This window comes from Syngnathus scovelli, chromosome 16, assembly GCF_024217435.2.
Source record: "Syngnathus scovelli strain Florida chromosome 16, RoL_Ssco_1.2, whole genome shotgun sequence".
NCBI classification, from domain to species: Eukaryota; Metazoa; Chordata; class Actinopteri; order Syngnathiformes; family Syngnathidae; genus Syngnathus; species Syngnathus scovelli.
Window position 1 is genome coordinate 9,073,297 of NC_090862.1, and position 70,319 is coordinate 9,143,615.

Genomic DNA, 70,319 nt, shown 5'->3' on the forward strand with positions numbered 1-70,319 from the left:
CAGGTTTGACAGGGAGGGATTGCAGATGTAGGAACGAGGCACCCAAGACCTCGGGATCGTAGCCCTTCCAGTCAATGAGGTACTGCCACCCACGGGCCCGCCGACGGGAGTCCACGATCCGTCGGACCGGGTAGACCGGGTCCCCATCAAGATCCTGGGCAGGAGGCGCGGGCATGGCCGGAGGAAGGAGCGCGCTGGACTCAACCGGCTTAATCTGGGAGACGTGGAAGGTGGGATGAATCCGGAGGCTCGGAGGAAGATGGAGACGGACCGCTGAGGGACTGATCACCGCCAGGATCTCATACGGTCCAATGAAGCGAGGGGCCAGTTTCCGCGACACGGACTTGAGGGGAACGTCCCGAGACGAAAGCCAGACCTTCTGACCTAGGGAATAAACCGGGGCAGGCGTGCGTCGTCGGTCGGCATACTTGCGGTTCTGCTCGATGGAGCGGTGAAGGGCCTTAACAGTGTTGTACCAGATGTTCTTGCAGCGTCGTATGTGGTAACGAACCGAAGTGACGGAGATCTCCCTCTCGTCGGCCGGAAACAGTGGCGGTTGATAACCTAGCGTGAATTCAAACGGAGAGAGTTCTGTGGCAGCGGAGACATGAGAATTGTGTGCATACTCCACCCATGGAAGATACTTCTTCCACTCAGCCGGGTTATCGGAGGTAAGGCATTGGAGCTCCTGGTTCATGCGTTCGGTCTGCCCGTTCGTCTGGGGATGGTAGCCCGATGTCAGGGAGACCCTCTCGTTGAGGGCTGAGCAGAACTGTTTCCACACTTGGGATATGAACCGGGGACCTCGATCGGACAGGATCTCCTGTGGGATGCCATGGAGACGAAATACGTGTTTGACGAGAAGCTGAGGTGTCTGGAACGCCGAGGGGAGCTTTCTGAGTGGTACAAGATGGCATGGCTTGGAGAAGCGGTCAACGACGGTGAGGATGGTGGTCATTCCCTGTGATACGGGCAGGCCTGTCATAAAATCTAACGCAATATGGGACCAGGGACGTTTGGGTATGGCGAGAGGCTGTAGAAGTCCAGCGGGGGTCTATAGGAGGACTTGTTGCGAGCGCAGATGGGACAGGCGAGAACGTATTCCCTGACATCCTTGTGGACGGATGGCCACCAGAAGCGTCTGGCGATCAACGCGATGGTGCGGCTGGTCCCGGGATGGGCAGAGAACTTGGCCGAGTGAAACCAGTGAATCAGGCGGGAGCAGACTGTGGAAGGGACATAGGTCTTTCCCCGTCGGCCCGTGTCTGGATCGGGTTCCCGAAGTTGAGCCTGAGCAACAAGCCCCTCGACATCTCAGGAGAGGGAGCCTACGATGCAACTGGGGGGAATTATGGTAGCTGGTTCCTCTACTGACTCGCCAGGAGCGAATTGTCGGGACAAGGCGTCTGGTTTTGTGTTCTGGGAGCCTGGGCGATAAGAGATGGACAAATTGAACCGAGAGAAAAACAAGGAGCAGCGAGATTGTCGGGAATTCAGGCGTTTCGCGGACTGTAGATAGGCTAGTTCTTATGGTCTGTCCAGACCAAGACGGGTTGTTCGGTGCCCTCTAACCAATGGCGCCACTCTTCGAGCGCAATCTTGATGGCCAGAAGTTCTCGGTCCACTACGTCGTAGGTCCTCTCCGCTGGAGATAAACGTCGGAAGAAGAATGCACAGGGGTGAAGCTTTCCATCAGTGTCCGATTGTTGGGACAGAATAGCCCCTATTCCGGTGTTAGACACGTCCACCTCTAGGGTGAATTGTCTCTTGGGATCCGGATGTACGAGTATAGGCGCCTGAGAAAACTTCTTTTTAAGAGTAGTGAACGCGGCTTGGGCTTCTTGATTCCAGGTGAATGTCTTGGTTAATGTCAGTGCTGCTAGAGGAGCGGCTGTCTGGCTGTGATTACGGATGAAACGGCGGTAAAAGTTGGCAAACCCGAGGAAGCGTTGGACTTGGTTGCGGGTCTCAGGAACAGGCCAGTCCAGGACGGCTTTGATCTTATCAGGGTCTGGTTGAACCTGTCCACTGTCAAGGATGAACCCTAAGAAGGTGACGGATGGTTTGTGGAACTCACACTTCTCAGCCTTGATCTACAATCGGTTCTCCGGGAGGCGCTGTAGCACCAGGCGGACATGACGACGGTGTTCGGAGAGGTTTCGTGAGTAAATGAGAATGTCATCCAGATAGACAAACACGAATACGTTGAGAAAGTCCCGGAGGACATCGTTGACTAGGGCTTGAAAAACTGCGGGGGCGTTGCAAAGTCCAAAGGGCATGACGAGGTACTCGAAGTGGCCTAGCAGAATCTTGAAAGCGGTCTTCCACTCATCTCCCAGGCGGATCCTAACCAAATGATATGCGTTTCGGAGGTCAAGCTTGGTAAAGATGGTGGCTTCCTGGACTGGTTCAAATGCTGATGAAATGAGGGGAAGGAGATACTTGTTCTTGACTGTGATGAGGTTGAGGCCATGGTAGTCGATGCAAGGGTGGAGAATCTTATCTTTCTTGCCTACGAAGAAGAATCTTGCCCAGGGGTGAAGAGGAAGGGTGAATGATGCCAGCGGCCAGTGATTCGTTAATGTATGTTTCCATAGCTTGTCTTTCTGTGCGTGAGATGTTGTAGAGCAGTAGCGGGCCTCCGGGAAGAAGCTCTATGGCGCAATCGTAGGGGCAATGAGGTGGTAAGGACGAAGCTTTGCTCTTGTTGAAAACCTGTCTTAGGTCATGGTATTCTCCGGGAACATGTGAACGATCGATCGAAGCCGGTTTCTGGGTGTCACTAGGGGCCGGCGAGATGGCACGGCAGACTGAAGACCAGAGTATAAGCATTTCGTGGACCAGGACTCGATATGGCGCTCTGACCAGTTGATCTGGGGGCTGTGTCTCTGGAGCCATGGGAACCCAAGGACAAGTGTTGACTGTCTGATTGGAAAGACAAAAAATGAAATAAGTTCTCGATGGTTGCCAGAAATGAGCAGCTCCATGGGTTTGGTGCGTTGGGTGATGCTAGAGAGTCCCCTCCCATCCAGGGCAGAGACAGAGAGAGGAATCTAGAGAGATTTCCCATGACAAGGAAAAGTATGTTTTTTTGTAGGCATTAGGCATTTAAAGAGAGGTCATAGCTGCAATAATTTAAGTGAGTATTTTATTTCTACAGTGGGGGAAATAAGTATTTTACCCCTTGCTGATTTTGCAGGTTTGCCCACTTACAAAGAATGCAACGATCTACTATTTTAATTATATGTACATTCTAACAGTGAGAGACAGAATCCCCCAAAAAATTCCAGAAATTCACATCATATGAATTTATAAAAATTGATAACCGTCTGATGAGGAAAAACAAGTATTTGAACCCCTGGACAAACAGCATGTAAAAGCCATTATTGGCCAGCACAGATGTCAAACGGTTTTTATAGTTGGTGACAAGTGAAAGCCAGAGCTGACACCCAGAAGATTGCCAGGCAGTGCGCAAATAAATACTGGCAGAGTATATGCCAGAATATCCAAACTTCCGCTGATTGTGGCAATATCCGGGCAATGTATGATGGGATGAAAATAGCATTCTGCCCCACTGTCACCAAAACTGCCCCTCTGAAGTCAAGCACTGGTTCAATCATTACAGATCGAACCAAACAAATGGAGAGATGGGCTGAGCATTACCAAGAGCTTTTAACGAGGGAAACTGAAGTCACAGTAAATGCTGTGGAAGGCATAACACCACTACCTGTTATGGAAGAGCTTGATGAACCGCCCACTATTCAGGAGCTGTATAAGGCTGTCGATTCCCTATCCAGCGGTAAAGTTCCAGGAAATGACGGCACCCCCCCAGAGGTCATCAAAGCAGCCAAACAAACCAGTCTCCTCGTGCATCTCCACAAGCTACTCTTACAGTGCTGGGATGAAGGAAACGTGCCTCAAGACATGCGAGGTGCCAAGATCATCACACTATACAAGAACAAAGGCGATAGAAGTGATTGCAACAACTATCGCGGAATATCCCTACTCTCTGTCGTGGGAAAGACATTTGCCTGAGTTATACTAAACAGACTCTATCCACTGGCTGAACGGATTTATCCAGAATCCCAGTGTGGCTTTAGAACAGGGAGATCCACCATCGACATGATCTTCTCATTAAGGCAACTGCAAGAGAAGTGTCGTGAGCAACAGCGACCACTGTACATCGCCTTCATAGACCTAACGAAAGCCTTTGATTTGGTCAGTAGAACGGGTCTGTTCACACTCCGGCACAGAATTGGGTGTCCTCCTAAATTGCTGAGACTGATTGTCTCTTTTCACAAGGATATGAAAGGTACTGTACAGTGCGATGGATTAAAATCTGAACCCTTCCCAATTACAAGTGGGGTAAAGCAAGGCTGCGTCCTTGCCTCAACTCTCTTTGGCATCTTTTTTTTTTTCATTATTGCTACGATATGCCTTCGAGACATCCGAAGAAGGGGTGTACACCCGAAGTGATGGCAGCCTATTTAACCTTACCCGCCTTCGTGCAAAAACACGCGTGCGCAAAGTTCTCATTCGTGAAATGCTGTTCGCGGATGATGCGGCACTGACATCACATACCAGCCTCGTCAAAGAGATCGATGTCAGAATCGGCCTCATCGGTGCTAGCTCGCCTAGCAAAGAGGGTGTGGGAAAATAGCTCGCTCACCATCAAAACCAAGATCTCAGTGTATCAGGCCTGCGTGCTGAATACACTTCTATATGGGTGCGAGAGCTGGACGCTGTATAGTCATCAGGCACGCAAGTTGAACAGTTTTCACCAGCGCTGTCTAAGGAGAATCCTCAACATCTCATGGCAGGATCACGTTTCCAACAAAGAGGTCTTGACCAGAGCAGGAATTTCCAGCATGTTTGCCATCCTTACAAACAGACGTCTGCGGTGGATTGGCCATGTATCCCGTATGCAAGATGGTCGACTTCCCAAAGACATTTTGTATTGTGAGCTCGCCTCTGGCTCTAGACCACTCGGAAGACCACTTCTCCGCTTCAAAGATGTTTGTAAACGGAGCTTGAAGGAGGGCAACATCGCACAAGCACAATTTGAGACACTGGCCGCAGATCGCTCAGGGTGGAAAGCCGTTACCAAATCAGTCATCAAGAAAACGGAAGAGAACAGAAAGAAGAAAATGGAGGAGAAAAGGGCTCAAAGACACAGAAGAGATGCTCAGCTACCCCGAAACTCTACTGCCTTTAGCTGTGACATCTGCAACAGGGCATGCGGCTCCAGAATTGGACTCTTCAGTCACAGAAGGAACTGCAGGTCCAGCAACCAATGACCACCAAGGCACATAATCCATAGTCTCTCGAGACTGACGGAAGCCAACAACAACAACAGGCACTCCGCTAACGCTCGCCACGCAGCTAACACTTGCCACACAGCTAACGCTCGCCACGCAACACTCGCCACGCGGCAGCTTTCGGGAGCCAAAGAGGCGAACGTGAAGAGGAATTAACAAAACCAAGGGTCTCATGAATGAAAGGAAAATACGCTTGGAGCAGTATTTTCCGCCTAGCTTGGACGCGCTGCCATCACAGCCCCTTTGTTGAAAAGTGTTGAAACTCTGTTGGACACTCTTTTTACCATTTTTTTACCATGCCGACGAAACTGGAAAAAGAGCTTAAGGAAGAGCTCGATTTTCTGACTGTGGAGATGGAGGCCGTCATACTGAAGCAGAAAACAATTCTCATCTTGATTGAAGAAGTTAGAACGCTACAACTACAACTAAATGAGAAGGAGAAAACAATCGCACATTTGGAAAATTGAGTGTCGGGCCTCGAGCAGTACACAAGAATGAATGACATAATTATCACTGGACTTGCGATTAAACCCCGGTCATTTGCCCGGGCCGTGGCGGGTTTCGATGAGACCAACCAGGCCGACTCAACCAGCGCGGAACAACAGGTGACAACCTTTTTCCTATCCAAGGGCATAGAACCGGACGGGCATAGCATAGAGGCCTGTCACCCGCTCCCACAGAGAAGGACAAGCGACAAACCTGCTGTAATACTGAGATTTGCAAACTGAACATAAAACGCCACTGTTAAAACAAAAGAAAATGCTGAGAGGGTCCGACATTTACCTGAATGACCACTTGACCAAAAAGAACGCGGATATCACCAAGAAAGCTAGCTTTTTACGAAAGAACAGAAAGATCCAATCCACATGGACAACAAACTGCAAAGTCTATATAAAGCTGAACGGAACGCCAGAGGAATCCAGAGGGATGGTCGTCAGAAGTATAGAAGAATTGAACAAGTATCAGTGACAATCAGACAACTACACAAGGTAACAAAGCTGTCTATTATAGACTGGCTACCTGTGGAAATGACTGTAGACTGAAATGGCATTAGACTCTTCTGATATAGTTGAACTCACTGAACATAACATGCATGGATTTGAATATAACATTGACCCAGATAGCAACTTCTTTAAGAATGTAAACAGCAATTGTGGTTATTATACAGATAATTTAATGCCAAAATCAATGTATAAATCAAGGACTGTCAATTATCCATTTTAATAGCAGAAGCCTTTACGCCAATTTTCAACATATTAAGGAGTACTTATACCATTTTAAGAAGCAATTCAACATTATAGCTATTTCTGAGACTTGGATTAACTCCGAGAAGGGTGCAGATTTTGAGTTAAAAGGTTATGAACTCAAGTACAAGAGTAGGATGGATGAAAAGGGAGGGAGAGTGGCCTTGTTTGTAGACCAGAATCTCAACTTCAAGGTGATCGAAAATATGACTGTAACTATTGCTGATGTAATGGAATGTATTACCATAGAAATCGACATGGGAAAAAAAAGAAATGTAATTGTTAGTTGTGATTATCGAGGTCCTGGCTCCAGCATTGACATTCTTAAGGACATTATGAAGGGATTATTTGCCAACACAAATCAGAAACTGAACTTCATCTGTGGTGATCTCAATATCGATGTTCTGAATCCCAACAAACATAAACAGACTGACGAGTTCTATGATACATTGTTTAGTATGTGTCTCTTGCCCATGATCACCAAGCCAAGCAGAGTAACATTACATTGTGCCACTCTCATTGATAACATATTCACAAATAACAAACAATATCATTAGTGGGTTATTGCTGAATGACATAAGTGGCCATTTGCCTGTTTTTGTGGTTTATGACTGTGATTGTAATAATGTAAAGTATGGAAGTAATGTTTACAGGAGGGTGAGAACATCAGAATCCCTGAGTGCTTTCAGAGCAGATCTATTGACGGAAGATTGGAATTGTGTGTATAATGAGTGTAATGTAGATATATTCCTAGAAAGATTTATGTCATTGTATGATAAAAACTGTCCACTAAAGCATTGCAATAGGAAGCATAAGTATAAAGAGTCCCCATGGATCACAAAAGGTCTACAAAATGCCAGTAAAAAGAAAAATTCTATGTATCGAGAATTTATGAAGCATAGAACCATAGAGACAAAAATTAAGTACAAAAGATATAAAAAAAATAAGTTGACGCAAATTATGAGGAGGTGCAAGGATTACTACAGCAAGTTAATAGAAAAAAAATGGAAAAAATAGTAAAGGGATATGGAAGGTTTTAAACAGTATTATCCGTAAAGGAGCTGCTAACACAAAGTATCCTGAACGCTTCATGGATAATGACAAGACCATAAACAATATGGAAGATGTGGTCAATGATTTGAATACAGTTTTTGTGAATGTACGTAGGACCGAAATTGGCTGAGGGTATCAGTGACCCGTCGATAAAGCAGGCAAGAACAGTAGGAGATGGTATTGAAATTAATCCAAGTTCAATGTTCTTGAGAGCGGTTGATGAGAAAGAAGTTTCAGATATTATAAAATCATGCAAAAATAAAACATCTACAGATGGGAATGATGTTGATATGGCCTTAATTAAGGAAGTTGTTGATGGAGTGGTAAATCCTCTGACATACATCTGTAATTTGTCCTTTAAAACAGGTACCTTCCCAAGCAAAAGGAAAACGGCTAAGGTTATCCCACTGTATAAAACAGGAGATAAACATCTCTTTACAAATTATAGACCTGTTTCTCTATTATGTCAATTCTCTAAAATCTTGGAGAAGCTTTTCTTTGTGAGACTGGATAGCTTCACTGAGATACACAACTTGTTAACTGACAGCCAATATGGGTTTAGAACAAATAGTCAACAACTATGGCACTAATGGATTTGACGGAAGAAATAATTAACTGTATTGACAATAAGGAATATGCGGTAAGAGTATTTATTGATTTGAAAAAAGCTTTTGATACCATTGACCATAACATATTATTGTATAAAATGGAAAGATATGGGATGAGAGGTGTAGTATTGAGCTGGTTAAAAAGTTACATTACTAACAGACAACACTTTGTTAAGATGGGTAATCATCTATCATCATGCCTAGACATTACCTGTGGAGTCCCACAGGGGTCAGTGTTGGGCCCCATATTATTTATTCTGTACATAAATGATATTTGTAAGGTGTCAACTATCTTTGAATGTATTATTTTTGCGGACGACACCAACGTCTTCTGTTCTGGTAATAACTTAAAGACACTATTGGAGACCATTACAACTGAATTGTCCAAACTAAAAATATAGTTTGACATTAATAAATTATCATTGAATGTAGACAAAAACAAACTGATGGTATTTGGAAACCGTAAAATAGATACACGGGTTGAAGAAATGGGGTCGAAATATAAAAAGTCCTGCCTAGCTACAAAAACAGATATGCTCAAACCTTATTGAATAAAGTACATAAGCAGACAAGTACTATATTCACATATTAAATCAATAAAAGAAACATTTTAAGCATATAATTATACCTACACACCAAATCAATAAAGAAGACATAACTAGACATTTTTGATAGGCGGTAATGACAAAGGTTTTTATAACTTTATGATCTGATATGTATTTCTGTGCACTTTGAAATAACAAATGTTTTTTGCTACATTGCCTGAATAGCTTAATGACCCTTAAGGAACTGTTTAATGCATGCCTGATGATTTTCTAAATCATGGACACTGCCAAAGTCGTTTAACACATTGCGTGAATGTGTCAAAGGGGGGAAAGTGAGTGTAAATGAGTAAGTAGAACCAATTTGTAAATTGTGAGATTCAATGCTTTTTCAAATGTACTTGTTTTTGAAGCCTCAACAGGGCATGTAAGAATTCAACATACAGTGATGGAAGGAGCAGAAGAAGGATCTTGAAAGGAAGGGAGTGAACGAGGCAACAACCTGGAATGGATACATTGTGTGGTAACAATTTAGGGATGATAAAGTTTAACTTTTTTTTTTTAAGACGAACTGCAAACGGTGATGAATCATACAGCTAGCTAAAGATAAGCAACAAATATTTAGAAGGTCATTTAATGTAGTAAATAAATAGACCAATTACAAGGAATAGGGAATGTGTTTGATAAATGAATAATAATAACTAGAAATTGCAATTTCTGGTGAAATTGCATGTGAAGGCGAAGAAACTGAGTAACTTTAGGGGGAATGCTGCAGAATGATGTTGGAATGAGTTACTTGAAAAATGAAGAAATTAGAGGTGAGAACCGAAATTTTGTGGAATTTTATGAAATTTTGAGGAAATTTTAAACGTGAAAATGTGAATTTTTTTAATTTGGCAATTTTGGGAGTGTCGAGAATCTTTCCCAATGTGATTTGAATGTGTTGAATGATGTGAATTTCAAACTTGAACAACGTAAATGTGAAATGTTGAATGTGCCATTAAGAATGAATGGGGAAAAATCTGTTGTAAATTTGTGAATTTTGCGAAAACGGAAAATTTTCGGAACGATAAAAATGAAAGCCCTCATCTCGTGAATATTTGGAAAAGTGGAATGGAGTGAATCGGTTGAAATATGGTGAAGTAGTAGAAGGACAGAAAAGTGAGGAGAATAAAATAGAAGAAGAAGAAGAAAGTGATTGGTGTAAAATAACATAAGTGTGAAGGCCTATCAATAAATATTATGAATATTAAAAGAAATTGAGCAGTTCAACCATTTGGGGAAAATGATGAATGATTTGAACATGAATTGAATTGAACATGAGACATAGATAACTGAAAGATACACTGAATTTGAATTGAGTTCAAGCACTCCCTCTTACATTGATGTGTGTGCATATGTCTGTTAATGCCCGAACTGGGCACACCCCATTTGAGTTGCAGAAGGGTCGCTGTTTTCCTGGACCAATTTTGGCCCTTCCAGTTGCTGATCCAGATGGTGGTAAGTGCACACACACATCTTAAACCAATTGTCCAGTTTTATGATTCCAGGTTTGCTGAGCACACTGCAGCGGACCCAGAGGGGGCCACCCAGATCCAAATTACCTCAACTATCTGGCTGAAAGTCCTGAAGAGAAAGTAGACAGAGCCTCGGTGGACTGGACCCTTTGCAGTGGTAGAGCGCACATCACATGCCGTCCGGCTGACCGGCAAAGGAGACACGTGGTATCATCTATCCCAGTGTGCCCCTGTGAAGGATTCTTGCAAAGATTCAGATCCGCCATCGACAGCGTCCCCAATCCCAATTGAAAAAGAGAAAGAAATAATCCTCTTCCCTTGGTGGCCAGGTAGTCTACCCTGAGCCACTGAAGACAAAGACTGCACAGCAGACATTTTCAGGTTCCATCCGGACGGAGCATAACATACCAGCAAATCAGTGTGACTTCTGCTGTTGCCTTTGCGAGACCAGTTCAGATATGCGTTATCGTGAATTTACACGACATTCAGGTGTGTTCGGTCATCCGCGGGGGGGGGATGACATACCAGCTCTGCCGAACGCCTGAAGCCGACTCACCGAACCCCTAGGGTTCGATCAAACCCAGGTTAAGAACCACTGGTCTAGATGTTCAAATGATCACTAGCTATTACGGATTTTCAACCGTTCCCTGGAGCTGTGTGAGGTGCCCTCGTGCTTCAAAAGCTCCACCATCGTTCCAGTGGCCAAGAAGCCAGCCATCACAGGTTTGAATGACTATAGACCTGTCGCTCTGACATCTGTGGTCATAAAATATTTCGAGAGGTTAGTGCTAAACCACCTGAAGGATGTCACGGGCCTCCTGCTTGACCACCTCCAGTTTGCCTACCGGGCGAACAGGTCGGTGGATGATGCCGTCAACATGGGACTGCACTACATCCTGCACCACCTGGACACCCCAGGAACGTACGCCAGGATCCTGTTTGAAGACCTCCGCTCGGCCTTTAACACCATCGCTCCTGACATCCTCCAACAGAAGCTCATCCAGCTCGCGGTGCCTGCCTCCACCTGTCAGTGGATCACCAGCTTCCTGACCAACAGGAGACAGCGTGTGAGGCTGGGGAGCATCACATCTGACACCCGGACCACCAATACTGGCGCCCCTCAGGGGTGCGTCCTCTCCCCACTGCTCTTCTCTCTCTACACCAACGATTTCTCCGCAGGTGACTCTCCTGTAAAGCTCCTGAAGTATGCAGACGACACCACTCTCATCGGACTGATCCGGGACGGTGATGAGACTGCGTACAGACAGGAGGTGGAGCGGCTGGTCCACTGGTGCAGCCAAAACCACCTGGAGCTGAACCCGCTCAAGACCGTGGAGATGACAGTGGACTTCAGGCGAGACCCTTCACCACTTTCACCCCTCACTATCTGCAGTAATACTATTCTCTCCACAGACACCTACAAGTTCCTGGGAACCACAATCTCTCGGGACCTGAAATGGACCGGCCACATAGACTCTGTCCGGAAGAAGGCCCAGCAGAGGCTGTACTTCCTGAGACAGCTCAAGAAGTTCAACCTGCCGCGGGAGCTGCTGAAGAACTTCTACACTGCTATCATCTAGTCTGTCCTCTGCACCTCCATCACTGTGTGGTTTGGATCGGCCTCCAAACAAGACAAGCACAGACTGCAACGGACAATCAGGACTGCAGAAAAGATAATTGGGATCAACCTCCCATCTATCCAAGACTTGTACCTGTCCAGGACCAGGAAAGGTGCAAGTAACATCTCTACAGACCCCTCTCACCCAGGTTGCAGTCTGTTTGAACTACTCCCCTCCGGACGGCGTTATAGAGCTCTGTACGCCAAAACCAGCAGACACTTCTTCCCCCAGGCTGTTGCTCTGATGAACTCACACCACTGTTAGAGTCTCAGAGTCACTGCTGTGCAATAACATCCTGCTCCCCACACCCTTTTTTAATTGTCTACACTATTTGTACTATGTGTCCTCTCTGCATCCATTGCAGCTTGGTCATCCTGGAAGAGGGATCCTCCCATCTGTGGTCTCTTCTCAATGTTTCTCATTTCCCCTAGTTGGAGTTTTGAGTTTTTCCTTGCCCTCCTGGGAGTTTAAGATCAGGGGATGTCTGAGAATATTTGTCATTTTTCACACGTCCTGAGTGATGTTAGTCACCTAAATGTTGAACAGAGGCTGTGATGTACCGAAGTCAAATTCCTTGTTTGGCACGCCCAAACATGGCGAATACAAATTCTTGAATCTTGAATCTATTAGCGCGATTAGCGCTAATCGCGCTAATAGCTATTAGCCATCATTCGAACATCTACTCAATAAACGTGAAAAAAACTTTCACATATAGACGTCTAATAGACGTCTATGTCCTAGACATCTATAGCATAGACGTGTTAGCCGAGACGTCTGGTTAGCATATAGACGTCTAATAGAAGTCTATTAGACGTCAAAATGCTCGCAGGGTACCTTACGGTAACTTAGAGTATGTGAACTTCAAACTAAGTTAGCGGTTTTTATTTCAAATATATATTTGCTATTTTTCAGGTTTTTTTTTTTATCCAACTTGCATAACGTTAACGTAACGCAAACTCCTTGTCCTTCAACCATACAAGCAAAAGGCGTTCCATCTCTTCCAGGTTAGGGCTGCGTCGTTTAGAAACGATCCCCTTGGATGGCTTGACTGCATTGAGGGCTTCCTTCTGCTTAATGATCGTCGAAATTGTTGGACACGTTTTTACGGCCATACTGTTTCTGACGTCATCTCGACGGCCGCCATCGAGCGGGCTAACCATGATGACGTCGTATGTTGGTAATTACTTCAGATGTTGAGTCAAATATTTAATCGTGTGATGAAAATTTCCTGTTTAAGCAATTGTATGTCGAGGTTTGACTGTACTACTAGGCTGAGTGCTTTGAGCTAAGTCAGACGCAGTTGAAATTCTGGAGATCTGCTCCCCTCTAGTGGCCAAGAGTAGCAACGCGCCACAAGGGACAGTCGCAACTCGAGTCAAACGCAGTTCAAGAAAAAATATTCTAGTTGGCCAAAATAGCTCACCTTATTTATTATTTAAAGCTAATACATCCTGTAATTTTATATAATTGGTAATGATCAGTATTTGAAATGGGATGCATCTCAAATTTAAGTAAATTGACACGTTACAATAAGGTGACAACTGTATTCAAAACATCCATCCATCCATCTTCTTCCGCTTATCCGGGGTCGGGTCGCGGGGCCAGCAGCTTTAGGAGGGACTCCCAGACTTCCCTCTCCCCAGCCACTTCATCCAGCTCATCCCAGGGGGTCCCAAGGCGTTCCCAGGCCAGCTGAGTGACATAGTCTCTCCAGCGCATCCAGGGTCGTCCCCGGGGCCTCCTACCGGTGGGACATGCCCGGAACACCTCCCCAGGGAGGCGTCCAGGAGGCATCCTGATAAGATGCCCGAGCCACCTCATCTGGCTCCTCTCAACGTGGAGGAGTAGCGACTCTACTCGGAGTCTCTCCCGGATGACCGAGCTTCTCACCCTATCTCTAAGGGAGAGCCCGGACATCCTGCGGAGAAAACTCATTTCGGCCGCTTGTATCCGGGATCTCGTTCTTTCGGTCACGACCCATAGCTCGTGACCATAGGTGAGGATAGGAGCGTAAATCGACCAATAAATTGAGAGCTTTGCCTTTTGGCTCAGCTCTCTCTTCACCACAACGGACCGGTACAGGGTCCGCATTACTGCCGACGCTGCACCGATCCGCCTGTCGATCTCGCGCTCCATCCTCCCCTCACTCCTGAACAAGACCCCAAGATACTTGAAAACGGGGCAGGATCTCATCCCCGATCCGGAGAGGGCATTCCACCCTTTTCCGATCGAGGACCATGGACTCGGATTTGGAGGTGCTGACCCTCATCCCGACCGCTTCACACTCGGCTGCGAACCGTTCCAGCGAGAGCTGGAGATCACGGCCTGAAGAAGCCAACAGCACCACGTCATCTGCAAAAAGCAGAGACGCGATGCTGAGGTCCCCAAACCGGACCCCCTCAACGCCTCGGCTGCGCCTAGAAATTCTGTCCATAAAAATTATGAACAGAATCGGTGACAAAGGGCAGCCTTGGCGGAGTCAAACCCTCACTGGTAACGAATCCGACTTACTGCCGGAAATGCAGACCAGACTCTGGCATCTGTGATACAGGGACCGAACCGCCCTTATCAGTTGGCTCGGCACCCCGTACTCCCGAAGCACCCTCCACAGAACCTCCCGAGGGACACAGTCGAACGCCTTCTCCAAGTCCACAAAACACATGTGGACTGGTTGGGCGAACTCCCATGCACCCTCGAGGATCCTGCCGAGGGTGGAGAGCTGGTCCACTGTTCCACGGCCAGGACGAAAGCCACACTGCTCCTCCTGAATCCGAGGTTCAACCTCCCGACGGACCCTCCTCTCCAGCACCCCCTGAATAGACCTTACCGGGGAGGCTGAGGAGTGTGATTCCCCTGTAATTGGAACACACCCTCCGGTCCCCCTTCTTAAGGAGGGGAACCACCACCACCCGAGTCTGCCAATCCAGAGGCACTGTCCCCGATGTCCACGCAATGTTGTAGAGGCGTGTCAGCCATGACAGCCCCACAATATCCAGAGCTTTTAAGAACTCCGGGCGGATCTCATCCACCCCCCGGGGCCTTGCCACCGAGGAGTTTTTTTAAGTACCTCAGTGGCTTCGATCCCAGAGATTGGAGAATCCGCCTCAGAGTCTCCAGGCCCTGCTTCCTCAATGGAAGGCGTGTAGGTGGAATTGAGGAGGTCTTTGAAGTATTCTCCCCACCGACTCACGACGTCCCGAGTCGAGGTCAGCAGCACGCCATCCCCACTCTAAACAGTGTTGACGTTGCACTCCTGAGACACTGGATGGTGGACCAGAATTTCCTCGAAGCCGTCCGGAAGTCATTCTCCATGGCCTCTCCAAACTCCTCCCACGCCCGGGTTTTTGCCTTAGCAACCAATGAAGCCGCGTTCCGCTTGGCCATCCGATACCTGTCAGCAGCCTCCGGAGTCCCGCAGGCCAAAACGGCCCGATAGGACTCCTTCTTCAGCTTGACGGCATCCCTTACCACCGGTGTCCACCAGCGGGTTCGAGGATTGCCGCCACGACAGGCACCAACGACCTTACGGCCACAGCTCTGGTTGGCCGCCTCAACAATGGAGGCACGGAAGATGGTCCACTCAGACTCAATGTTCCCCGCCTCCCCCGGGACGTGGGAAAAGCTCTGCCGGAGGTGGGAGTTGAAGCTCTTCCTGACAGGAGATTCTGCCAGATGTTCCCAGCAGACCCTCACAGAGCGTTTGGGTCTGCCAGGTCGGACCGGCATCTTCCCCCACCATCGGAGCCAACCCACCACCAGGTGGTGATCAGTTGACAGCTCCGCCCCTCTTTTCACCCAAGTGTCCAAAACATGCGGCCGCAAATCCGATGACATGACTACAAAGTCGATCATCGAACTGCGGCCTAGGGTGTCCTGGTGCCAAGTGCACACATGGACACCCTTATGTTTGAACATGGTGTTCATTATTGAAAATCCGTGTCGAGCACAGAAGTCCAATAATAGAACACCGCTCGGGTTCAGATCGGGGGGGCCGTTCCTCCCAATCACGCCCTTCCAGGTCTCACTGTCATTGCCCACGTGAGCATTGAAGTCACCCAGTAGAACGATGGAGTCCCCAGAAGGAGCACTTCCTCCAGGGACCCCAAGAAGGGTGGGTACTCTGAGCTGCCGTTTGGTGCATAGACACAAACAACAGTCAGGACGCGTCCCCCCCACCCGAAGGCGGAGGGAGGCTACCCTCTCATTCACCGGGGTGAACCCCAATGTGCAGGCGCCCAGCCGGGGGGGCAATAAGTATACCCACACCTGCTCGACGCCTCTCACCGTGGGTAACTCCAGAGTGGAAGAGAGTCCAGCCCCTCTCAAGAGGGCTTGTACCGGAACCCAAACTGTGCGTGGAGGTTAGTCCGACTATATCTAGTCGGAATTTTTCTGCCTCGCACACCAGCTCGGGCTCCTTTCCAGCCAGAGAGGTGACATTCCATGTCCCAAGAGCCAGCTTCTGCAGCCGGGGATCAGACCGCCAAGGTCCTGCCTTTGGCCGCCGCCCAGCTCACATTGCACCCGACCCCTTTGGCCCCTCCCACAGGTGGTGAGCCCATGGAAAGGGGGACCCACGTTTCCTTTTCGGGCTGTGCCCGGCCGGGACCCATGGGCGAAGGCCCGGCCACCAGACGCTCGCCTTCGAGCCCCGCCTCCAGGCCTGGCTCCAGAGGGAGGCGTCCGGGCGAGGGAAAACTTAGTCCATTTATTTTAATCATCATAAGGGGCTTCTGTGAAAACTAGTTATTCATCTTTTATTTCAAAACATTGAAATATCTTATTACATAGCAATATTATTCAATCGTTTGTTAAATTTGTACTAAATACTACACATTTGTTTTATTCTGAAAATGCTCACTTTTATTTCATCAGAGGGTTGCACGAAACAATCTGGGTGCAGACACATCTTCCAAGCAGATACATTTGTCTACTTAAGAAAAATGCATCTGGATGTAGATGATTTTATTTCAGGCACCTACTTGATGAAATGAAATTGCGTAAATTCAAATGAATTGTGTCATACCGTGTGGCCAATACTGTGACCGACCGGGTGCCGTGTTGAAAGGCATCTCATCACTTGACTTCATGTGTAGAAAACAGGGCAAGATGAGCTCGTGTTTCACCTTTTAATGACAACCATTCCTTTTGCGATAAGTCAATTAAGCAGTCCTACGCTGAATGGAAATGCTCTTCTTTCCACATCTACATGCGCGCACGCACATACGCACACACAAATTACACACAAAAGAGTCACCAGCAGATGGCGAGCTTATTGGTAAAAAGTTCAGTTTGACTTGTTCCGCCCCACTGAAGAGACTGTATGGAAGAGGGAAGGCCGTTTTGGTAGACAATGGAAATGGCCAAAGTGCAGAGGGGGGGGGGGGGTGTTTACTCTAGGGCCACGGTACCGCCCGCCGCCTGCAACGCCGCTTTCAGTTTCTCTGCCTCGTCTTTGGAAACGTTGGTGCGGATCTCCTGAGGAAGCGACTCCACCAGCTTCTTGGCCTGGTTTCAAAAGAAAGGCGCAACAATTGACACTCACACGAGCAAAAGCAAACAAATGTGATCTGTGACGGAGCGCTTGTACACACACAAAAAACTTTGGTAAACACTCATTTTGGCAGTTTTCCCTGATGGTTGACATTGCGGCATCTGTGTAAAAAGAGGGACCTGGCCCCGCCAGGCTGGTGAGTGCGTTAAAAATGGGAACGCGGTTGCTATCTTGCCGTCTCTATCTTTATCCTGCCCGTTTGGAAGCTGTTCCATTCCGAAAATGGCCAAGCAAATGCAATCCCCAAAAGTCTGGTGGAAATATGGCACCTACCTGCACCAGGTTCAAGCCTTGGATGCAGTTCTTCACCTCCTTAATGAGTTTGACCTTCTCTGCCGCGTTGACTTCAGTTAGCTTGACAGTGAAGTGAGTCTTCTCTTTCTTGACCGGGACCTCCTCTTCAGCGGCCTGAACAAACGTTTTCTTACTCAATTGCAGATGGCGGAGGAATTGGTTGCAAATCTACTTCTGGAAACGTGCCGCGGATAGATCGCATATTTGTGAAAGACTTGGGCCTAATGGCAAGGAACAAAGCAGACCTGAGAGTTTGAAGAAAATGGTACTCAAATACAGTGGAGCCTCGGTTTTCAAACGTCCCGGTTCTCGAAAAAATCGGTATTCGAACAAGAAATTAGAGATTTTTTTGCTTCGGATGTCGGACAAAATTTGGTTGTCGAACCTCGCGAGATGAGCCGAGAGGACCCGCATGCCAACTGACTCCGTTCGTTATTACATTCTCATCACTCTGAGGATTGCATCAACTCTAATCATGCCTCCAAAGGAAGCAAGTGGGAGCAGTAAAGTCATCCTAAAACACAAAGACGCTCCTAAAGCAATGCGACAGTGAGCGCCCGGCCCGCTGCAGTTGCGCGATCGGACCAAATTAAGCTCCCTGCGCACTGAGGTCCACTTAAATTTTGGAAAGTACATCAGGACTTTAAAAATATTTTCTAAATTTTAGCGACCGCTCTGTCACAATAATGCGACCAGCACGGTGCAGTTGTGCAGTCGGCAGCGCGCTACAGTTGCGCATTCGGCGGTGCGCTGCAGTTGTGCCATCGGACAAAATTAAGCTCCCTGCGCACAGAGGTCCACTTAAATTTTGGAAAGTACATCAGGACTTTAAAAGTATTTTCTAAATTTCAGTGACATCTCTGTCACAATAATGCGACCAGCGCGGTGCAGTTGCGCGGTGGGCGACGCGATACGGTTGCGCGTTCGGCAGTGCGCTGCAGTTGCGCGATCGGACAAAAATGCGCAAATGAAAAAATGCTTAAAAAAGGCTTTTTTTTTTTTTTTTTTTGCTTGGAACAGATTACATTTTTTTCCATTATTTGTAATGGGAAAACATGATTCGGAATTCGAACGATTCACTTCTCGAACAGCCTTCTGGAACGGATTGTGGTCGAAAACCAAGGCTCCACTGTAAATCAAAAGATTGTACTTTCCTTCAATGCAATTGAAATGTACATGCTTTAAGGTAGGGGTGTCAAATTTATTTTTGTCGCGGGCCGCATCATAGTCATGGTTTCCTTCGAAGGGCCACTGAAATTGCCAACCCAAATAAATGTCTTAATGTCTCAAATTATGTAGTGTACGGTACTCAACAAACTAGTGAATGACTAGATCAGGTATGGGCAAACTACGGCCCGCGGGCCACATCCGGCCCACGGGACCGTTTAATCCGGCCCGCCAACCCTAAATAAATTGTATTATTAAACTTTTTTTTTTTCGGTCATTTTGCCTGCAATGACTGTGTTTCCCCAGTAGATGGGGAACCACTCGCCTGCGCATTTACTACCGGAAGCCGTGTCAGAAAGCTTGGTGCACACTCACAAGTGCATGTACGTACTCAGTAGTACGGAAATGGCGCACTCGCGCTCTATTTGTATCAGTGCCGAATTTAGAGCGTGGGCTGTGACGACAGCATTCTTGTAATTCGCACGCTGAGCTTTCAGATACAGTTTTACGCTAAAGCCACCCACAAACCTTCCCCTGGAATCCTTCCATTAAAATGAGTCGCCCAAGGAAAAGCAAGGTGGACACTGAGTGCCGAGTGTTTAAAAAGAGTGGCCAATTTGGCTCGATGTACGCGACATGACGTTCAGCCACATGAACATCAACATCAACCCGTCACAGATCTAGGTAAACGGACCAACACCTCGGATCTCTCCTAAGAATTGCCACAACAAATTTTACTCCAGACTATGACACACTATCAAAAAAAGGGAGACCAACAACACTGTTCCCACTGAAAATGAAGGGGAGGCTTTCAAGTTTGTTGTAAAAAAATGCATTTTGAATATGAACTGTACAAATAGCAGGGATTGAAACTAGCGACCATTCTCATTTTCAAACAATGCAGGATGCTCAAGGACATTGATGCACCACCTGTTTGTGACTAATCTTAACCTGTAAAGTTCTTAAGGCTTACTTTAAGGACGTGTTTCCCGTTTCCTCACCTCTGTTACCAGGTGTTTGTGAGTTAAAACTCTGCTCTGATTTTCAGATACCCCTCACCGTGTTGCCGTTTTGATTACTTTATTTGGATGTATGCTTTCACCGATTCTTCAAGATGATATATTTGGTCAGAATGTTTGCCGTTTGATGTGACCTCATAAGATAAACATCTTTCATTAATCTGACCTGCAGGCACTGAAGTGATGGAGACTGTTATTCATAATAACTGTCGTATTTTATGAGAATCACTGATAGCAGTTTTTTAGGGATTTTTTTTTTTTTAAATGCTGTTAATAAATGCATTTGTTTCCAAAAAACTTTTTTTGAATATCCATGCTTTACTACCTACTAAAGGCCAAAACCTTTTATGCAATGACCTTTACAGGTCGTTTATATTACTTCACACAAACACTACATCCATCTGCTCCTGATTCGGCCCCCCAGTCAAAATTTAGAACCCAATTCGGCCCACAAGTCAAAAGGTTTGCCCACCCCTGGACGAGATGAATAACTAGTTTTCAAAACAGAGACTAAGAAAAACTGTTAATATATTTTAAAAATATGAATGGTAATAAAAATTGCTAGCAATAGAGCCATTTTTTAAAAGTGAAAACAATTAGTAATTTTAATATTGACGTATAAATTTGATGCACAATTTGTCTTCGCGGGCCACATAACATTTTGATTGTGGCGGGCCGTATCTGGGCCCCCCCGGGCATTGAGTTTGACATGTGCTTTAAGGACTTGTGTCTGTCTACTTTCTTCAGGTTGACTGCAAACCTTTGGCAAAGTCTGTAACTCTGAATTTTATTCATTAATTCAAATACAGTCCGCTCGTAATGTCTGAAATGGATCTTGTTTGTTTGTATTCAAGTCAGCGGAGGAGAAAGCCCTCGCAGGTAAGAGTTTGGGCGTCGCTGTCGCGCTCATCAAGCGGCGGCTTTCAGCCGCAAACGGTTCTTACCTGAGGTCCTGGAGCAGCCGTCCCGCCTGTCGGCATCATTGCGACATCCTGAATATTCAACGTTTTCTGTAACAAGTGCAAATGAACGTTCAGGAAAAAATAGAAGTGACGTTCTGCGAACAGTCGGTCGGCGAGGGCAAAAGACAACAACAAAGAGGCAACTTAAATAGTAAAACATAGATACTGTGCTGATGATTGGGATTTTTTTTTCCCATTTCCCCCAACCCAGGTAGGGTTAGTGGGGGTGGTTTACCTTAAGGAGCTCATTGAGGTCCGACACCTCTAACAAGGTGAGGCTGGCTATGTCGCTGACTAGTTTCTGGATTTTGGGCGAGTAGTGCTTGGGGGCGCCGTCCAGCGGCGGCGTGACCAGGACGTTAGAGCGGACATCGGCACTCGTCCTGAGGAGTTTCAGCGAGCACCAGGCCGACATTTGCTGCTGCTCCCGCTGAAGCCATTGTCTGGGGAGAGACCACACGGGATTAGAGCCTATCAGTAGCCACATTAGTTTGTTTATATGGTGGGCACAGCAAAAGAACATTTGATCCTTATCAAAACTGCAAACTTGATTCACAAAACAATTTCAAACTGTTTTAAACTCATCTTACATTATTATCACAGGGAATAGGTTCCATGAGGGGGTGTATTTGTAACTAGTGTAATGAGTTGCTCACCTGTGCCCAAATGAGCAACTTTCACTGAAATTGATTTTACAAACGATTTGCTACAAACATTGCAGTTAAGGGGAAAGAGATTAATGACAGGCACAAAATTTAAATGCTTTCTGCAAGCAAAACTAGAAGAGAGAGGACAAGCCTGTCATCCAATGTTGCCATTCACACGACATGAATTGCTTCATGTTCACACCCAGCAGATAAATTTGGGCGGGTTATTTGTGACTCGATCATCATTACATCCGTACATACAGTACTTTTGTCAAAAATATTTGAGGGTGCTGTGAAATTTTTCCTAATGTCAAACCTACCGTAGCACTTGGAGATTCAACTGAAATGTAAAGTGCAATATGAAACAAATGTATTGTTTGGTAGTATAATTAACGTGCAGAGCCAGTCCAACCCAGCGGCGCCTGGAAAACGGACTTTAAACCGATGATGATGATGCAGAGCGCCTCTTTTGAAAATGGAGTAATCCACCTTCACGGCTTTCTTTAAAACCACTATTCACTTTTTGACATGAGGAAAAATCATAGCTTTTTTGTCACAGCTAACAAAACACGTGTTTTCACCACCCAATGGCACCCCAACGGTGTCAGAGCGTTACTGAGCATCGTTAAGCAAACGAGTGACCTTGACTGCCGACAGCAGAAACCTCAGACGACGAACAAAAGACTGAATGTGTGCGAAATGTGGTTTAATATCCAAAACGGGTGCACAAAAGTCACCTGACCTATGCACCGCTATAAATGGAGAACTAAGACGCACAATGACGAATACTTTGTGCTAACAAGCGCTAAAAGTATAGCTCAATGACTAATATGCAGTTTTACAGCAAACATGGTGGAGAAAGTGGAGTAATGCTTGTTTTTCTGTAAAGTACACGCCCAGGGTCGGCCGGCTACCTGTCCTTGACGAGCCTGACGGACTACGCATCGGCCACAGCGTTCGGTAAAACGGCAAGGGAGTGACGGTGCAAACGTACCGGTGGAGGTTCACCGCGGCCCGCAGCGCCGCTCTGGTGCAGTACATGCTAAACGCTAATCCAGAGTCCCCGAATCACCGCGGTGCCTTCGATAAGCAACCTCGTTGCTCAACAAACCAAGGAACTAATTGTACCACAACAGCACATGGCGCCCTCCTCACCGAAGCTGACCTACCCGGCATGCACTGGGAACAAGTACGGGTGCCCATGTAGATACCAAAAGATGGGTTTTTGGTTTTCACTTTTTTCTTGCATTAATAGCTGCCATCATTTAACAAAACAATCCAAGCAACCAGCTAATGGTAAATTATTGGCTTCGCCACTGAAATGTTTGCAACATTATACCCCTCTCATCCAAATAATCTGGAGGTGGAGCTTGAAGGCGAGCGTCAGGTGGCCGGATTTTCACCCATGGGGCCAGGCAACGGGCTCACCACCTGTAGGAGAGGCCAAAGGTTCACCCCGGTGGACGAGAGGGTAGCCTCCCTCCTCCTTCGGGTGGGGAGACGGGTACTGACTGTTGTTTGTGTCTATGCACCAAACGGCAGCTCAGACTACCCACCCTTTTTGGAGTCCTTAGAAGAAGTGCTGGAGAGCGCGCCTTCTGGGGAATCAATCGTTCTGCTGGGTGACGTGGGCAATGACAGTGAGACCTGGAAGGGCGTGATTGGGAGGAAGACAGGCGGATCGGTGCAGTCGGCTGTCGGCTGTAATGTACCGGTCCATCGTGGTGAAGAGAGAGCTGAGCCAAAAGGCAAAGCACCCAATTTACCGGTCAATCTATGCTCCTACCTCCACCTATGGTCACAAGCTATGGGTTGTGACCGAAAAAACAAGATCCTGGATACAAGCGGCTGAAATGAGTTTCCTCAGCAGGGTGTCTGAGCGCTCCCTTATGATATAGGGTGAGAAGCTCGGTCATCCGTGAGGGACTCAAGAGCCGAGCTGCTGCTCCTCCATGTTGAGAGGAGCCAGATGAGGTGGGTCGGGAATCTCATTAGGATGCCTCCTGGACGCCTCCCCAGGGAGGTGTTCCGGGCATGTCCCACCGGCAGGAGAACTCGCGGACTACCCAGGACGCGCTGGAGAGACTATGTCTCTCAGCTGGCCTGGGAATGCCTTGGGATCCCCCGGGATGAGCTGGATGAAGTGGCTGGGGAGAGGGAAGTCTGGGAGTCCCTCCTAAAGCTGCTGCCCCCGCGACCCGACCCCGGATAAGCGGAAGATGGATGGATGGATGGATGGATGGATGGATGGATGGATGGATGGATGGATGGATGGATGGATGGATGGATGGATGGATGGATGGATGGATGGATACAGTTGTTCCGGGCATGTCCCACCGGCAGGAGAACTCGCGGACGACCCAGGAGGCACTGGAGAGACTATGTCTCTTGGCTTGCCTGGGAACCCCTTGGGATCCCCCAGGATGAGCTTGACGAAGTGGCTGGGGAGAGGGAAGTCTGGGCGTCCCTCCTACAGCTGCTGCCACCGCGACCCGACCCTGGATAAGCAGTAGAAGATGGATGGATGGACTTTTTTTGCACGTGTGGAAGGCGTTGACAAAAATAATACTCTGGAGTAAAGTTCAATTCGTTACTCCTCAAGTACTGATCAGATCTGCAGTCACTCAAAAACATGTGACTCGGACTCTGTCACGCCCGTGCCAGAGCACGCTCGGCCGGCAACTTCCCTCAGCCACACCCCTTCATCACCGTAATGTCTGTCACCTGCTTCCTCTTGTTACCTTATGTATTTAAGCCCTGCCCGGGTGTTTCTCCCTGTTAGTGTCTACTGTTGTCTTCCGTGCCCGGTGGTCCTGCCGTCTGGTTTCCCCCCAGTCTTGTCTGGAGGCTCATGGTCAGAATTTTATCCTTGTCCAAGTGGACTTCTGTCGGCCAGTCTGTCTGTTTGCTGGCCGTGAGTCTCTGTCCCGTATGTCTCTTCGGTTCCCCACCTGACTCCCTTCCAACTCCCTTTACTTTCAATAAACCCCGGTTCAAGCTGCATTTGGTGGCCTGGCTCTACTCATTCCTGACAGGACTCAAGTGCAAAAAAATGTTAAATGTCTGTATAATAAAAATATAACTAGCATGTTGAATCTAGCTGTATTTGACAGAGTAAAATTTGTGTTTCGTCTTAATAAAATGTATGTTGCATTTGAACTACTCTCACAAGCACAATCGAGCCAAATTGTTGTTGATAAATGTTACGGATATGTACATGTAATGCATCGCTAATGACTAGCCAGGGGATTGTAGCCAAACCAAGTCGCTTTAAATCTCACATTTTGAGTAATAATAATCACACATGCAACTTATCCCAAAAGTTAAACAAGTAGTATACACCGTATATAATCCATTACCCACCTATCAAGTGTAACGTAGCACAGGGGAATGCTCTTAAGCACAAAATCTGCGCTCCATCTATCACCTGCACTCGCCTCCCACCTCGGTCATCATGCCACATCCTCCATTCTTCTACCCGAGCCAATTGGAAGCCTCGGAGGGTCAGACCCAACGGAGGACATCTCTTGGGGTTCTCATGGATGCCTTCCGGCCCGCAGGCCATGCTGCCATCTCCACAGGCAGAAAGGAACTTGGAGCGAATGTGCACAGTAGAAAGGAACTGGGAGCGAGTGTGCTCGGTTCCAAAACCACCATTATTATATATTTCATACAGGTGGAGATGAAAGATTGCTACAAATGTCTTTCATCTTCAGAAAAATATCCCAAAAAAGTCACTCGACTCTTGATTGAACAGAATAGAATAAAAGGTATAATGAGAACTGCGCGTGTTGTTGAGCCAAACGACTGGGAACGACAAGAATGAAGTGAGTGGACAGTAAGAAGATATTTATTAAATATAAATTTAAAATGACTTGCAAGCCAGACAGATGGCTTCAATGGAGTTAAATAGGACCACAAAGTTACATGGGGAACGGATTGGTGAGTGGCCGGCGATGGAGCAAAAGCGTTTCCACTTGTCCCGGCAGTTGTGGAGTCTTAGCGGACACGTACGGTGCGAGGGCTGTCATGGGTGTGTATTCTAGGATCGGTTTTGCTCAGCCTCAGCGCTTTAACTGTGAACTTTCTCCCAACTCGTTTAGAATATTGCAAACAATTCAGGACAAGGAAATGCCAAAACAGAAGATTCAATGTTAGTTTCAGTGGATGGCAAAAGGGACGAGGAGGAAAGAAGCAACGAGCGGAATGTTAAGCTTGCGATCTTGACTTTGTGCCGTTCATTCCAAGCTACTCCTTAAAGACACGCGCTTGTTTTAACACCTCTCAGTGTATTACAAACTCAGTATTCAGGCTACACTCTGGAATACAAAAACAAACAAAAAAGTGAACATGCACGTTCGCATCCGAGCCAATTTTTTGCCCTGTAGTTATTTTCTTTTTCATTTCGCTACTGACAGACTATTTATGAAGGAGGAAATACAAGGAAGAGGTCATGAGATGCGAGTTAGCACCCTCCTCACTCCCACACTAGAGATCACAATATTTCACATCACTAGGATGTGACAGTGAGACAGAGAGAAGGGTGTGTGTGTGTGTGTGTGTGTGTGTGTGTGTGTGTGTGTGTGTGCGCGCGCGTGTGTGCGCGCGTTTGTGGTGGGTGGGGTCGTAGTGTGAGTGGCCTCATCACGAACGGCGGCGGCGTTCAGTCGAAAGAGATGAGCTGTGCCTCTGGACTACCGGGGACTGCCTGGGGAGGGGCGTGCTGCTGCTGCGGTGGCGGCAATGGCGACTGCTGCTGTTGCTGCTGCTGAGGGCCACTAAGAGGAGCCACCTAAAGCAGTAAAACCAAACATTGTGCTATTTTTTTAAGAATTAAAAATATGTGCACAGGGTCAGAGCTTAGATCTTCCAACTTTCTAAAGCAAGATTTGACTTTGAGAACTTTCATTGTATCTGTTCCCAAAAGCTAACGCTGGCTTGCAGTTAGGCTGCTACATAGTAAAAGCCAAAAAATGGTGCAGGGCTGCAATGCTAAGAAAGAACTAACCTGTTGGTACATAGGCTGCTGGCCGGACATGTACGACTGTTGGACGGCCATGTTGGGTTCCTGCCCCGGAAGTGCTGAAATCATGTTCTGCATGCTGTAGGTCGGGTAGCCCATGTAGCCCATGCCATTGGCAGGCGCAGCCTGAGACATGGGGGGCAAGCTTTGCGCCTGTGACGCCACACTCTAAGCAAAAAAAAAAAAAAAAAAAAAAAAAAAAAAAAAAAGGGGGGGGGGGGGGGGGACACAATCAAGCCAAATGCTGCTTGGTATTGGGAACGAGCAGGGACTGTTCCAAAACCTGACTAAAATGCATTTGTCTTGATTTGAGCAGACCTGGTAGCCTTGCGAGGGTGTGGGCTGGTAGTTAGAGTAAGGCACAGCGCCGGCCAGCGGAGCCTGACTAGGAGGAGCAGGCTGTCCATTGCTGGCAGCAGGCTGGTACATGTATGCGTTCACCAAATTGGGATCTGCACCAAAGCGTGAGTGAATGAATGAGGAGAAAGCAATCAAGTGGAGGTGAAAAGCGAGGCCTCCTCACGTTACCTGAAGCAGCAGCCGGCACGGCCTGGTACTGCGGCGGCGCGCCCTGGCCAGCCTGGTTCATGTAGAGGTTGTGCATAGGGGAGCCTTCCACTGAGTTAGCTGGACTGAAGGTGCCCGGGTAGCTGGGCGGAGCTCCAGGCTGGTACACCACCCCGCCTGCTACGTTGGGGGGCAAAGACTGCATCTGTCGAAGAATTACGCTGACTTTTACACTTTGCTGTGGTGGAGCATTTTAGTGTTTGAACAGAAGCCGTTTATTATTTTGGTTCACAGTTAACTTGTGACAAGCAGCTTGAAGCAAGCACACTTGGTGTCTTATGAGGCGAAGGAATGCTTTGCGTGTGTGCGCGTGCCTGTGCGTAGGGCAGAGAGAAAGCGGGCATCTGAGCTCTCATCTGGATGGTGTGCTTCTGCTGCTCTAGACGCATCTGGCGCTCCTTCTCCTGCTCTTGCAGGCGCTGGATGGCCAGCTGCCGCTGCATCTCCAAGTACTCCTACAGGGCACAGGCAGAAGAGTGACGACTCGGCAACTTGCGCGCGTTCACGACAAGACGGCCTTTTCCATTGTTCCGTGTTGTGCCATTTGAAGATGCTGTTGGTGGTAATTATTCATTAAGTACCTCAAAAGCCTATCCAGCATTTCAGCCATTCATTCATCCATTTATTCATTCTTTCATCCCTCCCTCCCAGCTGGTGCTGTGTGGTGTCCCATCTGCAGTGAACTCCTGTACCTGCTTCTTCTGCCGCATGATCTCCAGTTTTTGCGCCAGCTGCATCTGCCTCTGCCTCTCGGCCTCCTCGGCAGCGCGGCGCAGTTTCTCCATGTGCTCATCCCTCAGCGCATTGAGGGCCGCCCGGGCGTCGCGCACCTGAGCCAGCTTGTCTTGAAGCCCCTCGTAGTATACTGCCGGTGCCGTGCGAAAAATGAACGACACGCAGAGCAGGAGGGAAGGGAAAAGCCCGGCCACATGACTCACGTCGCTTCTCGTCCAGCTGGTTAAGGATGTCCAGGAGCTGCGGGTGCATGTTGTTGATGGACTGGAATAGAGACAGCACGGCGCTGTCGTTGGTGATGCTGCGCCCGCGCATGTGGTTGCTCTTCATGCGGTTCAGGAAGGTGGTGACGGCGTTCTGCAGGGCCTTCAAGAACTGCTCGTGGTTCTCCTCCGATTCCCCGTTCTGGTACTGCTGCTGGAAAGGCAGCCATATTCGGGGAAGTAAAGCAAAGCGCCGTGTCACTTCCAACATCATGGATTCAATGGACGGTTGTCCTCAAAATTTGACACTTTCCAGCTGCTGCACCCGAGTTCACTCAACCCGGTTGAAAGAAGAGAACTTGTGATCAATCCCGACAAACAAAGTATGGCTGGATACCTCCACGATGCCGACGGGCTGCACGGGCGCGTGAGCTTCGACGGGCTGGCCGGCAGTCGGCGCCGGCTCGGCCAGTGGTGCGGGGGCTGGCGCCGAAGGTGTGGGACTCTTGCGGGCCTCCTCCTGCTTCTTCTCCCAGTACGTTCTGTTGAGGTAACGGGCCAGCTAAAACAAGATCACACAGAGGAAACTGAAGCGTGGATTTCAAACAAAAGAAAGGAAAACTGAATTCATGAAGCCTGATTCAGCTGAACGTTCGATCCCAACCTGAATTTGCACCATGACCTTACCTCAGGGTCGACTTCCTCAGCAGTCGGAGCAGAGGAATTCTAAATTAAAGAGAGTCAGTAAAACTATGTACAGCTTTGCGAAGACAAAAGACGATGGTGGCGCCTTACCACGGGGGCGGTGTAGAGGGTGCCGACCGGGGGCGCCGAGGAGGTGACCGGGGTGGGCTCCGCTTTGGGATACGCGGGGTGGTACGAGTTCTTCTGCTTCTGCACGAGAGGCTCCTTAAGACACTTGTGCATAATGGGCAGCGAAGGAATGGCGGCCGCGCGGCGTCCTACCATTCGCTCTTTTTCCTCGGCCTCACTTTGGGAGAGGGCGATGGCCAGCTGCAACTCCTCCTCCTCCTGCAGAGCCGCCTCGTCCCTTTTGGGAGGCATCTGGGTGACGAGAGAGACCAAGAGGGGAGATTCGCTTTGGCTTCGTCCGGCGGTACTGAGCGCTCGCATAATTTGTTTCTTTACCTGCGACTGCTGGGAGAGCGGGCTGGTGAGATACTCGGGAGGCAGCTCTGCAGCGTTGGCGGACACCGGTTTGATCTCGGCTTTTCTAAGCGAAGGAGAGGAAGGGTGGCTGCTTGGGTGGGGGGAGAGAAAGACTTGTGAATGAGCAAACAAAGCTTTGTGGAGCGACAGCCGGCATGACACAAATGCCGTATTGGCCCGAATGTTTTTTGCACTGAAATAAGACTGAAAAAGTGGGGGTCGTCTTCCATTCGGAGTCTAGACATTATACACATTCACTTCTGCGCAGCGTTAAGTTAAAGGTTGCTGGTATCGACTGAGTATGTTGCTGTGATCATGTGCGTCTTTGACAAAGTGAGTATATACATTTCATTGTTACTACTGTCCACTGTTGTGCCGTTTGTTCGATCGCGGTTTGCTTCGTGTGCGTGCCGTTTGATTGACAGCTCCGGCGCGCCCCTTTACGTTTGCTTCGCATTGGACGAGTAGCCGGACGGTGGCCAGCCAATGTATTTTGTTGTCTCTAACTTATGTTTGGTGTGTTGCCGAGAGTATTTCATTTATGGTTTAGTATAGCAGAACCGTTACGCGCAGTTAGTTATGTAATGTGTGCCGTCTACTAGTGTGTGACGTCAGAAGTTGACCGTTGACTTACGTGCTGTATTTCTGTCTGTTGCAGAACCACACACACACACACACACGCACGCGCACGCACACGCACACACACACATAAACACACGCACACACACACGCCCCACACACCCTAGGCGGGAGGAGCTGGACCCAAAGACTCAACCATGTACACTACACACACCTGCTCTCACATCCTTACGACCAAACGCGTGCCTATACCCTTATGCCAGTTTGCCTGTATGCCCCTATGAGCGACAGTGCCTGTTACTTTTTTTCAGGGATGAGAACGGCAAATGAAAAAAAACACTGAAAAGTAGCCGGGCTCTGGGGGCCGCAGGCTCCCTGGAAACTCCTGGATTTTGGCAGTAACTCCAAAACCATTAATTTCGTCACTCAATTTCAACAGTTTTGTAAAAAAAATATTCCTGCTTGGTGGGCTACCAAGGTGAATATAATACATCAAAATGGCACAATCAATTCTGGAGTTTTTCCTTTTGATGAAAACTGTTAATTTTTTGCAACATCTATCTATCTATCTATCTATCTATCTATCTATCTATCTATCTATCTATCTATCTATCTATCTATCTATCTATCTATCTATCTATCTATCTATCTATCTATCTATCTATCTATCTATCTATCATTGAAGATTTATTCTTTAACGATATCATGTTACCCACATGCTTGTAAAAGTAAAAACGTACCTTTGTGGGTTTTTTTTTTTTGTGATGTGCTCCTTAATGTGCTAAAGAACTTTTAAATATTCTGGATAATTTTGGGCTTTCCCAGCATGTCACAGATCCAACACATAACAGAGGTCACATATTAGATCTAATTATTTCCAAAGGTCTTAACATCTCCGAGGTTGTGGTAAATGATGTTGCTCTTTCTGATCATTACTGTGTCTTGTTTAAAATGACCACCCTTGCTAACCCAATGAAAGGGGAAGCAGATGTAATCACAAAGCGTCATATAAATGATGACACCTGTGCATTATTCACCCAGGGTTTTACACCATCACCAACCCTTCCCTCGGCTCTAAGTGATGACCTTGTCAACAGTTTTTGTTCCACTGTTAAGACTGTTATTGATTCTATCGCCCCAATTAAGACCAAAGTTTTGTTAAGAAGGAAAAAGTCACCCTGGAGAAACGCCACACTGGTTAAAGCTCAGGAAAGAGTATGTAGACAAGCAGAACACAGGTGGCGAAAAAACAAACTCCAGGTTTATTACAACATCTACAAAGAGAGTCTTCACAGGTATAACCAGGAACTGAAGAATGCAAGGCAATCATATTTTTCTGAGATTATCAATAGAAACAGCAATAATGCCCGCACATTTTTTTCTGTTGTGGACAGGCTAACGGCACAGCGTCTGTCCCTCCTGAACTGCTGTCTAACAAGGCATGCAATGACTTTGCAGCCTTCTTCACAGACAAAATATTACAGATAAGACAAGCAGCGTGTAGCTCCGGAACGATAACACTTGCGCCTTCCTGTCATATAGTCAATCTAGGACATTTTAGCCTCATAGATTATACAACTAACAGAAATAGTTTCAAAATTAAAACCTACAACATGCGGCCTTGATACTCTGCCTTCCAACTTTTTTAAAACTGTTTTTAGCTGCATAGCTCCAGATGTACTGCAGATAATAAATACTTCTCTTCAAGCAGGCCAGTTTCCCCAGGCTTTGAAAACTGCAGTAATAACACCTCTTTTAAAAAAAAAAAAAAAAACTTGGATGCCAGAACAATTAGTAACGATAGGCCAATATTAAACCTACCATTCCTGGGGAAAATCATTGAAAAGGTTGTTTTCCAGCAAATCCATGCTTTTATGATGCAAAACAATCTTTTCAACACATTTCAGTCTGGATTTCAGCCACACCACAGCACTGAGACTGTAGTTTTAAAAGTCTTAAATGACATTCACCTAAATAATGATGCAGGCAAATCCTCTGTCCTGGTATTACTGGATCTCAGTGCTGCTTTTGATACAGTTGATCATAACATACTACTCAGCAGATTGCAAAAGTGGGTGGGATTTACCAGCACTGTGCTACAATGGTTCAAATCTTGCTTACAAGATAGAGACTTTTTGTGTCAATGGAAAACCATGAGTCGGAGAGGACTAAGATCACGTGGGGTTACCCAAGGGTCCATTCTGGGACCGCTACTTTTTAACATCTATATGCTACCCCTAGCTCAGATTATGGAACATCTCAACATCTCATATCATACTTATGCCGATGACACAACTCTATATCTCTGTGTCATCACATGACCACAGTCCCCTACTCACACTGGGTAACTGTATTCATCAAATAGATAAGTGCATGTGCCAGAATTTCCTCCAGCTAAATGCAGAAAAGACAGAGGTGATAATTTTTGGACCTAAAAATGAAAAGATCAGCGCTCACCTTCGCTCTATGTCATTGACAGCTACAAATCAAGCCAGATATCTTGATGTAATTATTGACTCAGACCTGAACTTCAACAGCCATCTTAAGTTTATCACTAAATCTGCCTTTTACCACCTGAAAAACATAACTAGAATTAAGCGGTTTCTGTCTCAACAAGATATGGAAAAATGTATTCATGCATTCATTTTTAGTAGGTTAGATTATTGTAATGGCATCTTTACAGGCCTTAAAAAAAATCCATCAGGCAGCTGCAGCTGATCTAGAATGCTGCTGCCAGCATCCTCACAAACACCAGGAAACTGGACCATATTACACCGGTCATTAGATTGCTACACTGGCTTCCTGTGAGTTAAAGGATAGATTTTAAAATCCTACTGCTGGTCTACAAAACGCTGAATGGTCTCAGACCAAAATACATGCTTGATCTACTTGTTCCTTATGAAGCATCCAGACCTCTCAGGTCATCTGGAACTGGCTTGTTGTGTGTCCAAAGAACAAGAACCAAGCAAGGAGACGCAGCATTCAGTTATTATGCTCCTCACCTGTGGAACAAACTTCCCATAGATCTGAGGTCTGCTCAAACTGTCAGCTCCTTTAAATCAGGGCTAAAAACGTTACTGTTTACTACAGCGTATTCTTAAGTTAAATCCTCTCTTTCTAATTTTTTAGAAAGGATTTGTTTTTTAATCCTTTTTATGTAAAGCACATTGAATTGCCTTGTGTGTGAAATGCACTATATAAATAAATCTGTCTTGCCTTAATGTTTGAAGCGCCACGACCTCCATAGCTTATCACATCTTGACAAAGAATGCGCAAAACCTTCCCCGGGACATCTAATTTACGGATATGCTCCGTCAGGCAGGTGGTTACGGACTGTGTTGAGTTGTAAGATGACGCTGCTCTCTGAAGCAGTTCCTGATCCCGTTCAACTTGTCTATTTCCCTGGCACGATCCTCGTCTTTTTTCTCTAAAACTTTTGCCATGCTGGCTAAAACTTTTGCTAATTAGGCAAATGAGTAGGCAAATGATGTGACGAAAGTAGCGCCAAAACGCTGCCGAAAATAAGGTGGCTGTCGCAATACTCCTGCCCCCCCATATATAAAAACAATTTTCTCAACGGATCTACACGATTCACGAAAATGATACTCCCGACGGAAAAAAACACGGAAATCCGCGGATCCGTGGAAGATTCTCATCCCTGTTTTTTGCCAATAATTCAGTAAAGCAATCAAAACTGAACCACGTCTTCCCTCCTGTGTTATGACCGACACCTGGGGTCGAAAAGAGCATAACCATCCGAGCCAACCCCTATAGAGTCCTCACGCTCCCCAACAATAGCGGTAGCAGTTTGCATTATTTTATTGCAATGTTTTTCCTTATTCCGATTTGTTTCAAGACTAAAGTTAGACTTCACTTTGATGGTTAATGCAGTTATTGCAATTTTGTCGTTTTATCACAGTAGATTGGTTTATTTACATTTCAAAAACCAGAAGCCATTCATTTACAAATGTGATAGCACTTTAGTTTACATGTTCAGATATTAAGATGTGATACAGTTTTTGCATGATTTGAATGAGGCAAAATAACATGCTTTTTCTCTCGAGTATATTGTTATAATCATTTGTTTCAGATGTAATCATTTTCTGTATAAAAATTAAATTTGGTGTTCAAAAAGTCTTATAATCAGGTTTGTCTTATATTCGGGCCAATACGGTAGTAACTTTTTTTTAAAACTAGGAGCACAGTGCTCCCTTCCCTGAAATTTTAGGAGTACAAGATTTACAGGCTCACATTTTTAATCAACTTGTGTCAATACTGTTTAAAAGTGTGGAGCCGCAACAAGATACTTTCAAGAGAAACAACAAATCGGCTTATTTACTGGTTGCACTTGAAAATATTAAATATTCAAATTTGGCAATCGCTGAGCCCGCCTTCTCGTGCCGCACAAGGCCGTATTGTGACGCCGTGGCCGTCGCATCTTTTGCAAACTCGAAACCTCAAGTGATAGTTTTTGCATGATTTGAATGAGGCAAAATAACATGCTTTTTCTCTCGAGTATATTGTTATAATCATTTGTTTCAGATGTAATCATTTTCTGTATAAAAATTAAATTTGATGTTCAAAAAGTCTTATAATCAGGTTCGTCTTATATTCGGGCCAATACGGTAGTAACTTTTTTTTAAAACTAGGAGCACAGTGCTCCCTTCCCTGAAATTTTAGGAGTACAAGATTTACAGGCTCACATTTTTAATCAACTTGTGTCAATACTGTTTAAAAGTGTGGAGCCGCAACAAGATACTTTCAAGAGAAACAACAAATCGGCTTATTTACTGGTTGCACTTGAAAATATTAAATATTCAAATTTGGCAATCGCTGAGCCCGCCTTCTCGTGCCGCACAAGGCCGTATTGTGACGCCGTGGCCGTCGCATCTTTTGCAAACTCGAAACCTCAAGTGATACAGTTTTTGCATGATTTGAATGAGGCAAAATAACATGCTTTTTCTCTCGAGTATATTGTTATAATCATTTGTTTCAGATGTAATCATTTTCTGTATAAAAATTTAATTTGGTGTTCAAAAAGTCTTATAATCAGGTTCGTCTTATATTCGGGCCAATACGGTAGTAACTTTTTTTTTAAAACTAGGAGCACAGTGCTCCCTTCCCTGAAATTTTAGGAGTACAAGATTTACAGGCTCACATTTTTAATCAACTTGTGTCAATACTGTTTAAAAGTGTGGAGCCGCAACAAGGTACTTTCAAGAGAAACAACAAATCGGCTTATTTACTGGTTGCACTTGAAAATATTAAATATTCAAATTTGGCAATCGCTGAGCCCGCCTTCTCGTGCCGCACAAGGCCGTATTGTGACTCCGTGGCCGTCGCATCTTTTGCAAACTCGAAACCTCAAGTGTGTTAATTAACCAAAGTCCACGTAGGCCAGGTACTCACTTGTTAAGCTGCTCAAAGCAGGGCTCACACACACGGACCTCCTTCTCGATCCCAAACTTGGGGATGGTGGAATACTTGGAGGAACACTTGCCGCAGAAGATCTGGCCACAGGCTCGGCAATGGTGCTTGGAAAAAGACGAGAGTGCAAAATCCGCGTCAGGCTGCGAGCGCAGGTCGTCAACGCTTCTGATTACAAGCAGCAGCTGAAAGAGCCGTAGCAAAGTCCACGTGGCGCCATGGCCCGTTTACAGGCACGCCCCGCCTACCTTCCTTGTCATCACTCCAAACTGGACTCTGCACCGGTGGCATTCCTCAGCGTCCACCCAGTCCGGGGCCTGAACCGACAAAAAGGCGCATGCTATGTCTGATAGGGGCACGAGATAAAACGGAGCTTCCTCTTACAATAGCCGTAACAAATACTGTATATTAACAGTTTTTTCCGTGCCACCCAAGTGTATGCGCCCCGCGGTCTCCTGAGGCCAAACAAATGCACCGAAAGCGAAGGCAAATGCCTCACACTTTGCTACGCAGCTTTTTGCTAAGCATACAACCACACAAACACACGCCCCCTCCAAATGGAGGAATCTTACTTTTTCTGCGGAGAACATGGCGTCGCTCTCCTTAAACTCAGGGAACACGTGACCTGTGGATGAGAAGCTTTGTGACATCATCCGCTCGCTAGCATGCCGAACAAAAGCGGGTCGACTGAGCTCCGAGACAGCCACCGACCTTCCACTTTCATGATCTGATAGGTGTCTTGCACCACTTTGTATTTGGGCTCGTTGCGGAAGGCGTGGGCCCAGGCTTGGATCAAGTAGAGGATTTTGCTACGGACGTTTGGTTCCGTCTGTTTCTGGTGCAAGGAAAATGACATTTTCAAAACGCACACGCGCGCACGCATGCACACACACGGACACAGTGTCTTGGCCAAAGTGTTGGGTCTGCTCACTCGCTGGCATGACACACAATTACCATGGTAAATAGCATTGGCAAATCAATTTGCAGCACTTGGGTCACGACACCAATGCCACGTTGATTTCAATTTGTGCGTCAAGTGAGCAAAGGCCGCCTGGCTCAGCTTTCCTCGCGCTTTCACATTGCTCTTCATGAGCTGCTGCAGCGTTCATGATGGTGGTGTTACTTCAAACCACCGTGCTGTCGCGAAACGGATGGAGGTGCCGTTCCATCGAACGTGCCGCCGAGCGTCGTGACAACCCATCAAATGTTGGCAAGCTGGGAGGAGTTTGGACAAAATGCACTGGCGCGCCCCTGCATCTGAATCAAATGCACACATCACCTTGCTGAGATCCTTCAGCTCCTCCATGGTTTGTTTACTCGCCACTTCATCGTGAACAGTCTGCCCACAGTTCTTAACCACTGACTCCAGGACCTGAAGAGGGAGGAAGCATCGTTTGTTACGCCATTGGCAACAACACGGCGCATAAAGATGACATTCTTTCACGTGTGCTTTTTCCCCTCAAACGGAAACATCTTACCTCAAGTGCATAGAGGGCCACATGTGGATTTTTGTCAGTCAGCTTCTTCTTGATAGCGCCAATTGCATACTTGGCCCTGATGGCAAGGACATCGACCAATTCAATCAGAAAAAAAAGGGTGGGAGAAAACAATCATCTCAAGACGGAGTGACCGACTGAGTGTCTCCCTGTCGAATGAGATCGCAGATTTGCAGGATGGATTCCCAGTCGGTCTCCAGCAGCAGCTGACTGGTGGCCTTATCTGGAAATAATCACAGAGGGGCGTGACGCGGCGAACCGACAAATTGTAACTATCATTGACGAGCACGTTGAGCATCTCCGGGAGCGAGCTGCTCCATCGCAGGCTCCTCTTTGCATTGTCAAATGGCAATGGCGATAGGATTGTGAGCTTTATTCAACGCCGCCTGATGGTAATGTGAATGAATACGTGTTTCTATTCAAACGCGTGACCAGAATTCAAAGGCCATCTTGATTTTTTTTTTTTACAGTAGTAAGGAGACGGGGATTTTGACCATTTTAAAGGTCACGAGGCCAAGTAACATAAAGAACAGCAATGGCTTAATTTTGCATAAGATGACGAAGCTTTAAACAGGCCCGTGTTGACTTAAAGCCAGTTTGACGCTTGACTCCTTCGGTGGGAAAACTACTGACATTGTTCTGTTTGTGGCTGGACATAAGTCCACACTGACATTCGCTTTAAACCGTCTTGCCACTGAGACAGACTTTATTATGATCATGATGGTGGTGATCACTTGGTATGGCTTTAGGTAGAGTTTGGTTTCGTGTGTGTGTGTGTGTGTGTGTGTGTGTGGGGGGGGGGGTGTTCTTTATTGCGAGACAATCTGATCCAGAAGAAAAGCTTGACGTGGTCAAAAGAGGAATTTGAACTTTACGAATCATTTTGAATCACAGCTTGGTCGTCATGTTGACGTTGCTTTATTTCCATAAGGAGGCGAATGATGCGTGTGTTAACGTTACTTGCTCTAACTGACTAGTGTTCTTGTCGCACGTACGACTCACTTTATTAAAATGGACGCCATTATTCTCTTCGAATGTCGGCTGACACAATCTTGGATTGTAACACCTTTTATGAACATGAGAGAGCTAATCAGGGCCTTCGGCGGCCGATTTTGTTAGCAGCCAGGCTAAAATTAGCTTGACATTAGCGCCACGGCGTAAGTGAGTAACGACACACTGTTGAAAATCAGCGCACTTTGACCACAAAAAAGTCGAATGCTAACATGAGCGATTATGAGCGCGACTTACCAAGGAGCCTCTCGAATGTACCTCCGCCTTTGCCCATAGTTAACTGAAAGTCTTCAAGTCACTGTCGATGCGTGCGCGTGTTTTTATGTTTTCCCCACTCACTATGCTTCTCACGGTTTTAGCACGGTGGCTAAAAGCTAGCCTCAAGTAGCCACCGAACACTGAAACACAACGCACAGCTGTCCACTGGCTCCCACTTCCGCTGCACTAAAGTCAACATGCCTAAGGGGTTAGCGCCCTCTAGCGTAAATACACAACACAATAACATTAACTCGAGTCAGTGACGTACAAAAAAATGAATCTAAATTACAGGTATCTAACTTTAAAAAGGGTAACTAACGTTTATGTTTTGCATCGTAACTTTATCCTCGCTGCAAATGGACAACAGTGAATGTCTCCATGCCAAGCAGCTGTTAATAAAAAAAAGAAAAAAGAACATCACTATGCACCTTCAAACCACACAAGAATTGAGGCCATTTTTTTTGTATTTTCATTTCAGTTCTTTTTTTTATGGACTTACATAGATTAGTGGATTTCTAACTTTTTACCCAAAGTTCCTTCTAAAAAAAATTCATTTGCAGTGTATTGGAATCTAATTGGTAGGCTGTATAGAAGTGCAGCGCCCATGTTCAAACTGCGTGTTGTAGTGACATAGAATAATATAAAAATATATACTTTAAATGGGCTGAGAAATTGAAGGTCCAAAGCTAAAAATAAAAAAAATAAAGGCATTACAACTTCATCTGTTATTTCTCAGCATTTTTGTCTGCGGAGATGAATCCAACGATGAAAATTCAAAATCCCATTCAGTGGCACCACCAGATCTGTGTAGCTCCGGTCGACGCGCTGCCCCGATTAGCGATTTATTGGCACCTCCTTACTGTCTATTGTCACTTGAGATATGACTCACTTGCCTTACTGTATTCAACAGTGAGCCCCAATCAGCTTTGTTCCAGGGTGACATCGGTCCTGTGCGAGTCACTACCTGGCACCCGCCGCATCACTGGGGCTCATTGTTTATCTGGTGCATCATCAACTCGAATTGTGTTTTTCCAGCTGCCGTTATCGGCATGCAAAAGAGCATAGTATATGGGTTTATTTTAAGCAGAATATAAGATTGCATTGCATTCTGTTTCCCTCTGTACAGGCTGGAGGATGGCAAGGATGACACAACAAGCATTATTCGATGGTTCTCGTGGGCCATGGCAAAAGCCACTGTGTTGCGTACTTGAAACAAGCAAGAAGAAAATTATGTTTGCGAGGATGGCTTAATTTCACAGACAAAAACACACTGTTGTTGATAGATTGTAAGCCTCCCCCACCGCAAAAATAATGTCTAGTCTAAACTCTAGACTAATTCTGATTAATTTCATGTTAGTAGGCTAGCGCCGTACGCTTCTGTGTTTACATTGTGTTTTTTGTTTTGAAGCATGTATCTCAAGCTTTTTGAATGTTAGTGTAGTAAGTGCTTGGCAAAAATGGCACAAGAAAAATGTTTTATACGAGTAAAGGCCAAATGTTTTATTGTAATTTACAATGGCATACATACATGGAGGAAAAGGTTATTTGATCATACATGGAGTTCAATTTTCTCTAAGCCTGCTGGGAAATATTAAATATCAAGAGGGGGGTGAAACAGGCTCATCGTCACGGATTTTGGAGCTGGCCGGCCGGCCGGCGGTGTTAGACATAGCCTTTGACCTGCGAGGCGGGTGCCCGACGGGGGCTGCTTTCTCCACTACTGAAGGCGGGTGAGCCGGGCGCGCCGGGCGGACTGGAGCCGGCATACAGCAGAGAGCCACCGACCAGGAGCAACGCTGCTGCCCCCCAGCCCACATAGAGCCCCGGGCCCAGTTCACGCTTGTGCGGGGCGGCCACATGCGGGTCGTAGAAATCCCGGATGATGGAGTGGGCGGTCCAGCAGACAGGCACCAGGAAGAGAAAGCCGGCCACGGCAAAGAGTACCCCCGAGATACGGGCGATGCGCGCCTTGAGGCTGCTGAGCCCCACGCACTTGGTGCACTTGACCCCGAGCACCCCGAGAGCCAGGGCCACCGCGCACAGCATGACCGAGAGCACCGTCAGGCCTCGGGCGGCCTGCATGTCGCTGGGCAGCGCCAGCATGCTGTCGTAGACCTTGCACTGGATCTGACCCGTGCTCTGCACGATGCAAGTCATCCACAGGCCTTCCCAGATGATCTGAGCGGTCACCAAGTTGTTGCCAATGAAGGCGGTGACCCGCCACAGCGGCACCAGGATCACCACCGCCCCAGCCACCCAGCCCAGGATGGACATGATGAGGCCGACCAGCTGCATGCCCGTTGTGGCCATCTCGCTCGAACGCACCCGCCGCGCTGGAAAGAAGACTCCGCTTGTCGAGTGTACGTCTTCAATGCTTAGTCCTTTGCTTTCAGGTGATGAGGTCACTGCGCGGGTGATCTAAAAAGCAGCCCAGAAACAATTGGTTCACCACGTTGAAGCACGCTACGGCGAGGTCTCCCGTTTGAATTTTGGACGTCTCATTTTTTACTTCCGGGGGCGGGGGGGCTACTTTTTGGATCTGCTGAGGACAAGCACAGCAGAAAATGGACGGATTCACGGCATACAGTTATCATAAGTATTTGGAGCGCCCAGGCCTGTGTTTTGTTGATTCCAGGGAGTAGCACAGAGAAAGGCAGTCTTTGACAGGCAGCCTGTGGGTGTCGAGCTAAGCGGCTAGTCTCACAAAAAGCGGCGAGCCGCTTGGCAAACAAGCCGGCTTTCATGGAGACGTTTTGGAGTGGGCCACACAAGGAGCGCCTCAGTCACCATCCGCGTTGACCCGTCAAACTGCGTTCCTCATCAAAGCCTTTGAATACTTTGGTGAAAGCGATTTCTCCCTAACAATCAACAATGACATCTGAAGCAAAATCTAGTCAAGTGGATCCAGGTCAGAAGAAGTTCTTGCTATCCATCATCATCGATGACGTTTGTCTGAGTTCAAACAAACTTTTGCTGTAATTTGACAAACAAAAAAGGATAACCTCAACTTGTTTACCTTAAAGCGGGCTCTTCCTGTCTTGTCTTCGGCAGTCTCAGCAGATCAGCCGGTCCAACGTCCTTGAGGTACGATACGGGGAGGGGGATCGACTGGATTCCGCAAGCAGGCGTCAGAACCTCGATCGGCGTCAAGTGGCAACGAGACGCTGCCACTCGAGTGGTGTGGCCGTGGGCACAAGCGTGTGCGTCAAGACATGAATGCGTCTCCCGGTGCCTGGTGTGCGAGCACAATGAGGTGCTGTTTGGCTGCCGGCGAGCCTGCCCCGCCCTCGCCTTCTGTCCAGATAGATAAATATATGGATGGATGGATGGATGGATGGATGGATGGATGGATGGATGGATGGATGGATGGATGGATGGATGGATGGATGGATGGATGGATGGATGGATGGATGGATGGATGGATAGATAGATAGATAGATAGATAGATAGATAGATAGATAGATAGATAGATAGATAGATAGATAGATAGATAGATAGATAGATAGATAGATAGATAGATAGATAGAACGAACGAACGAACGAACGAACGAACGAACGAACGAACGAATGAACGAACGACTGGGCGCCACAGACGGCAAAGGATTCTTGCCGCCATTCTCATCAGATGTTGCAAAAAGCCGAGCTAATGACGAGCGGCTGTGCATTCTTGCCAGCATGCAGCCGGCCGGGACAGAAGAAGGGGTGCAGGCTGTCTGTGAAGGTCTCGATGAAGGTGTAAATGTGGATACCCGTGTCGGCGCAGTAGAACGAGACATGACCTTCGGCGTAGTCCACAAAGATGCCCACTTTGCGGGGCCTCTGCTCCAGCGCCAGCACAACATCCGGAGAGTCGTTGGCGACGTAGCGTCCGTCCGCCTTCAGGCTGAGAGTCTAGAAGCCATTGGTGGGGCAGACGCCGAAGCGGCCCTTCCTGTTGATGGACGGCACCCAAGCTCCACTCTGTCTTCTCGCCGACCTCCACCTCCCAGTAGGCCCTTCCGCCGCTGAAGCGCTCCTCGCCGAGGAGATTCACCACGCGCTAAAAGCAGTTGGGGTAGTCCGCCACCTCGCGGTGCTTGTCACTCTGCCGCACCTCTTTTCTGTCGTCGGAGAGCCACAGAGTGGGGTGGGCCGTCTGGGCGCTTAGATTCACGTCCACTGGAACAAAGGCAGGCAGGTCAAAGTGCTGGAGCGGGGAAGGAAACGTGTCTGAATTGGCAGGGTTTTTTTAAGGGGGGGGGGAGAGTCTGATTGAAAAGGACACGAACACAAATTTGTGTCCGTGCAGATCAAGACTCACCAAAGTATCTCTCAATTCGTTTCAGTTCTGCAAGTAGAAACAAGATCAATGCCAGCTTAGCGTCAGATGCTTAGCGTCAGATGCTTAGCATCAGATGCTTAGCGTCAGATGCTCACTTTAGATGCGGTCAAAACGGACCTGATTTGGACAGCCAGTTGGTCATCAGGATGACAGGAATGTCCCAGTTTTGAGCAGGAAGAATAGCCCGTCCGCTCTTTGGCTTTGGAGCCGCCTGAAGACGCTACACTTTATTTTGCTCTTTTATGTTTTTCTCAATTGGAAAGGGCTTTTGGTCGACATGCAGTCCAGCTTGCACGGGTTTCTCACCCCAGTGAAGGAAGAAGCCACACGCAAAGGGGAGAGATGCACTGGAAAAGAAGAAGGCACTTTCTCCTGTAGCGGCTCCTGCGGTCTGCTCTTCTTGTAACTGTCGGAGATTTGGGCCAGGGCGCAATTGACGCTGAGGTCGGGCCTGTTGGCGAAGAGTCTCCTGCAGCGCGGGCAGTACGTGGACTGGTGTTGCGTCCAGTAGTGGCAAAGGCAGGCCAGGCAGAAGCTTTGCCCGCACGGGTTCGTGACTGGACCGCTGAAGACGTTCTCACACAGAGCACAGCAGGGACTTCTTGGGAAGGAGTCCGACAGGGAAAGGTCCAAAAAGGTTGTCAGCGGCGTAGGCGCTGTCCTCGCTGTCCGTCACCTCCAAATGATGTTGCTTGCTTACTGGTAAATCCTCGGTCGTGCTCTGACAACGGACGCCCCGTTGTGCTGGCTCCTGCCGTGGTTCAGATCGAGCTGCTCCCCACTCAGGAACAAAGAATGGAGGGCCGCAGCTATTTGGAATGTCCAAAGCATGTGGACCAACAGGTCCACACACGCAGGCAATGTATGACAAAATCCTGCTCAGCTCGTGTTATGTGCAGTTGTCGTCTGGTTGGTTGACAAGTCTGGCTCACAAGTCTGCTCGTACCTCCCCGCAGGCTCGAGGCAAACGAGGAAGTCGAGTTCTCAAGTTTCCAAGGTGTGTTGCCTCATTAAACAATGGCGCTCTGGACTACAACAATGAGGGGAGGGTCCTCGACAAACAACAGCGCCCTGGACTAGAACAATGAGGGCAGGGGAATCGTCAAACAGCGGCGCTCCGGACGAGAACAAACTCCACGTGAAATGGGGGACGGCTTGAATTTCCATGATTTGAAAGATCATTTTAAACATTTCTCCAGTTCCAATTTCAAAGTCAAAGTCAAAGTCTGCTTTATTGTTAATTTCTTCACATGCCAAGACACACAAAGAAATCGAAATTACGTTCCCACTATCCCACGGTGACAAGACATAGTACACAATATACAACACAAAAAAATAAAAACAAGGAGGCACAAACAATGAATAAATAGGAGTGATGAATAAATAATAAATAAACAAATAACACAATAAATAAGAGGAGCAAAAATGGAGCAAGTGTGCAAACAGCAGACAGTCAGAATATGGCTCAAAAGTACAGGACGCTACGCAGAAGGGGGGAGAGAGTTCAGGATCCTAACAGCCTGGAGTACGAAGGGTGCGGTGAGTGCAGTTGCCTTCACTTTACGGGAATGAAATGTGGCCGTTGTTTTCTTTGCACTCCGTCAGGGCCGAGGCGTGGCAAAGAAGCGATTGATGAAGATGGAGTTGAAGTTGAGTCTGGCGGGCGGCGCCACTCTGTCTTCCATGCGCTTGGTGGCCACCTGAGCGGAAGCCCCCGCCGAGGCGCCCAGCGCCCCGCCGATGAGGCCATACAGCAGCATCCCTCCCGGGCCCTCGATAGAGCCGGCCAGCGTCCCCGTGACAGCCCCTGCCACTGCGCCTGAGCCCACCCCCCTTGCCAGGGATGTCCGCAGCCAGCCGTTATCCACTTCGGCTTTGGCCCTGATCTCAGCGCCGTCTTTGTGGCAGTACCACTCATGTGACAGGCTCTCCGGCTCGCTCCGGGCTTTCTGGTCATCGGCCACCGCCTTCTTCATCAGCCTCTTCTCCTCCTTCTTCACGCTGCGCTCGGCCTTGCGGAAGGTTCGGCTGGAGAAGCAGGCGCCGCCCAAGGATGCCACTGTCCACTCGACTTTACGCAGCATCTCGCGCTCATAGCTGCGGTCCCGCCAGTTCTTGCTGAAGATGTAGAAGCGGCCGCCAAAGTCTTCGATCAGACGCTTCAGGGGCCAGTCGGCGTTCTGCACGATGGCCGCCGAGGCGGTGCTGTCCAGGTTCTCGTCGTAGGCCAGCAGGACCACGGAGTGCCTCAAGCAGTGTCTCCCGAAGCGCCGCATCATGAGTTGCGGGGTCCTGATGTCATTGGGCGAGATTTTTTCCATGTCAAAGGCCACCAGGAAGGCGTGGGGACCGGGCACCGACAAGCACTTGGACCTTCTCAGCTCCGTCTTCCTCTTGACGCCAGATATGTCCTTATCGTAAAGGTTGGGGGCACTGATCAAGGCCACCCGTCGCCCCGACAGCTCCCCCAAAATCTTGCGGCTGCCGGAGATGCTGACGGCGTCCTTAGGGAACTCCTCCCGCCCCAGGATGGCGTTGGCCAGCTGGAACTGAGACGCTCCGCTGCTGCCCACCATCATCAGCCTCAACTCCGGGGAGGACCCTGTGGAAGGGGGAATGGTGGTCACAAATCAGCACTTGCTTCTTCCTCTTGATGACGAATGCGTAAGAGTACAAAAGCTCTGAAAATTGTCAAACAGCATCTTTTCAAAGGTTTTCAGCTTTCAGGCTCTTCCTCCGTGGATCCAGACATACTCAAATAAAGCGCAGGCACACAGCAAAGACGTGTCTGCTGATGTTACAAAGACAACTGGCAAGCCATTTTGCCCCCGCAGCCCTCGTGCAACCTTACCTTTCCTTCTCTTCTCCATTTGTGTTGTCAAGCCTCATCTAGCAGACAACCATGCAAATGAAATGTGTCTGAGACCATCCCCCCCCTAACCCTAACACACACCGCCACCACCCACCCCTCTCTGACCCTTTTTCTGGGTCTGCCGGATTGGGTAATTGGGTGCCAGATTTTATATCAAGTGGAAAATGGCCTCAAGGGTGCACAGTACAAGCAAGCCTCCCTGCACGTTTCATCACTTTTTTCATTATGACCACAATGGTCTGTTTTGTGTGACAATCAGCATTTCACCCATTTTTTTGCGTACTGATTCTCTGACTTGATTCCTATTTGACCTCAGACTAAGTGAAATGAGCTTATTTCCCTGCCATTGGTTTGAGCGGCACAGTTCTTTGATATCTGTTCAGCAGACAGCTCTGGATAATCAATACTTCATTAAATGAAATTTGTTCCTGCCCGGGTGCAACTCAAATGGTATTCTAAATATAGATGTCCGGTGTGGCGGCGCAGTGACACACAATGACACCGCGTGGAAATCCAGACATGGTTACACAAGCTCAATTTTTTAATTAGACTCTCTGCCTCACACTATGTGAGCAAAATATCGGTTTGGAGGTAAATTTCATAACTACCTCACCCAGTGGCGGCGCGCCCAATACGCGCACTACGCTCGTTAGGCCAAGCGCGACGCTCGTGACGTTATTATTGATTATGTCGTGTGTTGTAGGCTAGTAGCGCCGCATGGCTTGCAGCAGCGTGTCGGAGACTAGTAGCCACAAAGATGTTGTGGCATTTTATATCGGGGAATGAAAAAAGAAAGGCGTCTTTATGACAGTGAGTAAAGACAACAGCAGTCAGGTAAGCAAGGCACCTTAACCCCTCTCTTTTTATGGTTAGGCTACCCATTGCCCTTTTTCTGTGGTTAATTTCGTATGGAACATGGGTGAAAATCTTGCACAATGCCGAGTTAAAACGTGCCCAGGTCTTTGATACAGTTAGTACGCAAATGCGTTGTAAACTAGGGTTAACATTTTACTCTTGTTTTGAAAGGTAATAGTTGAGAACCACAAGCTGACTAACGTTTCGTTTTCGTTTAGCTTGTGCAACTTAAGTCTGTGCATTTGAATCAACACGTGTGAGAGAGGAAAGGGTGTTTTGTTGTCAACGCGTTGCTGTTTCGAAAGTTGTAGTAGTTGAGAACCATCAGCTGATTAGCCATTCGTTTAGCCAATGAAACGTCAGTGCAAACGAAACAGGAGGGAGTCTGAGCGAGAGAACGAGAGAGAGAGCGAGAGAGGGGAAGGGGTGCCGTGTGTGTGCGTGTGTGTGCGTGTGTGTGCGTGTGTGTGCGTGTGTGTGCGTGTGTGTGCGTGTGTGTGCGTGTGTGTGCGTGCGACTGATTAACAGACTGCGTGATTGGACGCAGCAATGAGGAGTAATCTGTCTGTCACCAATGCTTTGTTGAGTAAAGTTGTATTTGTTGTCATACTTGTACACTTGTGGAGATGCTGTTACTGAGTAGGAGGTGGAGCAACTGTTTATTTAAAACTGAGTAATCGTTAATTTATTTCACATTAAACTTAATTTGAGTCAGTCAAATTTTGTCTCTCTGGGAGGGGCCTGGGCGACTTTGGTTAGGGGGCCCTTGACACATTTTTGCTTGCTTTTTTTACAGTTAAAGTCCCAATGATCGTCACACACACATCTGGGTGTGGTGAAATTTGTCCCCTGCATTTAACCCATTCCTGTGTGATTTTGATCCATCCCCTGGGGGGAGAGGGGAGCAGTGAGCAGCAGCGGTGCTGCGCTCGGTAATCATTTGGTGTTCAAACCCCCCAATTCCAACACTTAATGCTGAGTGCCAAGCAGGGAGGCAACGGGTCCTATTTCTATAGTCTTCGGTATGAACCCACAACCTTCCAGTCTCAGGGCGGACACTCTACCACTAGGCCACTGAGCTCTGATTTTCGAGCCTTTAAATGTGATAACTGCCTTCATTCTTAACAGAAGGATAAAACTTGGACACCGTTTGGATCCTTTTTTGCAACTCTTTCCACTGACACGTGCGGGAAATGAAAGGGTTCAACTTGGCCTTGTTAGGCTCTCCAGAAGGGGGCGGCATGCGTCCAACAAATGTGTTCACTTTTGTCACAACGCTTTGTCTCCATGTAGCCCATCGCGTTTCCTTTGTCATTTTCTTTGTCATATGTTGCGCCATGGGAGCCTTTTACTGCTTTAGCGCGTCACGATAAAACCTATCATAGATTGTAAAAATAAACTACTATAAATTGTAAGCTGCCGCTGCGGGAAGCTCCACTCTGCTCTGCTGAGCTGTGCTGCCAGCTGGGTTCTCCCGCAGTAACTTGTATTTGTCCGTCAGTATAATAAGTCCGTGCGGAAACTGCAGTTATCTGAAACAAATATTCCGCAACACTAACACCCGGCTGCGTTTGTCAATCATTTTGATTCGTCGTGGGGTGGAGCGGGGGTTGCGTTGCCATTGATTGTGGTGGCCATTTATTGTGGCCATTGGGATGGGAGCCGCGGCCACTGCCTCGTTTCGCCTACGACTGTAATCGTTACGAAGCGGTTAAGTCCTGAACTTCTCATTCCGTTAGACACTACTGGACTGACAACTGACAAGAGAAACACGCTCAGGGTTAGTAGGGCAGGCGTACTTGAATAGAATGCTTTGACTAGATTTGTACAGTAGCTCCAGTGATGTTTTCCTTTGATGACTTACAATTGACGGACTGGTGAAATTTACTTTTTAAGCTGTATTTTATTTGTCCCCTTTTTACTTTATTTTAAAGTATTTATTTTGAAACTACACCCATTCAATGGGGTTGATCTTGAATGACGTCACGTTCGCTCATAAATATTATTCAGTGGATGCGAAAGGTTCGACAAACGTTGGAATGGCGACAACAGCTGCAAGAGACGACAGTTGGAACCTTCACGAGGTGTCTCTCGGGTGGCCACCCCCCGCGGTCTGCGAATCTAATAAAACCACCCAGAGATGTCACCGAGGAATGCACTTCTCTTCGGTTTTCATCCAGCCGGAGCTGTCCGTTTTGCCCCACATCTCCGGCAACTCCTCCTAAGGGCAGGCAACGTCGAGGAGAACCCGGTCCCTATTTATTGCCCTGGCTGCTCTAAGGCGATCCGTCATGACTTCATCCCGCTTGTCTGCATCGCTTGCCGACAGAGTTTCCACAGGACCTGTAGCGGCCTGACCCGAGCACAGTCATCAAGGCTTTCTCTGCGGATCCTGCCCTGGAAATGCCATCGTGCCGTCACCTACGCGTTCAGTCTACGTGGGACCGAAAGGTAAATCCTGTGTTTGCAAAATCTCCCCTCCACCTTTTCACCCACCCCCTGCTCTAACTGCCCCAACAAATCCCACCGCTCTTGCTTTGGCCTATCTCGCTCCCAAACCTACACAAATTGGCCATGCCCAAACTGCTCGCCTATCTTATCACCACAAAACCTTTTATCGCAACCATCCTCATCCACTACCCAAGCACCAGCGACAATACAACAACAACAAGCTATAAACGCTAACTGCCCTATCTGTTGAAAAAAACTTGTTGTATTGCATTCACCCTGTCATATCTTTGTAGTCTGTTGTCTTTGAAGTCTGTGCATCTCTTTGTAGTCTGTGATCATTGTTAAGATAGAGTAGGTCACGTGACTAGAATCAGGAAGTAAGCACATGTTTCAGCACAGTGTTGAAAGAGAACGCTGCTTGTTCTATTCTCTCCTGCAGTTCGGCAAAACTACTACCTACATTTTGTGTTATTTATCTATGGTATGTATCTTTGTTTAAGTTATTATGGATCGAAATAGATCTTTTGAGTTCTGAAATGATAGTTTTCAGTGATGTTAGATGATAGGATAATAGCATGATTGAGATTTCATATCGATTTAATTCATTTAGTTCGTATGACTGATTACACAATGTGGTTTGTATTCTCCCAGTTTCACAACTCGAGGACTCAACGCCTCAGCTACCTGGCTTCAACGCGATTCATCAAGATCGTGAAGGCTCAGGCACAACACTACGACGAGACGGGGGTCTTCTTATCTACCTGAGATCCGGCATCCCCTACTCCATTCTTCCCTCGACTCCCTCAGGTTCCCTCAAACTCCAACACCTGCACATCCCCATCGCCCGTAGGCGTCACCTCTCCCTTGTGAACGCCTACTTCACCCCAGCGACATCGGAACAGTGTCAGATCCACCAAGACTCCACCTGGCTTCCTACAGAAAAGGGCCTTATCTGCGTTGATTTCAATGCACACCACACGGCCTGGGATGAATTTGCAAAGGCAGATCCCAGGGGTAATGCCATCCACCAATGGGTCGACGATCATGACAAAACTGTCCTTAATGACTGTCAAGTTCTGTCAATGTTTTACCCAGTTCTTGCTTAAACTTGAAAAAAGGCTGGTCTGAAGAATGCAAAGGGAGAACCCCAATCCTCATTTAGTTTTCCTTTAAGTGGGTTCCAGTTTGCATTCCATTTAGGTCCCAATTAAGGTTGTAATATAGATCGTACTTCAGGTTGATAACCTTTAAACAAGTAAAGAAAATAAAGAATGGAAAAATAAACATTTGTCTCATTGTAATTCAAACTAAACATTTGTCTATTTTTGTAACAAAATAAACATTTGTCTGTTCTTATAATTCAAAATAAACATTTGTCTAAATTGACATACTTAAACTTTGAAACAGGTACTCAAACTTCACATTTCAACATAATTTGACCATTCAAATCGATAAAGTTACTCAACAATCAATACAAATGTCCATTTTCATACCAGTTGCGTCTGACCGTGAGCTGAGTGATGTTTTGTTGTTTGTTCCAGTGCTACCAAACATTTCTCCTTTGTTCATTGCTCTCCATGCCTTGGCTCAAGGGTTGGACTGTTTTGTCTGACAGTTTAATCTTTCTCTGCCCCCTGCAGGTTGGGAGGTTTGGAGCTGATTGCAAGTTGCCTGTTTCTGAGTGCCTGTTTGAGTGAATGTGGCTTTCACCTCTGAGTTGACATGACAATGACGGTGCACCAACAAGGGCCGCACGTTACCAACAAGGAGCAGGCCTAAGCGCTCCCGACCTTACGATAGTGGACCCCACTACGGCCGAGCACTTTTGCTGGGAACCGATCGACGAAATGGCGTCTGACCACAGGCCTATTTTGATTACCGTAATTTCCGGACTATAAGCCGTGACTTTTTTTTCCAAAATTTTGAACCCTGCGGCTTATAGTCAGGTGCGGCTTATATAAGATTTTTTTCGTGATTTTTGGGATGACTTGATCACTTTTATACATTCGTAAAAAGGCTGTGGACCACTGTTGTGCGGTATCTTGAAGAAAAAAACAACAACACTACTATGGCTGCTGCGTATTCTGGTTGTCTGGCTTGTGACTATTATGAGCTTTAGTAGGAATGCACGCTAGGTGACTTGTGTCAAAGGGCTCTAAACCAGGGGTGTCAAACTCTTTTCTTTCGCGGGCCGCAATGTAGTCATAGCTTCTTTCGGAGGGCCATTATGACTGTCAACCCAAATAAATGTATGAGCACCTCATATTATATACAGTAAAAGCTACAAAACAAACTGACAAATAACTCGTTTTCAAATCAGACGAGTAAAAACTGGTCAAATATTTAGAAAAAAAGATATTAAAAGTGAAGACAATTTGCAATTCTAGTAATGACACACGAATTTGATGCACAATTTGTCTTTGCGGGCCACATAGCGGGCCGTATCTGGCCCCCGGGCCTTGAGTTTGACACCTGTGCTCTAAACCCTTTCTCTTACTCTGCCATGTGACTCAGAGATTACACAAAGCAGTGGCGCTGTTTGGACCATCTGCATTGTATTAAAACCCAATCAATCAGCATTTAAATTCAATTCTTCTGACATTTTGCTCACCAAAAACAAGTTGTAATGAATGTGAACTTTTAATGCATTTTATTCAGAAGGTTACTTTGAACCCTGAGCCTTAAATGGTGGTGCGGCGTACTTATGGATTTTTACGGCCTCCGGCCTCCAGGGGGCGCTTTAGCAGGAAGCAAGAGCGAGACAGACGAAGAAGAGATAATGCGCCGAAGAAGACGTGCTAGTTTGTGTTCACAACATTTCGCGCATCACGCAGAACGCGATCAAGACGGACATTACTGAAAGGAAGCTTTTATACACAAACCGTCATTATGGGGGACAAAAGAAATGCATATGATGCCGCTTTTAAGTTAAAGGCAGTTGATGTTGATGACACTGTGTTGCGGGACCCTTTTCTTTATTTCGTGGTCCCGTCTACTCTGGAGCTATACGTGTCGCTCGCTAGTTTAATGTAATTTAGCGCTTCGTGCATGAATAAGATTAGCATGAACAGACCCTCATCACACTCGAAGAAATGCATAAAAGCGACGACGAAAGAGACTGAGAAAGTGTGAGGCGAAGGATATCTAACGCTATTCCAATCGGACACTGAGCAGGAAGACTTCGATGGTTTCAGTGCACAGGAGGAAGATGAAGACGGCTCTTGTTTTTACTTTTACTGGTATGTTTTTTTAACCAGCCCGGTTAGTGCTGTGCTACCGTGTTGCTGCTGTGTTACCGCCGCGTCTCAGCGACTTTTACCGGCATGTTTTATTTAATCAAACCCCATTAGTGCTGTGTTACTTCCGTGTTGCTGCGGTATTACTGCCGCGTCACAGGCAGTGTTTGGAAAGAAATGTTAAGGTATGTTATTAAAACTTTAAAAAAGCTTTCTGTGTCCAGTCTTTCTTTGTTAATAACTCGCGTGCACACTTCCGTGTTGCTGCGGTACTACTGCTGCGTCACAGGCAATGTTTAGAAAGACATGTTAAAGTATGTTATTAAAACTTTAAAAAGGCTTTCTGTGTACTGTCTTTCTTTGTATAAAACTCGTGTGCACGTGCGTCTTATAGTCCGGTGCGGCTTATGTAAGAAAAAAACTAAAATATCCATGAATTTTAGCTGGTGCGGCTTATAGTCCGGTGCGGCTTATAGTCCGGAAATTACGGTAGATGGAACCAAACACTCAAAGTTGATCATCAAGAACGACGAGTGCGTCCCAACGTTTCGAAGGCAGATTGGAAGAAATTCAGAGCCATCCTACTAGACCGGCTATCACTGATCTCCTCTGCTGCTACAGCCCCGGAAAAACTGCAACTCCTAGTCCAGCATTTGAAGGAGGCAGCCGCACTGGCAATACCAGCTAAAGTTACCCGCCAGAAGAGGCTCCCTTGGCTGATACAGGAGGTGAAAGACCTCATCCACGAGAGGAATGGACTGTGCCGAAATCTACATAACAACAGGAAAGAATGGCTTAACTTTTGTAAACGTGTCAAGGAAGAAACTGATGAAGCAAAAAGAAATGCATGGCATGCTTACCTAGCCAAGATTGCCAAGACTAAATCTACGGGACAAGCGTGGTCCCTCGTAAAGTCCCTCTCAGGCAACAAAACGAGACACTGGTCTATAAGAATAAAGAATATGTCAGCAACCACGCCAATACCACTGCATTTATCAGAGAGTATGCCTTGGTCAGCAAACGCAAGAATGACAAACCAAGAAGAAGAGTGCATGACCTAACCCTTCTGAAAAACTCCTGGAAGCTCTTTTCCCTGAACTGCTCCACATCGTCACTACCAGTTGGCTAGAGGGCTGGTGCCCACAAGCTTGGTGCGTGGCTACCATCATACCCTTCCTCAAAAAAGGGAAAGCACCACAGGACGTTGGGAACTACAGACCCATCGCTCTCACCTCTACACTCAGCAAAACGATGGAACGGCTCATTGTCAACCAACTTGCATGGTGGCTGGAGGACAAACAGCTCCTCAGTCATTGGCAGGCCGGTTTCCGAAAGGGAAGGAGTACGACGGACCAGACCCTTCGACTGTCGCAGTTCATCTCTGACGGCTTTAAGTCGACACAGCGTCAGCATACGATTGCAACATTCTTCGACTTCAGCAAAGCGTATGATCAGGTTTGGAGAACAGGTCTCCTTCAAAAAATGGCAGACATGGGGGTCCCCTTTCGCTTCATCAAATGGATTGCCTCCTGGCTCACTAACCGTACAGCCAAAGTCAAGATTAATGCCACCTCAGGCAGGAGCAGAACCTTCAAAGAAGGACTTCCGCAAGGCTCGGTCCTGTTGCCCCTCTTATTCATCATCTATATCAATGACCTCGGCAAGTTCGATGAATCCACTCTTGTCAGCGCCTATGCGGACGATTTGGCTCTTGCTTGCCGGGGAAGGAACAAAGAGGAGGTGGAAAGAAGACTGCAGTCCGAGGTAGAAAAAGTCTGGCGGTGGAGTACCAAAGCACACATAAAATTTTACACTGCCAAGTGTGAGGCATCATTTTTCAGCTTGGACTCAGCTGAGGCCAACTGGAAACCAAATATCTCCATAAATGGCGCCGTGCTCAAACATAATCCCGTCCCCACCTTCCTTGGCATTTCCTTCGACTGACAACTCACGTTTGCGGAGCACGCAAAAAAAGTCAGACAAGCAATGTCAAAATGGTCTAACCTTCTCCGCAAGCTCAGTGGCACCTTGTGGGGATGGCAACCGAACGACCTCAGAACAGTGTATATTGCCACCCAAAAAAGCCTTGCAGAATATGCCGCACCGGCATGGGCTGGCTCCAACCCACCTCAAGTCCCTTGAAACAGCCCAAATGGAAGCGGCCCGCGCTATAACCCACCATGTCTGGTCAATCCCAACTGAAGCAGTCCTGCACGAGGCTCATCTTACACCCCTCTCATCCTGTCTAAAAGTGCAGTCTCTTCTGAAAGCCGACGCATAGAACCAGACCCTCTCCACGAAAACCTTAAAATGCGACTGCAAAAGAAGTCACACTGGCGATCAAGGACTCTCCCCCGTCTTACTGCCCTTAACCTCCACCTTCCCTGTACATATTCTTCCCAGCCCTTTTCACCCTGGCTCTTACCTCCTCCCACTCCAACTGTTTTTACTCAAGTTTTAAAGCAAATACCAGTCAGCATACAAAGAGCTAGGGCCGAAGAGCTGATCCGAAATGTAGGTAAATCGGATCTCCATACCTTCACCAAAGAAGGCACCGCGGATGGCGGTGCAGAGTTCGTCGTCTTCAAGGAGGACTTAGTCATCCATCAATGGCATGGTGTCACAGATGCTCAAAGCAGCTCCTATCACTCCAAAAAAGTGCCACTCACCGAGGCACTCTCCTGGCTGATGACAGCACCCAACTGGCAAACGTCAATTATTCTTACTGATTGCAAATCGCTAGTTCAAGCCATGGGAAACCCCCATATGCAAGACCCTACCATTCAGAGGCTCCAGGGTGATATCACCCTTCTCCCTTCGTCTAAGCGACTCCAATTACTGTGGATGCCAGGCCACTGTCACCTACGTGGGAACAACCTGGCAGACGCACAAGCTAAACTAGGTTCGAACGACAACCAACGTGCCGTTACGAGGCAGCAAGTCCACATTTCCTGAAATTCTCCACATATACTCTCACTGCGCTTGTTTCTCTTTTAAGTGTTTCAAGAGAAACATTGGGGCTCTGTATAATCTTGCTGGCATGGTTGATCTGATACAAAATGTTGTACCAGATTACAGTGCACAGTACAAACCTCCAGGTCATGAGTTCAGCCATTATGCTGGTTGCTGTGGACAATGTCTCAGAGTCCTTCTTTTGCACTGAGAGGGTTTGGAGAGCAGACAATGCTTCTATGATCTCTGGCAGGTAGTAACGCACCACTTTAACACTATCAATCCTGGCCTCCCATCTGGTCACTGACAAAGATTTTACTGTTAAGTGCTGAACATGTTCCTTTAAAACAGCCCAGCGTTGCACAGAGGAGCTAAAAAGATTGTACAATCTCTGGAGAACACTAAAGAAGGAGATGGAGACTACCGAAGAGTTGGCTGCGTCTGCTACAATCAGATTCAAAGTGTGACTGCCACATGAGACACACAGTGCCTTCTCATTTAATTGCAATATTTTTGCTTGAACCCCTTGTCTATGTCCCATCATGTTGCTTCCATTGTCATAAGACTGTCCACGACAGTCTGCAATGTTCAAGTTGAGCTTGCCCAACTTCTCCAGAAGTGTGTCACACAGACCTTTCCCAGTGGTGTCTTGAACATCAATAAATTCAACAAAATGTTCAGTTACATGTTGCGGCTCCATACAGATGCACCAACTGATGGCTCACAGTTCACCACTCTCAAGACAACAGAAAGTGTGGCTCAGGTCAGAAGTAGAGTCCATTATGATGGCAAAGTACTTTGCTTGTTTTACCCTTCTGACTATCTCATAGATTATTTTGACTCCAATTAGTGCAATGATTTCATTTTGAATATCATTGCTGAGATAGTGCACCTTTGTTTCGTTGTTTTTAATCCTCCTCAAATGTTCATTCATTAGGGGATCAAATAGTGCCTTCAACTCCACCTGTGCTAGGAAAATGCCATTATGTGGGTCATATAGTGGATGTGTATTCCCTCTTAAAGCGTGGTTTCTTTCAGCTAGGTGACATATTATTGCAATCACCTCTCCAGTGCTGCACCTCAAGGTACATCAAATCCTGGTTGATCTGATCAATGGCTGTCTTAGTTTTGAGCCTCATCAGGCGTTCATGCCAATTCGTCATACTGGTAATGTGTGCCTTTGAATATTCATGTTCCTTTAAATGACTGGCTAGGTCAGGTATGGGCAAACTACGGCCCGCGGGCCACATCCGGCCCACGGGACTGTTTAATCCAGCCCGCCAACCCTAAATAAATTGTATTATTAAACATTTTTTTTTCGGTCATTTTGCCTGCAATGACTGTGTTTCCCCAGTAGATGGGGAACCACTCGCCTGCGCATTTACTACCGGAAGCCGTGTCAGAAAGCTCGGTGCACACTCACAAGTGCGTTTACGTACTCAGTAATACGGAAATGGCGCACTCGCGCTCTATTTGTATCAGTGCCGAATTTAGAGCGTGGGCTGTGACGACAGCATTATTGTTATTTGCGCGCCGAGCTTTCGGATACAGTTTTACGCTAAAGCCACCCACAAACCTTCCCCTGGAATCCTTCCATTAAAATGAGTAGCCCATGGAAAAGCAAGGTGGACACTGAGTGTCGAGTGTTTAAAAAGAGTGGCCAATTTGGCTCGACGTACGCGACGTGACGTTCAGCCACATGAACATCAACATCAACCCGTCACAGATCTAGGTAAACGGACCAACACCTCGGATCTCTCCTAAGAATTGCCACAACAAATTTTACTCCAGACTATGACACACTATCAAAAAAAGGGAGAGCAACAACACTGTTCCCACTGAAAATGAAGGGGAGGCTCTCAAGTTTGTTGTAAAAAAATGCATTTTGAATATGATCTGTACAAATAGCAGGGATTGAAACTAGCGACCATTCTCATTTTCAAACAATGCAGGATGCTCAAGGACATTGATGCACCACCTGTTTGTGACTAATCTTAACCTGTAAAGTTCTTAAGGCTTACTTTAAGGACGTGTTTCCCGTTTCCTCACCTCTGTTACCAGGTGTTTGTGTGTTAAAACTCTGCTCTGATTTTCAGATACCCCTCACCGTGTTGCCGTTTTGATTACTTTATTTGGATGTATGCTTTCACCGATTCTTCAAGATGATATATTTGGTCAGAATGTTTGCCGTTTGATGTGACCTCATAAGATAAACATCTTTCATTAATCTGACCTGCAGGCATTGAAGTGATGGAGACTGTTATTCATAATAACAGTGTTGTATTTTATGAGAATCACTGATAGCAGTTTTTTAGGGATTTTTTTTTTTTTTAAATGCTGTTAATGAATGCATTTGTTTTCCAAAAACTTTTTTTGAATATCCATGCTTTACTACCTACTAAAGGCCAAAACCTTTTATGCAATGACCTTTACAGGTCGTTTATATTACTTCACACAAACACTACATCCATCTGCTCCTGGTTCGGCCCCCCGGTCAAAATTTAGAACCAAATGCCCACCCCTGCACTAGTAGCAGTAAGACTATTGCTGGATTCTGTCCACAATTTAGGGAGCGCGTTATCTGCGCCTCACGGCAAAAGCCATTGCCAATCACCTGTTATCCAATTTACTCACTGCGTGCTCATTTGAGTTCTTCAGATTTAGGAAAATGCTAAGACACTGAAGCACAAATTAGAATTACACAGGTTGGTTGAGTTCAATCACAATTCTTGTTCAAAAAGCTCTGTTTTCAGGAAAGTACAATACAGCGCTGGGCCCTTCAAGAGCGGAAAGTCTCCATTCAGAAAAGGCAACGTTCAAGGTTCTTTGGTTAGCTTATATCAGCTGCACATGCCAGTGTGGGCCGAGTTTGATGGGTGACGAGTCTTCGGGGTGGGGCAAGTTCGAAGGAGAGTGAAGTGTAATTTGGAATTCCCTCTCTATTCCTGTAGGTGGCCTTAGAATGTCCACCTGGCGTCAGTGACACGGTTCTATTCTATATTTGCTGGTCAGGGAGAATTCAGTTTCAGCAATGTGTGCAATCCTATAATAAGGTAAAGTGGCTGTTGTCGTCCATCACCAACAGCGCTGGTCAAGATCTCCTTTTTAGGACTGAAGTAAACTAGCAGATTGAAAACCGCAGCTGGTGCACAAAGCCATGACATCAGCTCCTTGCCAGGTATAAAAGATACGGGCCTGACAGGGGAGGGGGGCTTTTTTACATCCATGCCGTGTGCCACTCAACTTTTTGGAAAGACTTCACTCTGAAATTGGTTGAATAAAATCTTTTCCCAATCAGCCGTGGTCCCTGAAGTGCTCATTCGTCGGGAAACAGCCACCGATCACCGAGTGTTTTTTGAAGACCAGCGAAGCAGCAAAAAACATATACCACATTTTTGGCGTCACGAACAGGATTCGTGTTCTCCAGGGGACCGTCCCGTCCGCTCTCTCCGCGAGCATCCAGCGGCCAGCCGACGACCTGTTTTGAGGTGAGTTGCTTGCACTCAAAGTCGCCGCAGCATGCTCGCTCTTGGAAAGGGGGGGAGGGAGCGTTGTCCCCCACACGGAGGGCAGTTAAACGGATCTGATGGGGCCACGGCGGGCTCCAGGGAAGGTTGTCTCTCCTAGTCAAAAGCCGTCATAATGCGACTTTTGAAGGGGGAGTGGCCCCAAATAGAGACAGCGAAAGAAAAGTAAAATAAAAACAGAAAAATAAATAAAAAACAATAAATAAAAAGGGAACAGTAACAAAACGTTTTGGGGATTGCACGAGTGAATGGCATGTCTTGTGAGAATGATAAACGAGAAGAATTAAACGCTCCAGGGAGGGCGAATGTGAAACAGGACAGGTTGTCGAGAACAACGCTGGTCGGCTGTCACGAGAAGTAAATAGTAGGAAGTCCCATAAAACGTGGACGTGGAAATTAGTCGTTTCAATGGTCCCGCGGAGGATCGAAATTTTAGCTGTGTGATTGTGGCGGAAACACAGGTACGATTGAACTATGCTGCGACAAGATACGGGTGAATCCACACGGGCCAGGGGCTATAGCCGAGATGTCCGGTGGGAGCCTAGTCTCTGCCAAAGTCCAGCGCAAAAGGGAGGTTGCGTTGACCGCGTTTGGCTAATAGGAACGAGCGCAACCTTGGCACCCGTACCGTGAGTGAGAGTGGATGAAGGAAATATCCGACCAGGTTAGCGACCTGTGGGCCGAAAAGAATGATGCGCGCGAAGCCACGTCGTTTGGGCACTGATCGAATTAGAGGTGTATGTGAGTTATAAGGCTTGTCAATTTAAATGCTGGTGTAAAATGCCCCCAGGTAAAACGAAGGACTGGCGGTTTTTGAATATTGATTAAGCTGATACGATCTGCTTGCGGTTCGATTCCTCTATGGGGACGTATTATAATAGCATGCACGTCTGTCAAAGTTTGGTAAATTTGAGCCTGTACAGACCGCGTTTGGGAAATAGGTGCTGGACGGCATTGTGTGTGTAGAAATCCCTCTGTGTGTAAAAGGGAAAACGTGGCAATGAGGCCTCGGAGTGCAAGGATTGGTATACCTTGGGAAAAAGTAATTTGTGTGCACACTTAAGTTAAATTCTGCAGAAAATAAAGGGGAAAATATAAAGCGCTATTAGAAACGAAACGAAACGAAAGTTAAGTAAGACGTGCGTATTTGTCAGTGCATATCTGCACTGTTAAACACCAAACTGCATAGCCGCAGTTGGCAAACAGCAAAACGTGGAATGGATTCGAATCCTGCTCTGTCTTCTGTGTTTGTGCGTGAGCGTTTGTCGCTCAATGGCGTCTGTTTGTGAGTGTCTGCGCGTGCGGAGACGTGTAAGATCCTATTTGTGTGTGTGTGTACCCATGGGTGTGTGTATGTGAGCGTGCGTGTGTGCGCGTGCGCGCAATCGTGAGTAAGTGTGTGTGTGCTCTTGAGTGAGCGTGCTTGTAGAAGAAACGAATGGAATGGATAGGATAGTGTGCTTCTCGGTGCTCTGGGGCGCGTGCCCGCCTGCGGTGCCCGCTCGGGGAGGGGAATCTGGCTTCGGGGGCCTGTACCTGCCCACCGTGTTTCATGGCTAGGCACTCCCCGTGTGGGTGACGTGGGGGCGGGGCGCGGGGCCAGAGTTGTGCCCATTTTGGGGCCTACCTTGCTGGTAGCGAGAAAATGTGACAGGATGATGGGGGACGGCATGCTGAAGGAGCAAAAGAATGCATGACCAACTGTGGAGGTCCTGAGGTAACTGAAACCCAGGAGAATTAATGTACCACAGCTGTCTAACAAGAAACAAGAAGCACGGGAATGCTACCTAATACGACACTAATATAGATGTGCATGTATGCATCTCAAGAAGAGGTCAGCTGGCGCCCCCTAGACCCTCTGGGAGCAATGAGAAATTGGAGTTGCAGAAAAGCCCGACTTGTTAATTTAAATTAAAGACAGAATGATAAAATTAAAAACCAATTATTGATATTGCTCCCTGGGGCTTTCCTCAATACTTCTGATTCTCTGTTTACATAAAAAAACCTGAGACGGCGGATACATCCGTTTCTTCAGGGGGACAAAGACACACAGACTGAACTTCCAAGTCGTCTGGAGAAGAGCTTCGTGGAGCGTCGCATTCAAATTCTTAAGGCCAGTGTGATTTTGTCCACAAACTCTTGCATTTCACTCTAACCTGAGAACAGGGATTGCATAGCAGACTGACTACAGACTGATCATCATAAACTTGTGAACAATTGTTTTTCAAACAAGGTGTCATCTCCAACATAAGTTGAGTGCGGGTACAGAAATAGCGCGGACGGAATACACCGGATCGAATATCAATTGAGACAGCCGGTCTTAAGGGGTCCATCTGAGGTTGGCAAAATCGTATGTGCATTGTTTAATTGATATTGTTACCTGCAATCAAAAAAAAAAAAAAAAATGGGAGAAAGGAACTATGCTAGTCCAATGGTGACTACCCCCATCGAGGTAGTGCTGAGAAACTACCCGCTTATTAAGGGGGTTAAAGAAATATCCAAAAAATGGAATAAAAGATGGCCTGACATCGAGAGGCCTTGGCCGGTGGAAGGGACTTTTAACAGGGAAGTAGTTGAGACTATACGTGTACTACTATCAGCATACAAGGCAGGACATAAAAAAGGAAAAAGAGGAGAAAAGAGGAAGGAAAAAAGAGAATGGGAATTGGGATTGTTAAAAATATTTGACGAAGAGGGACTCAAATTGAACCGAGAGTTCCAACAGAGAAAAGAGAAAATTAAAGCTGAAGTGCAGAAGAATATGGAAGAAGCTAAGAACCTAATGGAAAAAGCAAACATGCCTTTTTCACATGTGTCCCCTGTGAAGAATCCCCCACCGTATGATGTGAGTGAAGACCGTGGAAATGTATATCCACAACTTCCGATAATCAACCAGGAAGGAAGTTATCAGCTGGAGACGGAGGATAAGGACATTGTCGAAACAGGAAGAGCAAAGACCACCATCATCATGCACCCTAGCCCTGCCCGCAAAAGAAATAAAACACGATTTGCGAAGCATGGCACTTTTGACTACATCAGAAAGGAGCTGCAGTATGACAGCCAGAGTGATGCTGAAGGAGCAGCGGGGGGCTATGACCCCACAATCAAAAGCATTTTGAAAAAAGCGGAGGAAAAAGGACGCACTCCGGGGAAAAAGATTAGAACAAGAACATATTTTAGTAGTACCGACAGTGGAAGTGACAGTAGTGATGATGACGGGGGAGACAAGGATCCTACGCCTACCTCATGCTCCACCCCCACGGCCATGGAGGATTGGAGAAGAACCGCCTTAATGAGCATTAAGAGCAGGAAAAAGCAATGCCTGGAGGAATTGGACTGGAGTGTGGAACCAAAGGAGCAAGAGGAGTTGGAGGAACAATTGCAAAGGTTGGAGGTCGCTGAACGCAAGCTGAAGAAAGAAGCGTCCAAAATACCAGCGTCCCTTTTGAGCCAGGAACAAAGATCAAGGCGGGCAAATACAATCCTACCAGTTTTGGTGAGAGGACAACAGCTGGAATACAAACCATGGCAGAATTCTGACATGTCAGCCTTCCTTGAGAAGCTGCCCACCATTCAAGACGGAGCACACCCTTGGATATCCAAATTGGAGGAGTGCATGGTGGGAACCCAGTTCGCGGTAGGAGACATTAAGAGGCTTCTGGCTAACGTGGTAGGAGTCCATACCATGAAAGATATTTTGGGAAAAGCAGGGTTACATCGCTTTGCTACAACATCAGCAAATGACTCTGACCTGTTTGCAGCAGTCCGAGGCCAGATGTGGGGAGCACTGAAGGCAGCGTACCCGACCAATGCAAACCCTGATAATATTGTGCTCGAACCCCTGGGACTGACAGAGAACGCACGCTCATACGTGGCAAGAGCATATCAGACTTGGAGACACATCACAGGAAATGATCCAGATACAACCCAAATGGAAAAATCTATCTTGCGGGATAAGATCCAAAAGGGCCTGCCCGTGCAAGTGAGGAGCAAACTGGCAGAAGTGGTGGGACTGGGAAGCATGACGACTAATGTCTACACTGATCACATCGCTCATCAAGTCGATTGGTTCCGCAAGAAGGAGATGGCTCAAAAGGAGCAGGACCAAGAAGTGGTGAGGAGGCTGAACCAAGTGCAGCTCGTGGACAATAAAAAGGAAAAGAAGCAGACAGTCGTGGTGCAAGCTCCACCGCAACAAATTCTACAGCCCACGTCCCCGCATGGCCTAACTCCGCAAGCAGCCATGGCGGTGCCCTTCAGCCCAGCCCCTCAATGGGGAAACAGACCGGCCCATCTCTGGGGAGCCACGGCCCGTGGAGACAAAGGACGGGCAGGAAGGCCTAATCTCCCGGGGGGCCTACAACAGAGACCTAATGCGTGCTATAATTGCGGTCGACCAGGCCACATATCTCGCCAGTGTGATAGGCCCTATAACAACTCCTCTGGAGGTGGCTTCAGAGGGGGAACCAAACCACGAGGCCAAAGGCCTCAGGGCCCGGTAAACCCCTTTGGGGGCCTGGAGCCTGGATTTTAGGGGTGCCCAGAGTGCCCTAAGGGGGGATGTCAGCTGGTTGTGTCAGGTCCGGAACAGGAGCCAACAATAACAGTGAAAGTAAATGATCAGCCTTTGACAGCTATGGTTGACAGCGGAGCGGCTTTCACTTGTATCCGGCCCGAAGACGCTACACATCTCCCCATGTCCGGTCATTTTGTGCGGACAATAGGGTTCGAGGGTATTAAACAGCTGATCCCTTCCACAAGACCAGTAAAGCTCTGCTGGCAAGACCACACAATAAAAATCCCAGTCCTGGTGTCAAACCGTACACCTATTGCCCTCCTCGGCAGAGATGCCCTGTGTGGATTGAACTGTACCATAAAGTGTTCTCCCGTTGGATGTGAGGTTGAAATACCAAACAAAACGTGCCACGAGGTGATGATGCAGTCAAGGTCCGGGAAGTCAACGCCCACTGTATTTTGGGTGGGAGATGTCAGCGACAACCTATTGGAACCATACAAGAAGTGGGAAAAGTTTATCCGCTCCAATAGACCAGGAGCAAGGACCCCAGAGTACCCATTCCACTGCACGCTACAATATCACAAAGACCTAACGCAGGCACAGGCAGAAGAGTGGTTGCGTCAGCAACCGCAAGAAGTGCAATTGAACGGCACTTGCATTATCCTGGGACCACAGGGAGTGGCCATGAAAATCCAGAGAAACGAATTCATCGACAAGGAATTTAAAGTCAAGAATAGCATCCCACATGTGACTTTGTTGATAGCAGAAGACTGGGAGCAGCAACATGTAGGAGAAATGATGGCGGAGGCGGAAACACTCAAGTTTTCCCCGCTGGCAGGAAACAATGCTCTGTGGGTGAGTGTTGATAAACGTTTCATGAAAATCATGGTTTCAGCGCATGGACATGGACAGCTCCAAACGGTGCAGCTGTCGCACGACTCCATCCTCAGTATGCCGACGGACCAACTTAAAGAAGACATGCTACGACAGGTACCTGACTACCTGTGGTCTCGCCATAGTACGGATATTGGACTTGTAAAATCTGCACAACCGGTAACAGTGGATCTTCGGCCAGGCTGCAGACCCCCATGGAAAACACAGTACCCCCTGAAGGAGGAAGCAGTGCGGGGGATTGAAACACAGATCGAAGGATTGCTCGTGGCAAATGTGTTGAGAGTGACGCAGACCCCTCTTAGTAATACGCCAATACTGCCCTTGAAAAAGCCTGACAACACCCACCGGCTAGTACATGACCTTCGAGCCGTGAACGAAGTGGTGATTGACAATGTAGCCGATGTGCCAGATCCGCACACCCTGCTGGCACAGATTCCGCCGGACGCGGAATGCTTCTCGTGGTGGACCTTTGTGGCGCCTTTTTCAGTGTCCCACTCAGCAGCGAATCACAAGGACTGTTCGGGTTCACATTCAAAGGACAGTTTTATCAATATCAGAGACTTCCTATGGGTTACAAACATAGCCCTCATGTGTTTAACAAAGTGTTAAAGGATGATCTCGAAGGGCTCGAAAGACAGGTGCAGAGCACTGTTATTCAATATGTGGACGACATTATTGTCTGTGCATCGGATGTCGAGACGTGCCACAAAGACTCGATCAAACTGTTGCAAATTTTGGCAGAAAATGGTCATAAAGTGTCACAAAAGAAATTACAATACTGTCAAAAACAGGTTGACTATTTGGGCCAGAAAATATCGTATGGACAGAGACGTATCTCAGATGGCCATTTGGAGGCGATACGAACGGCTCCAAAACCCAGAACTGTTCGGCAAATGTTAACCTTTCTGGGAATTGCGGGATATTCGGCCTCTTGGGTCGAAGAATACGCCAAATCGGTAGGCCCGCTAAGAGCTATGATCAAAGACACAGGCAATAATGATCTCCACGCCACTCTGGATTGGACACAGGATGGCCATGTGGCGTTTGAAACAATCAAAGCAAGATTGCAAGAGGCCCCGGCATTGGCTTTACCAGATTACTCGAAAAATTTTGTGTTATTCACGTCAATCTCGGCGGGGGGTAGGTTTGCAGGTGCAATTCTTTGTCAGCCTACAGGTACGGGGTCTGGACCCCAACCTGTGGCCTATTATTCGACATCCTACTCCGAGGTGGAGATGGGCCTGCCGCCATGCTATAGAGCAATGGTTGGAGTCTATTTGATGTATGACAAAGCCTCTGCTATCACCATGGGCTATCCTGTGACAATTCTTACTCACCATAGTCTTCGGACTCTGTTGAACCATGGCAAGTACACCTTGACAGAGCCCCGGCTCCGGGACTATTACAGGCTCTTGGAGCAAGAGGATGTCACTCTAGCAAGGTGTACTACCGTAAACCCAGCTGAGTTTTTGCCAACTTCAGAGGATGGGGACCCCCACGATTGTTTGCATGAGTCAGAAAGATACTCTAGACTGCGGTCCGATTTGCAAGCTATCCCTCTGAGGGAAGCAGATCTCGAACTTTGGACAGACGGCTCTTGTTATCGAGTCGGAGAAAATGTATGCGCAGGCTATGCGGTCGTGCAAGCGCAAGTTTGTAACGATCAAAGCCGAAGTGGTGCCACAACCGGCCTCGGCCCAACTTGCTGAACTGGTGGGGTTAACAGAAGCATGCCTGCTCGCAGAAGGGAAAAGAGTGACAATCTATACAGATTCGGCATATGCGCATAGCGTGTGCCACCTGTTCGGTGCTGTGTGGAGGAATCGGGGGTTCAAGAAGACTGACGGTTCCCCCATCCAGCATCATGCGCAGATAATGAAGCTGCTGGTGGCCATGATGAAACCTAGAGAAATAGCCATTGCAAAATGTGCTGCCCACAAGTCCGATGCGTCCAGAGTCACGCAGGGAAATAGAGTGGCGGACGAAGCAGCCAGGGCTGTCACGAAAGGCAGCCAGAAAGGGAAAGGTTTGTTGGTTACGCATGAGGTCGACCTCGAAGACAGGGTCACACTCAGAGATGTAATCTTAATGCAGGCAGCCGTTAACCCGATGGATAAACACCTTTGGGAGCAAAGGGGGGCGAGTCAAGACCCTACTGGACTGTGGAGAAATCACGAAGGTCTGGTAGTGGCGCCGCCAGATTTGCTGGGACTATTAATCCAGGAGGCACATGGGTTGGCCCATGTGTCAAGGGGGGAGGTAAAGAGAAAAATAACCGCAGAATACGGGTTTTGGGCGCCATATTTGCTCGAACAAATCGACCAGGTAATTGGAAAATGTGCAATCTGTTTGAAAAACAATGTGAGAAGAGGGGTAGCCACCCCCACGGGTTATATCCCGACTCCTAATGGCCCCATGAGAGAACAAGCGGTGGATTTTGTCGACATGATACAACCTGTCGAAGGGAAAAGATATATGTTGGTGGTCAAGATGGCCGGAGGCCTGTCCAACTAAACGGAAAGATGCTCAGTCTGTGGCCAAGTTTCTGTGCCGCGAAGTTATCAGCAGATGGGGTCTGCCGGATAGGATTTCTTCAGATAACGGGAGAGAGTTTGTGGATAAAACGGTCAAAATCATAATGCAAAAATTGGGAATTAAACAGCGGCTCAGAGCAGTGTATCATCCACAAAGCCAAGGCATTTGTGAAAAAATGAACGGCGTCATAAAAAATCGAATTTCCAAAATTTGTCAACATACAGGCTTGAATTGGATAGCTGCCTTACCACTGGCACTGATGGTTTGCCGGTCGAGTGAACTCCGCGATTTGCATTTGACCCCACATGAATTGGTAACCGGTAGACGCATGCCTTCGCCGTGTTTGCGTACCAGTGGGAAAGGCCCAAGCCTGTCAATTTTGGAGGACGAAATGAAAGCCTATGTCATTTAACCACGATACATAGGAATATTTCCACCTATGTTGTTGACAGGCAGAAACAAGAAGAAGCGCAAGAGAAACTCGAAGCAAATACTAAAGACACAGTTCAGCCAGGAGACAAGGTGTATGTGAAAGTGTTCCGCCGCAAGTGGTACAACGAAAGACGGCAGGGGCCATTTGAAGTTGTCCGCTGTACCGGAACAGCGGTGCAAGTAAAAGGGTCGCCAACGTGGTACCATCTGACACACTGCGTCAAGGTGCCCAAAGATGAAGAACCCCAAAGAGGGAGTCGTGGCTGCGAGAACTCCGAACAACTGCCAGAACAAGAGTCGCCCAGGGGCCCAGATCGGGATGAAGACGGGCAAGGTCGAGCTGTGGTGGATAACGTGTCTGCTGTATCTGTTCCTGAGGACATCGGGGGCGACACAGCCGACGATCGAGGAAGCCAACAGTTCGACAATGTCAATCTCGACGACGCGCCCTCCCCAGATGCAGGTGACTCTCCCCAACACAGCGCACCGAGCCAACTACCACCGGAGATGGTGTCCCCAATGGACACGGTCACCCAACAGGACCCAGTGACGGACGCCCAGTCCGCCACAGAGTCCGGCCGGAGCGTTACATTGAGCAATGTTGAGGGAGTGTTGGGAAGAGCTGTCATACTGCCATGTAATTGCGCAAGGGCAGGAAGGTCCCTGTGCAGACACACCGCCAAATGGGAAGACAACACCGGTAACATCCTTGCCCTGGCTCAGCGAACACATGTGGACAATGTACTGTTACTAAATACATATAGGCGATTTGAGGTGTTAGGAGATTGCGCTCTATTTCTGACAAAAATTGGCATGAGTGATTTCGGAAACTATACGTGTACCTGTTTCAAAATGGGAGTGGGAAAGGCAGAATGCATGGGCGACCAAACGACGGTAGACAGTGTTACTTCCGTGACATTGATGCAGAAAAATACAAAAAAATAGAGCTATACACGAAAATGAAAACCCAAAGTTAGGGGATGAAGGAGTGGGAACATCGGCGTAGCACCACTTCCTTGGGTTTTCATTTTCCTTTTTGTGTGATGTGTTGCATGATTCCACTGGAATGTGATCCACCGTATGTTGTTGCCCAGCCCGCGACCATTTTACCATCGTTATTGTGTCAAAGTTGCATGTGTTTTGCGTTGAGTACCATTGTCATCACACGATACTGGCAGGAGTTCTTATTCGTTCCAGAACCTCTGTATGCTGACCGGGGCCGTGCAAGGGACTCTATGGACAGTGACCTGGACATAAGGACTTTGTATGGACAGCAGGCCCTGGGCAGTGATACCCAGCACGTTCTATCGCTGAAGATTCGGGGAATGGACTCTGCCTCAGCACGCACTTACACATGAAGAAGGGGGGCGACATTTTGGGGGCTTGTTTTGATAGCATGTTTTGATACCTCATTACTATATACCTCATTGTTTATTCCAATATTTTTACCTCATTTTGTTACCTGCTGGCATGCTGATCATGTGACGGTACAATTTCACTGTTTGGTGTTAGGTGGACATGTCATTCCATTTCCATACTGTTTGGTGAGCTCATACTGTTTTGTGGTTTGTAATGTGCCAGGGCTCCTTACACCTGGGTGACACCAGGTGAGGGGAACCACTGGCGTTAGTAGAAGGGGCCTTCCTCTTTCTCTTTGTCATTAGACGGGCGAGGTTTTCTAGAGGTAGGGCCGGCAGCTTTTGGGGGCTTCTAACGGGCCACACCAAATTTATTACTTTGCAATTTGTCGCCGTTGTAAGGGTATTACCTAAGGGGGGTGGTATCGTCGTTTGAATAATGTGGACTTCAATTTTCTTTGCTTGTGGTTCCTGAGATGCCTCAGATTGTTGTCAAGGAGCAATTGGCTAACTAAATAGTTTGAGCTTTCCTAGTTAAAATAACCTTACGTAGCATGCCTTGAGCGTGATTTAGGCTGAAGATTTTTGGGCCAAATTGTAGACGTGAGCATATATAAAAATTGGTTGGGGGAAGATGTTTGGACCTCTACCGATGTCATCTTTTGTTAGACCGTTTCCGGGACTATTACTTTGTCCCGGAAGGGGGGAATGAAGTGTAATTTGGAATTCCCTCTCTATTCCTGTAGGTGGCCTTAGAATGTCCACCTGGCGTCAGTGACACGGTTCTATTCTATATTTGCTGGTCAGGGAGAATTCAGTTTCAGCAATGTGTGCAATCCTATAATAAGGTAAAGTGGCTGTTGTCGTCCATCACCAACAGCGCTGGTCAAGATCTCCTTTTTAGGACTGAAGTAAACTAGTAGATTGAAAACCGCAGCTGGTGCACAAAGCCATGACATCAGCTCCTTGCCAGGTATAAAAGATACGGGCCTGACAGGGGAGGGGGGCTTTTTTACATCCATGCCGTGTGCCACTCAACTTTTTGGAAAGACTTCACTCTGACATTGGTTGAATAAAATCTTTTCCCAATCAGCCGTGGTCCCTGAAGTGCTCATTCGTCGGGAAACAGCCACCGATCACCGAGTGTTTTTTGAAGACCAGCGAAGCAGCAAAAACCATATACCACAAGAGTCTGCTTCCATGGGAGTGGTGCTGGTTATGGGCGATTCGGTGTGTAGGTGGGGGCTGTTGATGTGTGTGGGTGCTGTTGTCTTCCATCCCGTCTTTCGGCCTTGGCGATCATCTTTGGCCGAGTTCTCGGGTGGGGGCTGTTGTCTTCCCTCCCGTCTTTCGGCCTTGGCGATCATCTTTGGCCGAGTCTTTGGGTGGCTCCTTCTGGCACCTGCTGGTTTTATCTCTACGTGACCTTCCTGTGAACATTCTTCTCCAATCTTGGACATACACTGTCGTACCTCATTCTTTCAATTTTGTCATCTTGTACGAAATTATGTTAGCTTTTGGCTGTGACATCATTAATCTATTGCTGTTACCTGACTATGTAAAGTTCGTGCTTTTGATACTTCATGTCTTTGCTTACGTCATTATATTCTTAGTTTAATCATGTTTCCAACCGTATCTTTTCTTTGTTAGGCCAAAATATTTCCCTCTGTGCAGAGCGTTCAGTAGTAATCAAAAACTGGCGTCTAGCATTAGTCAAAACATAAGATACAATCAAGTACTGAACGGTCAAGACGACTCTGGCCGTGTCCATGATTTAGAGAAATACATCAGGCATGCATTACACAGTTCCTTAAGGGTCATTAAGCTATTTAGGCAATATATTAAAGTAATTTGTTATTTCAAAGTGCTCAGAAATATAGATCTGATCATAAAGTTATAAAAACCTTTCTCATTACCATTTATCAAAAATGTCTAGTTATGTCTTCTTTATTGATTTGGTGTGTAGGTATAATTATATGCTTAAAATGTTTCTTTTATTTATTTAATATGTGAATATACTTGTCTGCTTATGTACTTTATTCAATGAGCTTTGAGCATATCTGTTTTTGTAGCTAGGCAGGACTTCTTGAATTTCGACCTCATTCCTTCACTATCAAACTATTTTTGCTGTACAGATAAGCTTTAGTTTCAGTAATGTATAAGTACTTAGTAGAAGATAGAAGGGCCAGTTGTCCGTGACCAGGGAGAGCTGAAGGAATGACCTTTTAGGGGAAACAAGCAAACTGCAGCTGTTACCCAAAGCCGTGACATCAGCTTCTTGTCAGGTACAAAAGCTACGGGCCTGACAAAAGAAGGGGCTCTCTCTCTCTCTCTCTCTCTCTCGCTCTCTCTCTCTC

The 70,319-nt window shown here is 47.2% G+C and overlaps 4 protein-coding genes and 1 long non-coding RNA gene across 13 annotated transcripts; 1 reads left to right on the forward strand and 4 right to left on the reverse strand.

Moving 5' to 3' along the window:
- Positions 1–17,016: 17,016 nt before the first annotated feature.
- On the reverse strand, positions 17,017–22,733 carry mrpl12 (mitochondrial ribosomal protein L12). Its single transcript, XM_049745863.1, has 5 exons — positions 22,539–22,733; positions 21,133–21,340; positions 20,880–20,945; positions 17,729–17,863; positions 17,017–17,409 (listed from the first exon to the last, which is right to left on the reverse strand). Exons 1-5 carry the CDS (start codon positions 22,583–22,585, stop codon positions 17,293–17,295), a joined length of 573 nt encoding a protein of 190 aa, XP_049601820.1. The 5' UTR covers positions 22,586–22,733; the 3' UTR covers positions 17,017–17,292.
- A 2,639-nt stretch (positions 22,734–25,372) lies between these two features.
- hgs (hepatocyte growth factor-regulated tyrosine kinase substrate) lies at positions 25,373–38,203 on the reverse strand. Of its 7 annotated transcripts, none has more exons than XM_049745857.1 (20): positions 37,993–38,202; positions 36,883–36,967; positions 36,727–36,802; positions 36,528–36,620; positions 35,960–36,077; positions 35,821–35,873; positions 35,497–35,565; positions 35,231–35,355; positions 29,222–29,330; positions 29,039–29,137; positions 28,868–28,966; positions 28,760–28,798; positions 28,470–28,634; positions 28,073–28,286; positions 27,827–27,999; positions 27,449–27,589; positions 27,096–27,279; positions 26,886–27,019; positions 26,553–26,735; positions 25,373–26,336 (listed from the first exon to the last, which is right to left on the reverse strand). In XM_049745857.1, exons 1-20 carry the CDS (start codon positions 38,027–38,029, stop codon positions 26,208–26,210), a joined length of 2,325 nt encoding a protein of 774 aa, XP_049601814.1. In that variant the 5' UTR covers positions 38,030–38,202; the 3' UTR covers positions 25,373–26,207. The 7 variants fall into 7 exon arrangements, with proteins under 7 accessions (XP_049601814.1, XP_049601813.1, XP_049601809.1 ...); XM_049745856.1 differs by having other exon boundaries at positions 29,222–29,333; XM_049745852.1 differs by having other exon boundaries at positions 35,960–36,083.
- Positions 38,204–39,487: 1,284 nt separating this feature from the next.
- cldnk (claudin k) lies at positions 39,488–42,579 on the reverse strand. Its single transcript, XM_049745861.2, has 4 exons — positions 42,452–42,579; positions 42,314–42,340; positions 41,030–42,199; positions 39,488–40,431 (listed from the first exon to the last, which is right to left on the reverse strand). Exon 4 carries the CDS (start codon positions 40,321–40,323, stop codon positions 39,676–39,678), a length of 648 nt encoding a protein of 215 aa, XP_049601818.1. The 5' UTR covers positions 40,324–40,431; positions 41,030–42,199; positions 42,314–42,340; positions 42,452–42,579; the 3' UTR covers positions 39,488–39,675.
- Positions 42,580–43,547: 968 nt separating this feature from the next.
- On the reverse strand, positions 43,548–50,093 carry LOC125984054 (GTPase IMAP family member 7). 2 transcript variants are annotated; one of them, XM_049745858.1, is made up of 2 exons: positions 50,006–50,093; positions 43,548–44,936 (listed from the first exon to the last, which is right to left on the reverse strand). In XM_049745858.1, the coding sequence occupies exons 1-2, from the start codon at positions 50,079–50,081 to the stop codon at positions 43,936–43,938; spliced, it is 1,077 nt and encodes a 358-aa protein (XP_049601815.1). In that variant the 5' UTR covers positions 50,082–50,093; the 3' UTR covers positions 43,548–43,935. The 2 variants fall into 2 exon arrangements, with proteins under 2 accessions (XP_049601815.1, XP_049601816.1); XM_049745859.1 differs by lacking the exon at positions 50,006–50,093 and adding an exon at positions 45,186–45,237.
- Positions 46,049–49,796, forward strand: LOC125984060 (uncharacterized). Of its 2 annotated transcripts, none has more exons than XR_007486845.2 (2): positions 46,049–48,512; positions 49,164–49,796. It is a non-coding gene; the product is annotated as an uncharacterized lncRNA (long non-coding RNA). The 2 variants fall into 2 exon arrangements; XR_011088378.1 differs by lacking the exon at positions 46,049–48,512 and adding an exon at positions 48,534–48,993.
- Positions 50,094–70,319: the final 20,226 nt, after the last annotated feature.

Excerpts from the sequence above, each read along its gene's own strand:
- mrpl12 (XM_049745863.1), bottom strand. The coding sequence starts at position 22,585 with ATGTACTGCACCAGAGCGGCGCTGCGGGCCGCGGTGAACCTCCACCG. Across the intron at positions 21,341-22,538 it reads GCCGCGGTGAACCTCCACCG|ACAATGGCTTCAGCGGGAGC; the intron begins GTACGTTTGCAC and ends GTCTCTCCCCAG. Across the intron at positions 20,946-21,132 it reads ACCTCAATGAGCTCCTTAAG|AAAACGTTGAATATTCAGGA; the intron begins GTAAACCACCCC and ends CACTTGTTACAG.
- hgs (XM_049745850.1), bottom strand. The coding sequence starts at position 38,029 with ATGGGCAAAGGCGGAGGTACATTCGAGAGGCTCCTTG. Across the intron at positions 35,874-35,959 it reads TCAGATCATGAAAGTGGAAG|GTCACGTGTTCCCTGAGTTT; the intron begins GTCGGTGGCTGT and ends TCTCATCCACAG. Across the intron at positions 27,590-27,826 it reads TCATGCGGCAGAAGAAGCAG|GAGTACTTGGAGATGCAGCG; the intron begins GTACAGGAGTTC and ends TGTGCCCTGTAG.
- cldnk (XM_049745861.2), bottom strand. The coding sequence starts at position 40,323 with ATGGCCACAACGGGCATGCAGCTGGTCGGCCTCATCATGTCCATCCTG.
- LOC125984054 (XM_049745858.1), bottom strand. The coding sequence starts at position 50,081 with ATGAACAAAGGAGAAATGTTTGGTAGCACTGGAACAAACAACAAAACA. Across the intron at positions 44,937-50,005 it reads CTCACGGTCAGACGCAACTG|GGTCCTCCCCGGAGTTGAGG; the intron begins GTATGAAAATGG and ends CCCCTTCCACAG.